The 69,946-nt window shown below is 48.5% G+C and overlaps 8 protein-coding genes across 8 annotated transcripts; 6 read left to right on the forward strand and 2 right to left on the reverse strand.

The window, feature by feature from the left end:
* Positions 1-8,508: 8,508 nt before the first annotated feature.
* LOC117835324 (kiwellin-1) lies at positions 8,509-9,126 on the forward strand. Its single transcript, XM_034714682.2, has one exon. It carries the CDS (start codon positions 8,533-8,535, stop codon positions 9,124-9,126), a length of 594 nt encoding a protein of 197 aa, XP_034570573.1. The 5' UTR covers positions 8,509-8,532.
* Positions 9,127-11,293: 2,167 nt separating this feature from the next.
* Positions 11,294-12,365, reverse strand: LOC117835326 (BTB/POZ and MATH domain-containing protein 1). Its single transcript, XM_034714683.1, has 4 exons — positions 12,300-12,365; positions 11,687-12,224; positions 11,569-11,638; positions 11,294-11,471 (listed from the first exon to the last, which is right to left on the reverse strand). Exons 1-4 carry the CDS (start codon positions 12,363-12,365, stop codon positions 11,294-11,296), a joined length of 852 nt encoding a protein of 283 aa, XP_034570574.1.
* A 10,329-nt stretch (positions 12,366-22,694) lies between these two features.
* Positions 22,695-23,366, forward strand: LOC117835327 (putative ripening-related protein 6). Its single transcript, XM_034714684.2, has one exon. The coding sequence runs from the start codon at positions 22,695-22,697 to the stop codon at positions 23,136-23,138; it is 444 nt and encodes a 147-aa protein (XP_034570575.1). The 3' UTR covers positions 23,139-23,366.
* A 9,700-nt stretch (positions 23,367-33,066) lies between these two features.
* On the forward strand, positions 33,067-33,636 carry LOC117835330 (putative ripening-related protein 7). The gene has a single exon (XM_034714688.1). The coding sequence runs from the start codon at positions 33,067-33,069 to the stop codon at positions 33,634-33,636; it is 570 nt and encodes a 189-aa protein (XP_034570579.1).
* A 1,281-nt stretch (positions 33,637-34,917) lies between these two features.
* On the forward strand, positions 34,918-35,693 carry LOC117835331 (putative ripening-related protein 6). Its single transcript, XM_034714689.2, has one exon. It carries the CDS (start codon positions 34,918-34,920, stop codon positions 35,368-35,370), a length of 453 nt encoding a protein of 150 aa, XP_034570580.1. The 3' UTR covers positions 35,371-35,693.
* Positions 35,694-44,005: 8,312 nt separating this feature from the next.
* Positions 44,006-44,744, forward strand: LOC117835332 (uncharacterized). The gene is made up of 3 exons (XM_034714690.1): positions 44,006-44,273; positions 44,370-44,513; positions 44,569-44,744. Exons 1-3 carry the CDS (start codon positions 44,006-44,008, stop codon positions 44,742-44,744), a joined length of 588 nt encoding a protein of 195 aa, XP_034570581.1.
* Positions 44,745-57,577: 12,833 nt separating this feature from the next.
* On the reverse strand, positions 57,578-61,129 carry LOC117835333 (uncharacterized). The gene is made up of 3 exons (XM_034714691.2): positions 60,555-61,129; positions 59,565-59,793; positions 57,578-58,246 (listed from the first exon to the last, which is right to left on the reverse strand). Exons 1-3 carry the CDS (start codon positions 61,127-61,129, stop codon positions 57,578-57,580), a joined length of 1,473 nt encoding a protein of 490 aa, XP_034570582.2.
* Positions 61,130-61,970: 841 nt separating this feature from the next.
* Positions 61,971-62,495, forward strand: LOC117835334 (putative ripening-related protein 7). Its single transcript, XM_034714692.2, has one exon. It carries the CDS (start codon positions 61,971-61,973, stop codon positions 62,493-62,495), a length of 525 nt encoding a protein of 174 aa, XP_034570583.2.
* Positions 62,496-69,946: the final 7,451 nt, after the last annotated feature.

Raw genomic sequence — 69,946 nt, forward strand, 5'->3', positions numbered from 1 at the left:
AGTCTAATGAACTTGTCAAGCATATGAGCAGGTGTAATGCTATTGATGACTAATCTTTGTGGGAAAGATTGTATTAAATAGCTCACATAGTGAAAAGAACAAGTGTGGTATATAACATTGTTCATCTAAGCATGGAAAACAAGCAATGGTGTAAAAGTGAGTTGAGGCTTGGTTGATAGCCTCATATTCCAAGATTGTTTGGATTAAAAGATGGATGTCACAAGAAGGAATATTATATGTTATCCCATGATGTTTATATATGATATATGACAAGCAAATAAAGGTGAAGATAGAGGCATGTTGGCATTGGGCTATTCTTCAGTCTCTAAATAAATTGAGAAGCTTGTTAGCAACAAATGGGATATTGAAGTCAAAAGAAGATATGATCTAAGTGTTTTTTTTATTGATGTCAAAACAAATCTAGACTCAATTTGGCAATGATTGGATGAAGAAATCAAGTAAGGGGTTAGCAACGAGGTACTAAGCAAGGTTTGGTCAAGTGGTGGCTTGAGCTATGAACTTTGCTAGGGTGAAGTGGCTTGTGCTTGGAGGATTTTAAGGTATCAAGTCAAGCCTTACCGAGTATAGTAATGGGATGCATCAAATGCTTATTGAGTCATATGAAGAAGTGACTTGTGATCTAAAATTGGGTTTCATTCATATGTGTTGAATATTGATCCAAGTCACTAGCTCAAGGTTGAAGTGCTCAAACCAAAGAGACAAAGTTGGATGCAACTCTCAAGTGAATATATTGAAAAATTATGGCATGTATCATTGTAATGAAGCTCAAGAGGATGAATTTGTATTTATGTTTTGATCTTGAGTATAGGTGTGCCGTACTATCAAGAGGGATGCATCATATGGTCATTTGACAAAGTCTCAGTGCTCAAGTATCCTATATGAGGGATGAGAGACACAAAAGCCACACGTACACTCTCTGACAGGTTAGGTAGTGGCAAAATAGGAAGCTCTAGTTTTGGAAACAGGAAGTTCGGGTTTTGGGTGCCACGTGTCTCTAACGGCTAGTTGGTTTGAAAAACCAAAGGGAAACCGGAAGTTTCGATTTTGGGAAACCGGAAGTTCCGATTTTGGTCTGATAACTCTAACAACTAGTCTCTGAGGGGTGGAGTATTTATACCCTATGACCTCCTCAGTGGCTGGTTGCTACTTCTGCGGTTGCTATTGTGCTTCCTGTCTGTTCTAACCTGAACTAAAGCCAAATAGCTCTCCCTAACCCCTCTTGGTGAGGTTGTGTGATCTTTGCTAGATCAAGTGAGTTGGGTAGAAGAGAGGGGCCATTTGAGAGCACTAAAAGAGCACTCATACGCTTGGGTACTGGTTTGCCTTGTCAAATTTCAAGTGAAGCATTTGTTACACTTGGAGGTGTGCCTCCTAGACGGCTAGGCGTCACCCAGGAGCTCCCAAGGTGTAGTGAGCCGCGAGACAGTTTGTGTAGGTTGTGCTTCGCCTCTAAAAGGAAAAAATCTAACTAGTGAAGTGGGAAAAGGGTTGAGTGCAACCCGGCTTCTTTGGAAGCACCCAACAGAGATGTAGGATTCGCCCGGGGGTGAATCTGAACTTCAGTGAAACAAATCATTGTGTCTCCTCACTGGTTTGCTTACTTTTACAGTGCACTTGCATTTCATTGTTGATTTCGTGATATTTGTTGATATACTCGGGTGTTAGTGTTTGTGAAGTGCAGGAGCTCTGTAATCCTACTAAGGTGTGCTCTAAGCATACTCTCTAAACCTGGTTTGATCTTTATGTCACTTGCAACACATAAGGTTTGGGGTTATCTCTGCCTGAGCCAAAATCAGAAGTTCCAGTTTTGGAAACCGAAAGTTCTAGTTTTTAGGCAGATAGAGTTTTATTCCGTTGCTTAAGGCGTGTGTCTCTATCTTTGGAAATTCCGGAGATTTCTTTGGAGATTCCATAATTTGCGGAATCTTCGAAAGTATTTCCGGAATATTCGCAAGTCGCTGATAAACTTGTTTTAAGTGGTGACAATTTCAGGTTACGCTTATTCACCTGCCCTCTAGGCGACATCAAGATCTTTTCACGGACGCACATGGATCTCTAGCGGTGGTCCAGGTGCGCCTCCCTCCCTCTCTCTCTGGTCCACGGAGACCGGTATTGGGCGTCGCGGCGGCACAAGGGGGTCAGCAGCGTGAGGGAGCAGCGGCGCGAGGGACTCCGACGGGGGTGCGGCTGGGGCTCCGGTGAGGTGCGGCCGGCTGGATCCAACGGGGTGCGGCCAGTGGGTGGGATTTCCTTTTTATTTTTTTTAGTTAGCATCACTGCTAGTTCCAAAATAACTATCACTGCCGATACCCCCATCACTGCCGAATTGCAAATGATGGATCTGAAATCGGCAGTGAAGAGGGGTTTGGAGCTGGCAGTGATGGGGTTATGTGGAGTAGTGATGGACCTAGCTGCCATGGAGAGAGCACATAAAAGACAAGCGTCACGCATCACCAACCTAAAATTGGGAGACACCAATACAAAAATTTTCCACCAAAAAATCAATGGCAGAAGACGCAAGAACCACATCCAGCGACTCCAAAAAGAAAATGGCTGGGCTTTTAATCATGAAGAGAAAGTAGAGGTCATCCAGAATCATTTCAAAAAGGTCCTAGGCCAACCGGGTCAACATGGGCAAGACTGGGACACCTTACAGCTGCCAGTTGTGGATCTCCAAGGGCTTGATGAACCCTTTACTGAAGATGAATTACGGAAGGCGGTGCTCGAGATGCTAATGGATAAAGCGCCAGGCCCGAATGGTAGGGGCTTTCTTCAAAAGCTGCTGGGAGATTATCAAGTTTGACATTGTCGCTGCGGCCAATGCCTTCTATAGCCTATGCAATGCAAGCCTCCCACTAATCAACATAGCAAACATAGTGCTCCTCCCCAAAAAAGAAGGTGCAAAGTCTGTGGCCGATTTCAGACCCATTAGCCTCATCCACTCTTTTATCAAGATCATCACAAAAGCCTGCGCTTAGTCTGACATTGCACATGAAACATTTAATCTCCTCCACACAAAGCGCTTTCATCAAGAAATGAAGCATTCACGATAACTTCTTGACAGCTAGAAATATGATGAGGCGCTACCTCCACATGAGAAGACAAGCGCTATTTTTCAAGCTAGATATTGCAAAGGCATTCAACTCCATGAGATGAGACTACTTCTTATCCCTCCTCAAGCGCCTGGGTTTCCCATCTAGATGGAGGGAATGGGGTAGCCTCCCTATTCTGCTCCTCATCCTCACGGGTCCTTCTTAACAGGGTCCCAAATGAACCATCAAGCATGGCAAAGGGCTCTGCCAGGGGGGACCCCTATCTCCGCTCCTCTTTGTCATCGCCATTGAACCCCTCCGCGCGCTCCTAGATGTAGCAACTTTGAAAGGTCTGATTACAAACTTCGGGGCAGGGCCATGAATATAAGAGTGTCCATATACGTGGACAACACAGCCAGTTTTATGAATCCGGCAAGAGAAGATGTCAACGCCATTGTTGACCTCCTCAAAAGTTTGGGGATGTTTCCGGCCTACAGACAAACTTCACAAAGTCATGCATAATTCTGATTAGATGTGAGGGTATCGACCTCACCCATGTCCTAGGGGACCTTGCGGCACCCATAGGCCATTTCCCGGTCAAGTACTTAGACCTTCCCCTATCAACAGGTAGACTGAGGAGAATTCACTTCCAGCACATAGTGGATAAAGCCATCGGCAAACTAACGGCATGGAACGCAAGAAATATTGCACCAGCTGGGTGCATGACCCTTGCTAAATATGTCCTTCCTTCACAAACGGTCTACCTTCTGACAGCGCTACCAAAGGAGTTGTTGCATGACATTGATGCGAAAAGGGGCAAGGACTCTTACTGGCGGCAAATGCAAAGTTAACTGACCCCGATCGGCCAAGCCAAAACGCTCCGGGGCGTTGGGAATCCTAAACCTCAACAAATTCGCAAGAGGACTTAGATTGCGATGGCTTTAGCAAGAGTGGAAAGAGTCGGGCAAAACGTGGGTTGGTTCGGAAATCCCGTGCACAAATAAAGACATGTTATCATTTGCAGCAGCAACAACGATTCACATCGGAGACGGGGCTAAGATATCATTCTGGCATAGCGCATGGCACCAGGGACTAAGGCCAAGAGATATAGCGTCACACATTTACAAAAACTCCAAGTGAAAAAATAGAGTCTTACAGGATACCCTGCGCAATCACAACTAGATTAGGGACATAAATTTCCGTCACGAATCCTTCTCCAGCCAACACTTCCATGAGTTCTACCTCCTGTGGTAGGCGGTGCGTGCAATAGAACTCACAACAGTAGTGCAAGATGACATCGTGTGGAAGCTGACAACGGACGGAATCTACACAGTGAAATCAGCCTATGACGCGCAATTCATAGGATCCTCGCTGACTGATTTTGAAAAGATAATTTGGCGGCCATGGGAACCTCAAGGCTGCAAGCTATTCTCCTAGCTATCGGTCCAAAACAAGGTATGGACGGCGGATCGACTACAAACCAGAGGATGGCCAAACCAAAATCTTTGCCCTCTATGTCGACACGAACAAGAGACGGTGCTACACCTATTCACAATGTGCCGGTTCACGAGATGGGTTTGGGAGGGCATTTCAACGTGGACGACAAATCAAGCAATCCACCCAAGAGAGTGGTGGGAAGCAACATCAGTGCACCATTGGTGGTCAACTCTAGCATCCGCATCAAGCGTCTCAAGGAAGGGATTGCGATCTCTTATCATGCTCGTAACCTGGATAATTTGGAAAGAGAGAAACATACGAATTTTCAATCGGAAGGAAGCCGCAAACTCTGTAGTCCTTGCAAGGATCAAAGAGGACGCGGTGGTGTGGATCATGGCAGGAGCAAAGGACTTGGTGTCGGTATTTTATACCCGGCAACCTACCGAGGGGTATCCTGAGGTAGTAGATTGGTTGGTAGGGGATCGCCGAACCTGAAATTTGAAGGTAAAAGCGAGAACACAAGACCCAGATTTATACAGGTTCGGACCACCAGAGTAGCGTAATACCTTACATCCTGTTTGGGGTGTTGTATATTGCGCCTTACGCTTGGGTCTTGTTTGGTGTTGAGGATTTAGTCCTCTGTTGTGGTTCTATGAGGTATTGACCTACCGATCTAGGGACCCCTGCCCTCCTTTATATATTTCAGGGGGCGGGATTACTAGTCGGTTACAAGTGAAAAGTTCTGGTAGGATTACATGGTACGAGTCCTAATAGAATTACAGGGGAATTCTAGTGTGAGTTCGTCTTTTTCCTTCGTGGGATCTATTCCTAACATCTGGCTAACCTTCTTAGCCGAGTGTAGTATAGTTCAGCTTTGTGTTTTCTTTCTCTCTTTTTTCTTTCAAGGTGAGAGCCTAGCTCTTGTAATTATCTTTTCCCATCTAGGATCTCCTCTTTCTAATATAATATAATAGGCAGCTCTCCAGCCGGTCCGTTTAAAAAAAATTGCCCAAACCTTTTGACTTCACAGCACTTTTGTGTTCGTTCAGTCCAGCTAGCTCAAGGCGTTATTGGCCTTTCCGATCTGCTACGTGTGTGTGCATGCATCACCTCGAAAAGTTGGAATTGTGCCTAGAACGAAAAAGAGAACCGGAGCCTCGAGGAACAGACTCGTCGTAACGTCTCTATCATCGAGTACGCCACGCTGCCGCGCCATACTGAATCGGTGCAAGACGGGGAAACGAGCGCATCACTGGCTCACCGCGTCTGCCTGCCGCCAAAGGGGACATGGCGAGACGCGTGACACGGCTGGAGGGCCGCCGGTCGCTGCTAATGGCTAGGCTTGCCGGAGGGCTCACACACGCACTGACGCTTGCTTGACCGATCGGGCTGGGACTTCAGCCTTTCCAGCGCTCGCCGCCACAGCTGCAAACCACCGCCACCACTCACTGTTTCCATCGCGGCGTCGCCGATGGCGTGCCCGAACCGGAAGGCCCGGGGGCTTTCCTACCTAATCCTCCTCCCCCTCGTGATGGCCGCCGCGGAATCGGGGAGCGCCTTGAAGCTGGAGCCGACCGGCACGAGCAGCCACTTCCCGCCCCTGCTGGACTGCACCCCGGCCCCGGCGGCGCGCTCCAAGAACGGCACCGCGTTCCGCGCCAACGTGCTGTCGCTCCTCGCCGCCCTCCCCTCGGCCGCCGCGTCCGCGCCCACGGGATCCACCGCCACGCGCTCCGGCGCCGCCGGGCGCGACCGCGCCTTCGCGCGCGGGGCCTGCTTCGGCCTCGGCGCGCCGCGCGGCTCCTCCCTCGGCGACTGCATCTCGTGCCTGTCCGCCGACGCCCAGGACGTCGCCAGCGGATGCGGTGCGACCAGCCGCCGCGCGGGCGTCTGGCGCGCCGGCTGCTTCCTCTCCTACGCGGACACCAACGCGTCCACGCCCCGCGAGGACGCGTTCCGCGGCTGGTTCTACGACGACGACGCGCCGACCACCGCGCTGGGGAGCCAGTGCACGGCCAGCCGCACCGCTGCGGAGTGCTCCCGGTGCCTGAACGAGTCGGCGCGGGTGGTGCGGGCGCTGGTGTTGCGGGGCCGGCTCTCGATGGTCCGCGGCACCGCGGTGGTGTTCGTCGGCTACGGCTGCTACCTCCGCGTCCCGTTATTCCCGCCGCAGCCGCGGTGGGAGCAGCGCCGTGAGCTCTCTCCTTCTCTCGATCTCTCTGCTGCCCACCTCTTTCAGGCTTTCAGCCTCGTCGTTGTCCTACTCCTTGGAAATTGAAGAGAAAAAAAAAATCAGGCGGTGGTGTGAGTGATGGTGTGGTGTCTGTCCTTGCAGTTTTCGGATTCGTCGACGCCATGGATGTGATTGTAGTGGTGCTCATGGAAGTTGGCGGTGTGCTGTTCTGCATCTCGAAAGCCCGGGAGTTCAATCCGACATGAGGAGGCGGTTACGACGTGTTCATCTGACTGTTAATTGTACGTTGTGTTTAACTTCGGCAGCTTCAGCGAATCAAGCAGGCTGCCAGCAGAGAAGTTGCAGTGCAGTTGATCCTACTACTACTACATACTGTATATAGGAGGAAATGTCCTAGTGCAGGAAGGAATGACCAGTGCCTGAACCTGGTCGGCAGAATAAAAACCCTAGTGCTGACAGCTCTGTCTGTCAATGTTTCTTCTTCAGAGAACATTTTGCTGGTTCGATTTGTCTCTTCTCATGCCCATGCGATTGTTGATCTAGCTGCGAGACTGATCATGTTCTTCGGCGAACGATGTCTTGCCTGCCCTGAAGTTAGTTGCTTGCTTGCTTTATTCAGTGGCATGTCATGTCTGTCTATCTCCAGTGAGAAGCTCACACGGCCGGCGGGCCGGGCTCTTCCAGACAGCTGGCCCATCGTTCGTTACACGCCAAGCCCCACACGGGCGTGTAATTGCAGCAGATTTGCGAGCGCACCGGCCTGTGAGGTGGATTCGCGAGTCGGCCCATGTGAGGTGGATTCACGTGGCGACCCGTCCAAACCGGACGGTCGACATGACACCGTGATTCAAATCAAAGGCTGCCCGCCACCCCGGCTGCCCGGTTTCCGTTCACTACTCACACAGACACAGCCACAGCCACACCATGTTCAGGCGAAATCATGATCACGACTGTCTTTCTAACAAAGGGAATCATGATCACAACTGGAGCTGGAATCCACGTTTCATGTTCGGCCGGCATTGATCGGTAGTCATGTACTTCTTGCTTGTTCTAAGCATGCAGTGTAACTCGCCCCAGTGACGGGCATGGCAATGTGGCATCTACACGCATCGACGTAGACAGGCTAGAAAACATGCACGGTAAACATACACTCGTAGCTAGAATCTGCGTTTGCGTGTGCATTAACAAGTGAACTCAGCGCCTGCCTAGGTGGACTGGCCATCCGGCCGGCCGGCCGGCCGGCCTGCCTCATATGTTCCCGTTGCTGGTTTGCTGAGTAACGCATTGTTAACGATGCAATCCGGTAGCTGGGCCCCTTTTGTGATTGGTTCCAACGGCTCGTGAGGGGTAAAATCTTCGGTTCCTTGCCTGTTGTCTCATACACGGGCCTTACTTGTTGGATAATCATCATAGTCCTTGTCACGTTCATCACCTGTCTACAGTCTACGGCCTTTGCGCCTCCACTTGACAGAGATAAAAATGCTTCAATCTACGATAGTTTGTTCTCCTAGGTCCTAAAATATATAAAAAAAAGATCTTTCAACTGTGTCAAGAACATTCTGCGATCAGTTAATGTGGCAATTTTGGAACGGCAAAACAATCACAAAAGTTAAACCGGGCCGAGAGACGAATGGAAATTGAAAACTTCTTCACTGGATGGTCAACTGACCAATCAGAACGCCTAGCCATGCTCAAGATTTCCTCATTTCCATCCCCCACGGGCCGCGGCTATATAAGGACATGCCGCCATGCTCTATGCACATCACAAGCTCACAGCATCACACAGCACATCCTCTCCAGTCTCAGGTGTGCTTATTAACAGGAAGAGCTGAACCGCACACCCAAACCATGGCTAGCGCAACCATAGCTCGTCGCCTCTCCTATTTCTATACATTCCTCGCGCTCGCCGCCGTCTTTCCGCTAGCTGCTCTCGACGCCTTCCCCCACCGCGCGCTCCTCCAGTCCTGCCAGCCCAACGGCTCCATCCGCGGCAAGTCCGGCAGCTGCAACCCGGAGAACGACTCCGTGTGCTGCGAGGACGGGAAGCGCTACACCACCTTCGCGTGCTCCCCGCCCGTCGTCACGACGGGCACCCGCGCCACGCTCACGCTCAACAGCTTCGCCGACCACGGGGACGGCGGCGGCGCGGCCAGCTGCACGGGCACCTTCTTTGGCGACGGCGAGAGGGTGGTCGCGCTGTCCACGGGGTGGTTCGGCCGGGGGAGCCGGTGCAGGAGGAGCGTCGTGATCCGGGCGAGCAACGGCAGGTCCGTCACGGCCAAGGTCGTGGACGAGTGCGACTCCATGCACGGGTGCGACGACGAGCACAACTTCGAGCCGCCGTGCGACAACAACATCGTTGACGGGTCGCCGGCGGTGTGGAAGGCACTGGGGCTCAACACCGACGATGGGAGAGTGCCCGTCACCTGGTCCGATGCCTGAGGAATTTGAAGCCCGAACATTGCAATGCACGCTCGCTTTTTTGCTAGCCTATAATACCAAATCGTCGACGTCGTCGTCGCCCGTAGTAGTCGGTACGTCCGTACGTTCCGTAGCAATAAGCTTATGCATACATGTAAGCGTCGTCTTGTCAATCTCTTTTGAAGTGTGTAAGTGTTTTGTTTCTCCGTGAACTTGAAAAAAAAAAGTAAGCGTAATGTTCTACTGTCTTTCATGTTTCTATGTGCTTTACTAGCAGTATAAGAGTTTCTCTTTGTCTTCAGAAAGAAAGGGAATGTTCGTATTAGAGCAACTCCAAGAGAGTTGCTATTCAACTCCCTAAGCTAAAATTTAGTAACTCAACATGGAAATCTTGCTCCAAAGGAGTTGCCATCCTCCTTGCTATCCCATCTGAATGGCCAAATTTCTCCTCCCGCTGGCCAAACTTGGCAAGCCAATCTGCCTTGCCAAGTGTAGGCCCCACGCTCCTGCCATCCTGCTCCGCCTTCCAAACCATGGTTGCACTGCAGGCATGGGGGAGCCGGAGAAGAGGAAGCGGCAGTGGCGGCGTGAGCGCAGGAGGACGACGGTGGTGCGGGCACGGGAAGTCGGAGAAGAGGGAGAGACGGTTACATGGAGGATGGCGACAGAGGCGGCATGGGTGCGGGGAGCCAGAGAAGAGGGAGAGGCGGCGGTGCGCGTGGACGCAGCCGCGTAGGGGCTGGAGGACGGCGGCATCGGTGGCTCGGATGCGGGAGAGCCAGAGAAGAGGGGTCAGCGGCGGCGGGGCTGGAGGGTGACGGGCTCCAGGAGGAAGAGGGAGCCGGAGAAGAAGGAAAGAAACGAATGGATAAGGAAAAGAGAGAGGAGAAGGAAAGAGAGGGAAGAAATAATGGAAAGAAAAGAGAAAGAAAGGATTTTAATTAGTGAAATGAGTGCTGTTGCTGTTGGAATATAGAGTGGAGACAACTAGCCGTTGAGATTTGGAGAGTAAAAAATGGATGATATTGGAATGAGCAACTCAACATGAAGAGGAATCTTTTTACCAACTAAATATGCAGAGTCAAATAGAGAGAAAAAATAGGTAGTTTGTTGGAGATGCTCTTACATGCCAAATCCCGGGTCAGCGAAGCTGCCTTGTGCTAGATTTCTTGACAAGGAGTGCACGCTGTGCTCGGACATCTGTGGCAACAGTTTTCTTCTCCGAAGGGACTTCAGTCGGTTCCAATGGCATCTTTGAAACTGCAATTTCTTTTATTTTTGGCAAGTTTGCAGTTAGGGATTAAAATCTAGTGGCAAACATGCAGTTTTCTCTTCTTGTTTTTCTCCATCCAAACCTGCTAGGTCACTGAGATTACAATCGGATTAGAGCCTATTGCCAGCGTTTTATCCTTGTCAGTCCACCACTCCTGATATTAATCTCATTTGCCAAACATAGCATTACTGAAACCAGACCATGATAGGACGACAAGCAATATTTGATTGCTGAAAACGCTTCCAACAAGTAAGCTTTGTTATGTGCCCTGCAGTTAAAAAAACTCAGTGAAGTACTACAAAGCTGCACAATCGATGAATCCACACTGGTTAAATTAAATGAGTATAAATTAGTTCAAAAGAATGAGTAGAAATCAGACAAATTCATATTTGAAAATATAGTGCAAACAGCCTAACACAGGTCGATCGATGCATTGTAACGTGCCCGAAGAAACTAAAGAATATGATGGCAGAATAATTGTCAAGGTTTCATTTGCATAAGAAATGTGGTGGCTTGTGAATGAGAACTGATAAACAAGGTGACAAGGCATTAGAATAGAAATATTTTATTGCGTCATACATAGAAGTCCTCCACAAAATTAGAGGGTATCACTGACCAAAAATTGAAAATAAAAACAGAAGTCCAAAGGGGGGCACACATATATTACTATTAGAACTCCAAGAACTAGTACTTGATAGCTTAGCCACTACATGTTCTAGATATTTAATTATCATTCTCACTGCTGAAACTGCAGGGTAATGACATTTGCTTCTTCAATATCAACGACCAGCTAACTTGTAAGCTGATTGGGTGTTTGGATTGAGCAATGTAATCGGCTGACTATTCACCACCTATTTCATCATAAACATATGCTCAATACTAACACGGAATTCGACCATGTCACCAAATACCTCATCATAAGCACAGGAGCAACTCATCATGGATGGGATCATCCTCATAAGCCCACAACTCCTTCAAAAGCTCAGGGCACCTTATAGCCACAAACTCAAATAGTCCATCATCGGTGGCCATGATCACATCCAGTGAAGGAGGATGTTTAAGAACTCGACGCAAGTCTCCCTGAGCAGCGGTGCTGCACAGCCAACCTCAACATTTTTGCAACCGTGTTCCCGTTTACGTCTCTGCTCAATTTCTCCTCACAGATCAGCTTAAGCCCCTGCATGTCGTACCTGCCCGCCGCTTCCAGCAAATGCTCAGCCATCATAGACTCTTCAAGCCCAGTCATCTCCGCTAACAAATCTGTGTATATGAAATGCAGCAAGGCCTCAAACACATGAGCTAGCATACCATCGATCCGTATACAATCCCTGATGGTGGTGGTGGTGGTGCCTTCTCTCGTCGCGCCAAAGAGCTCTGCCCTGAAGACCGGCGACCGAGATGCAAGAACGCATCTGTGCGCGCTGAACGTCTCGCCGCCGACTTGGAACGTGATGTCGGCGCCCTCTTTGTTCACGAAGAGGTTCCCAAGAGGCCGCTGCAGGTCAGATGGCGGCGGCGCCCTATCCTCCGTCCGGATACTGGCGGGAAGGATGACGTCGCACCTGATCCTTAAGCAGTCGTCCACGAGATGTTCCGACGCCTCCAAACCCTCCCTCTTGATGAAATCATGGAAGCCCTTGCCGGCCCCCACGACGAAAAACTCAATCGATTCTGTGTATTGGGATCGAACGGCCGGCACTGGGTTCCCCGCTTTGTCGAGCAAACTGAACCTGGGTCGTACCTTGACAGGTTTGGTGATGGTGCCGCCGAGGTTAAGGAAGACCGATATGTAGTCGGCGTAGGAGGGATGGGAGCCATTGGGGTAGTAGGAGATGCGCCAGGAATACTTGCCGACCCAGAAAGGGGGAGACTGGATCCGCTTGGTATTGGGAAGCTCCTTGGTGCGCTAGTAGCCATCGACTTTGTACACGTACTGCTCGGTCACCGTGCCCCCGACGATCGCTGAGGCGGAGTAGCACGTCGCCATGGCGGCGAGGGTTTGGACGAGATGAACTGACCGGGGAGAGCGCGGCAAAGGCGATGAAAGACTGAGAAAGAGGGCTTTGGTGATCGAGATCTGGCCCGTAACTGGATTACTGGACTCGAGCCATCAAGAAGGCTGGGCTACTTCAGTCCAAATAGGCTTCAAGCTGGGAGCCTGGGACATTTTGTATCAAAAGCTGCTGCGGTCGATCCTCAAGACGCATAAAAAAAAATCCGAAATCCTACCATTGTATCAAAACCCGAACCAATAATGTAATAACCAAAATTGTTTCATCAGAAAAATGACCAAAATCCTAAGTTTGTTAAGTTAGCTTGTACTCACCCCGTCCAAAAATAGTACGCGTATTTTGATCACGAAAAGGTCAAATTTTAGAAGTATTGACAAAAAATAGTTAAATTGTAAGTAGATTTAGTGTATAAAATTTGCATTAATATATATGTTTATACTTAAAGTCAATTTGGGTCGATATTAAACCAATAGTAATTAGCATCATATTGTAACAAAAGTTAACTTTGGAAGATTTTTTTCCCACAATTTAAATACTCATTTCATTTCTAGATAGAGGGAGTACAATTTTGGTTTATACCATTGATATATTAGATTATCCGATATTATTTGGTTTACAATACTATTTCGGTTACCTTTCTTTACAAAAATAATTATTCTGATTTCTAACATCCAAAAAAAAATAAACTTACCTTTAGGGTATTCTTTTGGCCCAGCCTTTGTCGGGTGTTCAGACCAGCAGCCTCGGTAGGATGATTGCACAGCCGAATCACTTATGCTGCTGCCAACATTGCCGAGACATCCCAGATGCCCTCTGCCCGCACTGCGAGCTGAGCCTCGTGCCCCAGCCACGGCAACGGCCCGAAAGCACATGTTCAGTTTGACTAAATTGTGCTGGGACTATGGTCGCGCATCATCTATGTCTTTGCGAGGGTTGCAAGGAGCTTCCGGGAGCCATATGCCCGTTTTGCACACTAGGCTCAGGGGTGATGCCCATCGAAGATCTGAGGGCTCTGGCGTACTCTTTGATCATCTTCTACTCCTTGATGCAGTTTTAGTATTTTAGCAGACTCCTTTGGGACTTGAGATTAACTGAATCGGTTGTTTCTCTGTAATATAGTCTGTCTTCACATTTTAATGTTTGCATGTTATTCTGAGAAGCATTAATTTTTAGTGACAAATGCTGTTTTGAGAGATACTGATCCTACATGCTACTCGTTGTCATATGTATGTGAGTCAATTTGGCACAAGGAGCAATTTGTGAAAACTAGTTGCCTATTCCTTCCTGCGTTGTCAGGGGTCAATGTTGTTTAGTTTTGCTTGAGGTGTTGCCTGATGCTAGCTTTGCAGCTACAGTTTGCTCAAGCTGAATGCCTCTTTGTTCTCTACTTTGGTTTTGACTTCTAAACCAATAGTTTTGTTCACAAGCCGAGATATCATTCTGTTTATTCCTTATTCAATTAGGAGACAATACTTATTGACTGATGGTTATTCAATGAGGCGACAATACTTGTTGACTGATGGTTGGATCAGCTAGAATGTTGCCGATCATGAGGTGATTAGGTGAATAATTTGGTTTACTGTTGCTTTTGCTTCCTTGCTGATTTTACTCTGGTTTTAAACTGAATTTGGTAGCAGTTTTGGTGGAGGATTATGTGGTTCTTGTGCATGTCACGTCTGCTATTATCCTGTCAGCTGATTTTTGCTTTGTGGTGCTATTAACTTAGTTGATGATGATTAGACTCTGCTGCTTTGTTATGGATTTAATGGTCTGAATATTAAACTATAAATGTTCAAGGTTAGTAAAACAAATAATCTTTACTGCAAACTCGATGCTATTCCTATAGTGACAACCTGTATTTCTATATCTCATTTTAAAGTGATGTTCCTTGTATTGTTGTTTCGTTATTCATATAACGTACCTGAACCATCAATCAATGTAAAACTTCATCCGAGTATATCTTTTTGAAAAACTCTTAAAAAGGTTGTCATAACGGATGTTTTACTTGAGATTAGTAATCTTACTATTTGTAATTGAAGACTCTTTTTAGATCTCCATTTTAATCCTCAATAAACACACTAGAAAAACAGATAAATTCAAAAAAAATATTATAAAAATCAGAAACACATGTCCATCAATCCGCTAGACTCTAATCATCATAATCATTGGATCTATTATATTTGCTAAAAAATTAGCCAAATATACTATTATGAAAATAGTTTCAAGTAACCCCCAAATAAATATATATATACATATATACATACAATTTACCCACCTATACTATTATGAAAATGATCTAAATAACCCTTAAATATATATGTAAATTATCCATATCAACCATTATGTATAGTAACCCCTCAGTATTCATTTAAATTACCCACTAAAGATATTATAAGGAATAATCTAAAGTAACCCCTAAATGAAAATCTAAATTACCCACATATGTCATTATTAAAATAATTCTTAAATTTGGATCAAAATTTAGTATAAAAATATCCCAAGTACACAAGTGATTCTAAGTTAAAATATAAAATACTAGCTTAAGATATACATGCATGACGTCCATGTCACCATTAGGCTATGTATGTATGTACGAAGCAGTGAATTTTTTTTTGTTAAACACGTGGCTCAAACTAAGGTTCAATTCAACACATGTCAAACACATGTAGAGGTGCGATACAAAGTGAAAAAATATATAAATCAAAATCAAAAACTATATATAGTACCTGCTCAATAAAATCAATCACAATCAGATAAAGATAATTATGTATATATAGGAGTATTATGTTAAAAATAATTAACAAATTATAGAGAGAAATTTTGATTATCAGCTATATGGCCCAAATTTTCACTAATTTTTATTACTTATGTTTCTAAAAATTACTAGATGAGTTGATGGACTAGTACTTATAATCATCACTACAAACTCAATGTTATGTTTACGTGATAGATTGTTAAACATGTATTCATGTATCTCATATTGAATGCCATATTCTTTATGTTGTTGTATCATATTTCATATTAGATATTATACATGAACTTTGAATCAATGTGCAAATTCATCCGAGCTTTCCTTTTTTGAAAATACTTTTAAAAATTTAGCATCAAAGGAGTTTGAGGTTTGTTTTCACTTCAGAAAGACTATGGATTGCAGATATGTGAGTAGGTTTCATGAATCATTGTTTTACTTCACTCCAAATGCGGTTTAGCGAGGATACATGTCCTTCAAAATTTATGTAACTCTAAAATTAGGGTGTGCTCGGTTCCGAAGCGAGCTTGATTTGCCTCGCTTGTGGGAGCAAGCCTTGCCTTGCCTGCTCAGATGAGTCATACTCGCTCTCCCCCAAAAGCAAAGAGAAAGCTTGCTAGCGCAGGCCCCAGGGTAAACTCACTTAAGATCCAAACACATGCTCCATCTCAATTTCTGGCCGAGAAAGGTGAGGCAAGCGCTTGATCGCAAATGAAGTGGACCCTTAGAGTCTAAACCTTGATATTTCTATTTAGGGACCTAAGGAAATTTGTTGTATATCCCTTATGTGATTCCTGAATCTTGATCATATGTGTTTCGTTGTGCTGATGGCTTCATCAGTTGTACTATTTTCCTTGGACTTAAATATCTGAATTGTGATGTTTTTCACCAGTGAATTAACTATCTGTTACTATATGATTTCTAGTTAAATGTTGTTATTTTATTTTGTATGTGGTTTGGTATATTACTCCATTAATGGCACATTGATCTCACTACTGATGATTGGTTGTTTCTAGCCTTTAGCATGTACTGACTGCTATGCTATGCTAGCTACTTGTCCTTCCCTTATTATCTGAAACCCTTTCTCCTCTGAATCTGTGGTTCTCTCCTTTGAAACTTGTTTGTTCATTGTTCAAAAATATTAACATCGTATCAGAGCCTATTCTCTTGTGTTTGCTCGCGTTTGTGCTCGTTAATCACTATTCCAAAACTTTAATCTCCCCAGCACTATGGCTGCGTGTAGCTATCACAAAAGGTGATAAAATCCAAACTATCACCTGTAGAGATTAATTAAGACCTCACGTGTTCACGGCAGTATAGCGGCCCATATTAAGCCTAAAAGAATTGTCTGCAGCAGTAAAACGGCGTGGATGCATGCAGAAAAGACAAAGTTGCTGACATTGTCCATGTGCAAACATGTGTTCGAAATAAAAAAACCCACAATTCTTAAACCAAGCATCTAAATTAAATTTTGATTGCACCATTAATCTTATTATAATAAAATCTTCAAAACAACAACACACTCAACTATATTTTTATGGAATTTATTTATGGATATTTTTATGAAGGTGAAACTTTTTATGATATGTATATTTGGAATAAATTATATGAATTCATGGAACAAAATAATTGCACACCTCGAACAAATTATATGAATACACAGAACAGAAAAAAACATATAGACCTGGAACAAGTTATACGAACTGATGGAACAACATATCGTATGTCTGGAACAAAAATATATGAACTCAGTCCAGAACTAATCATATGAATAAATTATATAAACTCAAGGAAAAAAATTCTATAGATTGGGAACAAATTGAACAACCAACAAATATTTATAAACTATATGAATTGACGAAATAGGAACAAATATATTATGGATACGGGACAAGTAAGTAGATATGGAAGAATGTAAAATAAATAAAAAATTAAACAAGTATGAAAGAATGTATGAACACATGATATAACGATTTGCAAACCACGACATAACACATTGTGGAACTAAAAACTAAACAAAAAAGATACAAAAGGAAGAAATGCGTAAAAAATGAAAGAAAAAACAATAGATTGGGAATATGAAAACCCCAAATGCAAGAAAAGATTAAAGTAATAATGAAACATGAAAAAAGAAAAATCAAATATTAATACTCTACAGCAATCGGAGACTTAGTCTATAGAAAAGAATAAGGAAAGGAACATGAATTATAAAAATACAAATAAATGATAAAAGCATTATATTTAAAAAAGAAAAATAAATAAAAATAAAGAATTGGACCATGCAAGATGAGAAATAGAATACACTTGAGAAGGAATTTCCGTAAGACAATAGAAAAAGAAACACGAAAAAAACAAACAAGAAAGAAAAAGAAAAAGAAAAGTTAATTAAGATGCGGCTACATGCTGCTGGCCTGCCACTGCCAGCGCTGCATGCATGCAATTGAAAAAAAAAAGAAAAGAAAGCACGCATGCCATCAGAACGGGCCAAACTATTACTAGCACTTGCCCACCTAGCGAGTCAAAACAGGCTAGCTACAAAAAGTAAATGGGCTAGCTAAATTATTTGGGCCAACCCACGTCCCCGTAGGCGACAGATGACTAATCATCGCATATCTACAACATGTCTTAGCCCACATCACGCTAATATGAAAAAACAGATATATGAATAGATACGAATGTGAAATGCTGATTCTTCAACCTGCTGACACATCAATTTGCAGTCCCTTTTCTTGCATTGCAAGACACCTAACAAATACCTCTATTTTCCAATATAAACATTGTTTAGATGAAAAAATTTCCCCTTCATTTAAAATTTTAGATGTTCACATATATGAATTATGAACTCAAATTGCCACATCTAGTCACAAGGCCCATTGTCCGCCATTTGCTCTACTACTTTGGCCCATTATGTGGGACGCTCCAAAGTTCAGAAACTGTACCACAATGTGATTTTGTCGATTATTTGAGCACAAGACCCATTACGTGGAACGCTCCACCCATTACGTGGAACGCTCCATTCACATACGGTATGTTGTTCCGGACATACGTAGTTCCATGAGTTCGGAAACTGTTCCACATGTAAATTCAATTTTAGATCTGAAACTTGTATTGAATATTTAAGCACAAAGATGGCATCAAATGAAAACAGTTTGAACTATAAAGTTGTAATTCTCATCGAGAACTACAAATTTTATATAAAATTTATCTCTATTCAAGTTCATATGAATTAGTTATGATTTTTTGAATATGTGCTGCCCAATTTAAGATCTAAAATTTGAATTTTAGATCTGAAATCTGTGTCGATTATTTGAGTAACAAGATGATACCAAATGAAAAAAAAATTGAACTATAAAGTTGTAGATCTCGTCGAGTTCTACAATTTTGATATAAAATTTATCTCCATTTGAGTTCATATGAATTAGTTATAATTTTTTGAAAGTGCACTGTCCGTTTGATCCGGCGTAGGGGTCTATTTTTGCAAATTTTTTGATTGATTATTTATTTTGATAAAATTATAAAATAAAAAATATAAAAATATAAAAAATTCGGCGACGAAAGACCGAGAAAGAGGGCTTTGGCGAGATCTGCCCCGTAACTGGGTTACTGGACTCGAGCGACTATTGATTCGCGAAATGGCTCGTCGATCCAAATGAATCATTCTTCTGGTCTCTCTCTGCCCCCCACCCCAAAACTGACCCACGACACAGCGCCCATTCGTTTCGCGCGCGGGAAGGCAACGAAGTTCAGTTCATGCCTCTAGAAGCTTCTACAAAGCTTTGCTTCTTGTAGTTGGCCCTCCATGCCTCCCTTCATTTGCTTGCCTCCTTCCAGCCCACTTCCACTGATTTCTTTCGGGAAGGTTCTATAAGGGAAGAAGAATCTGAGCTGTGACCTGGTAACCTTGATTTCTTTCGGAACGTCATTACGAGAGTAACAAAGAAAGAATAACGTAGATAGGAAGGAGCGAGCCCCAAGGATAATGAATTGGTATGCCGGGTGCTTACTTGAGCAAGAAGCCAAGTCATCGATAATCAAAGAAAGGTGTGAGTGAACGAGCCCAACTTTCCGATTCAAATATGACTCCTTTCCACTTTCAACAAATAGAGAAATCTCCGCTAGGCTAGCAGTGGGTAACCAACGTAGTGCCCCATTCGTTCCATGACATCCAATCTGTTCTCCTCGGATTCCAATCCAATCTCCCAATCAGTGATAAATAGACGGTCGGATGAGATCTCGAACGTTGTCCCTACCTACTGAGGAATAAAAAGTGTACGTAGAAAAAGAGAGGAAATGCATCGAGGAGAACTTACCTTGTGAGTCACTACTCCGGCACTGGGCAGGAATACTACTAGCGAGGCTTATAGGCGGCTAGTTCTTAAAGAAATCTGTCAGCTATAACCTAGCCTATTGAATCTGGTACGCCCGAAGCACGAAACTAGATAGGTAGCCCTACCTACGACTAGAAAAGTATCGTATTTTTTTCTTCCAGTAAATCTTCAACTCATTCCTTCCATTATTGAATATCATTTGTAGTGTATTTTCCCTCTCAAAAAAGGTTTCACCCTCACTTCACTGAACTTATTGGAAATGCCTAGGACAGAGTTCATTCACTTGCCCTGCTGCCCTACTCCTCATAGTTGATCCGAATTTCTATCCCTGATTGAGTCAATCAGGAAGAGGAAGACTTGATAAAAGATGAAAAGAAAGGATTGATTACCTTTTTAAGTCAAGAAAAGAAAGGAAAGGGCTATTTATGTAGATGAAGTTTCAGATTCTTGGATGAGCGGAACATCTTTGAGACAAATCATCTCTACCCGGGTACATAGCTTCATCCAAACCATGGATCCACGAATTGTTGACTCGCTCTAGAAAAGAGCTTCGTAGTTGGGAGCTCTGAACCGATGATCGATATGGTTTCCTAGGATGAGAACTATGGTTTACTACTTGACAACTTTCTCATCTGAAAGAGCTTTTCTCTATTATTCAAACCCCATTCAAAGTGTTAGTATTTTTAGGCTTAGTCTTCTTTTGATAAGAACTCAAATTCCCCATCTAGATTTATTTCATCTAATAGAGAAATAACTGTATCATCATCGAATGTAAATGAATCATTCTTCTTGAGTGCTATAATCACTTCATGACCCCATCGGGTATATGTTATTCCAGGATACTTCTCCTCTATCACTTTATCGAACACTTTTTGATAGAAAAGATGTAAAATCACATTGGTTATTTCACCTATTGGAGGGATTAGATTGAACGGTATAAACTTCTTACTCTTCATATCATAGATTGATAGATAGAGAATCTGTTTTACTAAATTCAAAACGACCCCTTTGCTCGTTTCATTATCAAAACATTTCAATATACGTGAGTTCCTTGCTTGTTTCATACAAGGTGTCAAGTCTATCATGATTAGTTTCACGACATTTTGCTGTCTATTCAAGAAATCGTAGTGCTTGCACTTGAGATCATTTAATGTTCGAAAATTAGAATTCATTTCTTGTTTCAAATATTCACTTGTAGCATACCATATCTCAACGGATTGGCGTAATTTTTCTCTTTTTCCCAGCAAGTGAATGCGAGTCCAGTTCACCCTCGGCCTCGAAAACCTGTGAAGTACGAGGAAAGAGTAGGGATCGAGTGTGAGTTCCGATCCTCTCTTCCCAGGCAAGAATGAAATTGGACGGTCTCAGCCCAGAAAGTGAAAAGAACGAGATCTAGAAAGAATTCTACTAGCTGAACGAGGCTGTGAAAGAATCTCTGTCAGGTGGTGCAGATGAATAGAATAAGCCAAGCCCTGCTTTTTCTCTTTTTAGCCTTATCCGCTCTTGAATGGCATTTCATCTCGCATGTAGAAAACAGCGCTCATTGTGTATAGCTATCATTGAACTCTCAATAATAACTTAAACACTTTCTTTTTTAGGCATGGGACCAAGGTTGATCGAAGTTGAACATTCCTATGGAACTCCCCTTCAGACGACTTCTCTGCGCTTGCCCAGCACCTTTCGTTTTATGGACCAGGACCAATTTCACCTCAGACCATGGTGGCTGGATAACGTTCTCTCAAGGACCTGCAAAACTCTCTAATGCTGATGATCGCGAAGTGGCCGCCTTCGCTCAATTTGGGTCAGACCTTGATGCTGCGACTCAGGCATTACTCAATAGAGGTGCAAGGCTTACAGAAGTGCCCAAACAACCACAATATGAGCCACTTCCAATTGAAAAACAAATTGTTGTTATTTATGCTGCTGTCAACGGCTTCTGTGATCGAATGCCACTAGACAGAATTTCTCAATATGAGAAAGCCATTCTAAGTACTATTAATCCTGAAGGCTGGGCTGCTTCAGTCCATATAGGCCTCAAGCTGGGAGCCTGGGACATTTTGGATCAAAAGCTGCTGCGGTCATCGATCCTCAGGAGTCACGACGCATAAAAAAAATATCCGAAATCCTAGCATTGTATCAAAAGCCAAACCGATGTAACAAAAATTGTTGCATTCAGAAAAATGACCAAAATCTTAAGTTTGTTAAGTTAGCTTATACTCACTTCGTCCAAAAATAGTACGCATATTTTGATGACAAGGTCAAATTTTAGAAGTTTTGACAAAAAAAATTATTTAAATTGTAAGTATATTTAGTGTATAAAATTTGCATTAATATGTTTATACTTAAAGTTAATTTGGATTGATATTGAGCCATTAGTAATTGGCATCATATTAGAACAAAAAATAACTTTGGAAGATTTTTTCCCTCAATTTAAACACGCCTATCATTTTTCGATAGAGGGAGTACAATTTTGGTTTAGAAAATTGATATATTAGATTATCCGATATTATTTGGTTTACAAAATTAATCTATTAGGTTAACCAATACTATTTTGATTACCTTTTTTCCAAAAATAATTATTCTGATTTCTAACATCCAAAAACAAAATAAACTTAACTTTAGGGTATTCTTTTTGGCCCAAGCCTTTGCCGGTGTTTAGACTAGGGGTACTTAGGTCATTTCTGATGACTACTAATCTGTATGAAAAAAATCTTTAAACTGCATTTGTTTTAAGAACTATGATTAATTAGGTGAATGGAGAAGCTATAATATTTTCAAGAAAATGTCGGGTTTGCTAGACATCCGCAGTTAGCTTAACTACGTGCGTACGTACGGCTGATCGTCCATCTCCTAGGATATGATGTCATGGTTGTTCCTGTGTGTCGGAGAGTAAGATTTTTTGAGCTAGTAGCTACTATCTGACACCACCCACATGTAAACTGGAATTCCAGCCCCCATCATCGACTTGTTCTTCGCTCTCTGGATTTACCGCGTATCGTTGCCGGCGAATCAATTCCAAAAGAAGAAACACAGCTTCTATAATTAACGTCTCCCAAACAATCTCATTGGTTAAAGGAAGCCGAGAGTGACCAATCCAGGGACAGCAGAACGCGCCGTTTTCCCTTTGTTGGGTAGCCTGCAGCAATCACTATATAAACACCGTGAAATGCACATAGCCCGGCACCGCAGCAGCGCAAGGCAAGAGCAAGAACACTGCGCAAGCAGCAATGGTGAACGCCAAGCCTCTCGCCGCGCCACTACTGGCCGTCGTCGTCCTCGCCCTGCTGCTGCAGCTGGCGTCGGTCTCGTGCGCCCGCCGCCACTCGCCGGCGGTGTCAGAGCACACCCCAGCCGTGATGACGGTGAACGGGTTCGAGCGCGGGGGCAGCGGCGGCGGGGCGTCGGCCTGCGACGGGCACTTCCACAGCAACGGCGAGAGGATCGTGGCGCTCTCCAGCGGGTGGCTCCGGCTGGACGGCACGCGGCGGTGCAACCGGATGATCCGCATCACGAGCCGCGGCGGGCGGTCCGTGGTGGCCAAGGTCGTCGACGAGTGCGACTCCTCGCGCGGCTGCGACGACAACATCGTCGACTCGTCGGCGGCCGTGTGGAAGGCGCTCGGGCTCGACACCGACGTCGGCAGGGTCCCCGTCACGTGGTCCGATGCCTGACGACGGCTGTATCAGTCAAGTGCACTGGCAACGCATGTTACGTACGTGAAGGTTGCATTGCCACACAGGGTGTGAGCCGGTGATGACAGGGTTAACGTGATGCTTTGTGTTCATGGCTTCATGCTAAGAGCGAGGTCAGAGTACGTAGCAGAACACGTGTGTGATGATATATTACGTCAGCAAATCGGACGAGCTTGTCCTGTTTCTTTTTGGGTAACTGTTTGTGTTTTTGTAGCTATTTTCAGAAAAGGTTCATGTTAAAGTTGCATGCCCTAAGTCGTATTTTTAGAAGAAAAAAAGTTCATGTTAAAGTTGTTCTGCAATTTTCTGATACTTTGACCAAGTTTATATGAAAAGGTATCAACAATTTTAACATCCAATTAATTTCATTAAATCATTATGAAATATATATATATATATATATCTTGTTACTGCATTATTTGTATGTTAATATATTAAAAACTTGGTTAAAGTTAAGGTAATGACTTCATTCAGGCAGACCGTTTTATGGTTCTGGGGAACGGCTGGCTCTATCCATCGTATCGTTGATCAGAGGCACGGACGCAAGCCACTTTTTCAACCCTACAACATGACTTTTCTATCCACTCTGCTGTCCTTACCCCGTCTCTCCAACCACACAATCCGGCCACCACTAGTCTCCCTCTCCTCGACAGGATTTGATTCATTCCCTCTGCCGCCGCCGTCGTCGCCGCCGCCGCTGTGGATCCACGTGATGTAGCCCCTCGCGGCCTCGCTGCTGTGGACATGCTCCGCCCAGGGCATCCTCAAGCGCATGCTCCTCGCCGTCAATGCTACTGCGCTCCACCTTCTCTCTGGGGCATTCTCCGCCAGCTGGCCCCTCTACCCGGCTGCGGCCGCTACCTCCGATAGGACGACCAACATCCAGGCCGACGTCCCATCACTGGAGAACGGTTCTACCATTTTGCAAAATATAAAGATAAGAGTTTTGTACATTTAACTAATTTAATTACAAAAGAAACAAGCGGAATAGAAGCATACCAATTCTGACCAGTTCAAACTGGGGGCTTTAACTCTTCGAGTCCTCTAGAATAGGTAGAAATTATATTAGTCAAAATACAGCATCACTAAAGCAAGTTCACTCATTATAAACAATATTGCAATGTTAGCTTAAGCATACCATGTTTGTCAATATGGGATCTTGTGAAAAATTTGTGGCTGCATTACCATTATCTTCATGAATAGAACTCTGAATATGTGCCTCCTGCAGCCACAATGTAGCTAAGTTTACATCAAAGTTAACTAAAGAAATATTACAACGTAGGTATACAGGTAAGTGTATGAGGTTGTGTCTACTTGATTATGCCATACTCAACTAGTATGCTCTGAACAACAAAAGCATACCTTGGCAACTATTTGCTCACTAGGTAAAGACGTACGGTCTTCAGTGGATGTCTCCTGCTACAAAGTGTCATCAACCATATTACATAATACATTAGCAAAAACTTAAATATTATTATTGTAGCTATATACATTAGAAATAAAGTATCTACTCTATTACCTGCACTTCATTTGTGGGAGAGTGCACGTTACTAATTGAGTGTGCAAGGCTATGATCAGTATGACTTTCTGGTTCTATAAGTCCATCCTTTAAAAAATAAACAATTCAGAGAGGGAGGGCTTACTTCCAGGTGGTAGGCACAAATACAGTTCATTGTAATATGAAAGGACACATATATGTAAAAATAATAGATTCAACCATTCTGATGTTTAGAGCATAATAGCATATCTAATCATTGTTATTAATAAGGAAAAAAGATCTAGTTGCCATTCTGAAAAAGGAACAGATGTTTATCTTCACATCTTATCTGATCTTCTAAGTATTGACACTACCAAGTGATAATTCTAGTTTTTTTCTTTGTTTTCAGGTCTGAGATTTCTCTATTCATTTATTATTCTAGATCCTAATAGGGGGCTAAGTACAGTAGAATACAAGTATAGCATGGCTTGAGGCTAAAAGTAGAGTAGACATGTACATGTGCAATACAACAAATGAGAGAGCAAACAAGTTCTGAATAGCATGTAGCCTAAGAAAATATGGTCACTAACAGACAAGTCACCAACACTAGGAGGCAGAAGGTAACAACATATATGGCAAGTTGAATAGATGCTTACTTCATCATCATATAGATCTGCTACCATTTCCTTTATGAAATCATCTTCAGGAAACTTTTTTAACATGAAACCAAGCCACTGCTTCATGAAACCACCCATGTGTTGCATCTTATTCTCCATTGCATTTACTTTCTCTTGGTATCTTCTTTCTTCCTCAGTTTGAGTGACAAAACTTACACCTTAAGACACTCAAACTTCACTCCATTATTTATCATCATAGTACCCCCGTGCTTTTAACTCCTTAGCAACTATCTCATTGAACACCTCATTAAAATCTTGAGCTGAAAGATTACCATTATTGTTCTGTTGCCTTTTTTTCCCTAATTCCTCGTATGACCCATTCTATAGAAATAAAAATAGTGGAAGGTCACATGATGGTAAACAGAATTTCAGATCGAAAAAAATGATTAGGATAAAAAAATGTACCATTACTGCATCCACTTTGTGGGTAGTGTATCTGTCATTCGTTTTCTTATGAGCAACCTCCCATAATTCTAGCCTATGAACCTTCCTTTTCTGGTTATCTTCCTACACAACAGAGTAACTTGAGGCTCATTGCAGATCTGAATTAGAAGATAGTGAATATAATTGTCGGATTTAGGGGCCCGACAGTCCACCAGGGGGTTACCCAAGTGGTTGATTTGTAGGCAGGGAGGATTGTGAGACCAAGAACTCGAAGGTGATCACGAGAACACGAAGGGTTTAGATAGGTTTGGGCCTTCGGAGAGTAATACCCTACGTCCTGTGTTTTGCTGGATTGTATTGCTTTGTTCTGGTGCGAATAGATTGGTTTTGGATCTCTTGAACATGAATGCACTACTTGTTAGCTATCTAGAAATCACATTGATCTATATTTTTGTTACATGTGCTCTAATGTCTTTCCTTTTCTTTCATATCTTGTTGCAGCTTAGGCACTAGCTTGAGGACAAAGATGTCAGCTTGGTGGTGTGTCATCATCCAATGTGGTAGGTATAGTATAATTTTGGCAATTATATGAGCCACTATGAAACTAGGGTGTGCCAGTTCTCAATGATCGAGGTCAAAGATATTAGGTTCTATAATTTAGCAATTTAGGTCCTACGATCAAGCATTGTAGGCTATACAATATAGAAATTTAGCAACCATGGATAAGCAAGTTTGGGCGTATGGTCTATAAATTAAGAATTTATAGCTTATCAGTTTAGCTTTGTGTAAAAGGTGAAGCTTTTAATTTTGCTATAGGCATTACTTGTAGCCTAGATGGTATTAGAACTCTGTTTCTTGCAGCAGCAGCATTTGATGATCCAACGGTCTCAGCTGCTGTAAGAACAGAAATAACAACACACAGGAAGAGGCTAGGTCCTGACGATGAACGGGGCATTCATGTTACTATAAATCATGTACAAAGCGTGTTTCTCCCATTTTATGCAAAGTGCTATTCTTGGTGGCAAAGTACTATTCTCAGTTAGTCAAAGTATTATTTTTAGACAAATCACTGGTAGTAGTTATGCAAAATCACCTCATCCAACTTATTTTTTGTTTTGTTTTCCCTTCTTATTATCTGCTACATGTTAACTGATTTGGTATTCTTTGTTTCTCGCAGTCATGAGTGTAGCAGATCAGTTATGCAAGTATGGAGTCTTGTAATGTGCATTTTGTGATAATATGTTGGTGCTCTTTTTTTATCTGTTACACATAGTAGTTTTGTTGGTATGTTTTGATCTTGGTGAAATTGTATTGGCGTGGGCAACAAACCAGCTTTTGCTATGTGTAGGGTTCTATGCAACTTTATTGTTATAAATAAGCAAAACAATATTCTTAGTTAGGCAAAGTTATGATTCTGAAGTAGGCAATAATATGAGCAGATCATAATATCGGCAGAAATTAGGAAATATTATGGTTCTGGATTATACAAAACTATATACTTCATTAGGCAATAATACGGTTGTGATTAGGCAACAGCATAGTTCAGAAATAGGCAAAACAATATACTTCGTTAGGCAACGATTCACTGTGATTTTTCCTAATTCATTTTGATTGGTTGCCTTCAGTAATATGTCGCATACAACTACCAACACTGAGGAGATAGTTCTTTAGCCTGATCTGATCTAGTTTTTCTAGTCTGCACCACATTGAGAGGAAACATGGGAGTACATATTCGAATTCCATTAGGAAATTATATGGTTCTTAATTAGGAAATAATACGGTACTGAAATAGGGAACATAGTGTACTTCGTTGGATAATATTATTGAACATTTAATTTTCAGTATGTCATATTGAAATAGCAGCACTCCTGCTAGATCTAAAAGAAAGTTCTTTTAGAACTATTGTTCATATTTTTAGTCTGATCTGACCTAATATTTTGGCCTTGGTACTATATGTTCATTAATTATCTCTTTCTCTTGTCATCACATCCCAGGTCATCAATGTATTCAGCAGGGGATGCTCAAATGGTGTGCAGTAATAAGCAAAACAAAGTAAATCCTCGAGTAATAATCAGTATTGCGGGACATATTGGGAGTACATGCAGTGTGCAGATCTACTATTAAGTTTTTCATATTTGGAGATATTAAGCAGGGAGCCAGGGAAGCAAATCCTATGTGCAGTTGTCCTAAAAGCACATATTCCAAATAGTTAGAAACAACACTCTTTTTTGTGCTATTGTGAATCATTTTGCTTTTGTTTTGTGCGGTAATGAGAAATTGTATGTAAAATATATAATAGGTGTACAATTCAGCCTGTGCAGTTCCAAGACGTTAAATGTGGCAGTCACTTATCCTATTTTGATACAGATTTGCATGGGGAAAACATTTTCAATGGGGTCTGATGCTATGTGTTCTGAAGTGTCTGAAGATTTCTATTTGTCGCCTGATATTTGAGTTCTAAGATGCCTGATGACATTGTTTATTATTTTCTAAATCACATGCCTGGTGCTGAATGATGCCTGAGGAATGTTCTGTGTGTTGATTCTTAATTTCTTGGGTGAAAAATTAATTTTTCTGAGCAATGATTTGGATGATGTTTATGCCATTTTTAAGTAGTATAGGTGGATCAGGTGGAAGGAATTGAGGTGCGGACGGCATCAGAGAAAAAAGTGCAGCCATGCAGGGAAGGAAAAAAGCATGGAAACAGTAAATTTACTAATATAGGAAAGCGTGCCACTAGTGTGGGTTAGCTCTTTCCTAATCGGGGTAGCCGTACGGCTGGCCTAACTTGCGGCCGGCCGTACGTTAGCCAAGTCCTAAAGTTAATGTAGTTTAATAGGAGAACACTAAACTGAGCTATAATCTGGAAGAACAAAGTATAGATAAGTACAGGTTATAAAACCATGGGAGGACGCTGCACAGGAATCCAAATGTATCGTGAATAATCAAGCAGGCAATCCAAGCATGCACATGCCTGGATTGTTGGGTGGCCACCCTAGCTAGTTAATTAGTGAATCTCAGTAGATACCAGAGATATATATGGGTCACAGAATATAGTCCTTGTTTAAGGTTTTAACCTCACTACAACCCAGCTTAAAATTAATTTTTGCTCTGGCTGGAACAAATATTCTGCTCATAGTATATTTCGTTTTCCTTGAAAGTCGTGTGCAAGCTGCATAGCGAAGCACCTGGTTTCTCTTGAAACAAAAGCCAATTCCATGTGCTATCCAGGCCCGTACATTAGGCAGCGCAACTGGAGCGATCGAGCTGAGCCCCCAAAAATTAGGAGCCCCAACAATTAGACTTTAACTAGAGGTTAAGAAGATATTGGTATGTAATATTCGCCCTTTAATCAATACTATAACATGAGTACCTAATTTCATATTGCAGTTCTTTGTATGAAAAAAGCATGTAAATATATCTCGATTATTTGTATTTCGTTACTATAGTATATATAGGGCTCCCATTTCTTGGTTTGCTTCAGGACCTCAAAATCTCCGGTACGGCCCTGGTGCTATCTCTCTTTCTTGGCCGGGCATGGCGTTAGTCTAATCTTCTGTCCGAGGCCGGCCAGCCATTATATCATTAACTGAGTCGGGACAAAGGACAGATTGTTGTCTACATATATGTACATTAGTTATCTTGTGCGGCTATCTGTATCTATGTATGTTTCGGGTGCTAGTGCTAAAAATAGTGCTACTAGACTACTGTACGTAGCATGCAGTTGTTCTCCACGAAATGTTTTGCAAACTAATTAAGATTTTTACGATCTTTGGACATATAAATAAACTAGAGGTTTTTTACGGTCTTTGGTACCTTCCCAATGATGGTGACATGGATTCAATCGTCATAATTTAGTGAAATGGTGGCGTGGACTGCAAGCCTAATCCGCCGGCGTTATCGAACACGAGGATTCTCATAGTTAAAAATCATGAGTTTTGCTCCGGCGAACCCTTCCAAGAAATTCGCACGATTCTTAAAGCAATCAAACAATTAAATTTAATTAATTTCGTCCCAGTCTCGACTGGGCCCGGCCCTGCCCACTCCCAGTTCAAGCCCGCCTCGTGCCCATGTGAGACCCCAAGCTATTTTCTGGATCGCATTGTCGCCAGCTCATTCTGCACGCGGTATCGAACGAAGCGACGGCCGTGGCGGCGCATCGACATCCATGCGGGGGGTCAAGAGGTGTGCCCGGTGCCACCTGCCTGCATCTGCACCACCGCTTCGATTCCGACCCGATCCGTTTCGTCACCATAGGCCCAGAGCAGCCTCCCTGGCTCGCCGCAGCAACGGTGAATACGTCCATTGTCAACTAGCGCCACTCCTGTCCATCCGCGCCAAAGCCATTCACCTCCGTTCGCATCTTTGGCTACGGCAAAATTCTCGTCGTTAAAAGTGTTCGTTGGCACCCTGCCTCCCACCAGGCGTTCGACGGTTTGGCTGAACCACAAGTAGTAATTTTTTTTTCCGAACCCGAACAAGGAGTAGTTGGTTCAGTTGACATAGTTGACATTCACATTCTACAGAGTTTCAGGTTCCTGGGTTTTAATGGCCATTTGCATAATGTTTGAGTTGTATTTAGTCTCTTCAGCCGGTCAATTTAAGGCTACTGATTAGCCATATGTATAAACCTTATTGGTTCTGCGCTTTGCTAAACAAGTTGCCTAAGGTTTAGAACTTGGTCAGATGTCCGCCTTGTGCCAAACTAGTTAAACGCTGGTCTGCAAGTACTAGTTTCTTTTTCTTTCGTTGATTCTTTGAGTTACACACGTTGCATTTGCGTTCCTGCGGATGCACTCCTTCAGCTTGTATGCGTATGAACATCAGGATTGCAGTTTGACAGCCATGTGGGCTTTGAAGATGCCCATGCATAGGGCATTATGCCCATGAATCCGCTTGCTGGTTGGTGTTAATGTGATAGAATCAGCAATGAAGGTTTGGCATAACACATGAGAAGGGTTTATACTGAAAATGTATACTGTACAAGTTATCATTGACAAGGTAGTAAGCTGCAACAGAATAATCCTCCAGTTACGACGATTGTCAAGACAGGACAATAGTGCTTGGATAGCACGGCATAAAACAATTCGACTCTCGTTTTATTTTGTTGGGTCATCTTCAGAAACAGCAGCTGCATCTATTGGAGTAGGTAAAGCATCAGCTCGGAGTCTGGAAGCAGAAAACATATATACAGATCACATATGAAACAGTAATTCCTTGTGAACTCGCAATCATGTCCATTTCGAGTGTTCCAAGATAGTTCTATTTCTCTTCCAGTCGCCTCTTACAATATTTGGGAGGAACAATATTTCTGCATTGAAAAGAGATTGCAGGGCATGGAAATGTTCGAATGGATGTCTTTAAAAAAAAAGAAATGTTCGAATGGATAAAAAAAACATCATAGAGCCTTATGGTAAACCAGAACAGTGCTTAAGGACGAATCCCATGACACCAGCACGTGTTCCTCTCGTGCGACTCTCATCCCATGGAAGAGTTCTAAACATTTCATTAACTAAGTTCGTTACTAGTAAAAAGGTGGCCTTATAGTGTTTCTTTCTCCTGCAAGTAAACAAGAAATACGTTTCAAAAAACAAATACACCATGTGTCAAGAAAATCATTTCTACAAAATTGGAAGCAATTGCCTCGTTCAGCTGCTTATGTTTCCTTTGCAATTGCAATAGTTGAGCTGGTCCTCGTAGCAGCATAATAGCCATGATTGATGATCTTGTTGAATTAACAGTGTGGCACTGGTACCCGCGCTCGTAGATGCTGCACATCGGTGTGTTGGTTAATCCAAACCGCCGAACACCTGGTGGGCGGCGAAGTGAAGACCTGGACGTTGATGAACCCTTGACAATCAAGAAGACGACTTGTTCGCAACAGACATGGATCGGCTTCCCCAGCGGTGTAGCGTGGAGTCTAGCTCGTGGCCTCAGCCTCCGCACTCCACCGCCGCCATCCACGTCCGCGAGCGCGCTGTTGCCGTTCCGGCTCGCATTGGCCACCCTCTCGTCACTGCTGTGGATCGAAGTCGTCCTCGGCGCCCGGAGCGCTCTCTCTCTCAGTGGCGCCGCCGCAGCCCTCCCAGAAGCCAGGCTCATGCGAATTCGAAGCGCCAGCGGACAAAAGTGGGCACAGACCGGGCTCGGTTTGGGCACAGGTAAGGCTGGGCCCAGGCAAGATCCAAGACGAAATTAATTAAATTTAATTACTTGATTGCTTTAAGAATTGTGCAATTTTCATGGAAGGGACCAGTGGAGCAGAACTCAAAAATCATAGGAATGAATGACCACCGGTTTTGGATCTGTGAACATCCATGTAAATCTCAAGATACATCGAGTTTGCAATTTTTTTTTAGAGAAAACGTTTTGCTTCTACTGAAATGAAAACGGGAAATAAATAAAATTCTCTCATTCATACTAGCCGCACAATATGGTACGGCCCGCTTGTAAGCTTACTTACTTTCAACGGGATGTTGCATGATATATTCTCTCATTCAACTAGCCGCACAATTTGCATGACCACCCCCTGCGCCGTTAGCTCCCTCCAGATTTTGGGGCAAAATCTACAATTTGAAATAAGGTTTTAGGTTGTATATCCCAGTTTTTTGTATTATGTCTTTTTTCTCATACAAGTTTTGTCTTATGTCTTAGTTTAACAAGCGTTTTGGAGAGCAAAAGTTTGTGCTGTACATTTAGACTTGGTAACTTCGAATTGTCAGCCCAAAATAAAGCTTACTTGTCAACGGAAACTTTTGGACCCCTTGCAGTTGCAGCTTCCAAAGAAGGCGGCTCTTGTTCCTGCCCAGGTATTACCGCGCCCCTGTGGCTAGCTACCACCGTAGCTGACACCATGGGATACCAGAGTCTTTGGTAAGACCACAGCTTCATAGCAAAACCCGTCCGTTCAAGCCCAGCCCACGCCTCACGTCCGGCTCGACGAGCGAGCAAGCACGTGCGTGACATCCTGCTATCCCTTTCTTAACTTCTCAACAAGTGCAGTATGATTCCATTTTATAAGTGATCTTCTCAACTTCTAAGGTAATTTTATTTCAAATGTAACTACCACCATGTGCATTGGTCTTGGGATTTAAATTTTTTTAGAACACCTTGAGATTTAATAATTAACTAATTGATTTATTATAGGCCACCGAGGCCCATTAATCTAACAGCTCTGTCACGATGCGATTGTACCCAGATGGAGACATGAACCTCGTATCGAGTATCGACCTCTCCGTTCGAGAATTCCACAAGACCGCCTCAAATCTCACTTGCTAATCCAACAAAAAAGCACACGGGGGCCAACACGTACGCGTCGTCGTGCACCCCTTGCAGCCTATATATATATAAACCCGTCCACCTCGAACCAATGGGCGGGCCAGTGCACCTCGCCAAGAAGCTCAAGCGAGCACCCACCTGGAGCGTGACAATGGCGGACGCGAAGATTATGGTGGTGCTCGTCGTGGCCCTTGCTCTGCTCCAGGTCTCATGCGCCGCTGACCGTGCGACGACGCCGACGCCGCCGCGGCCGACTTCGTCGACGACCAGCCGGCCGGCGGGGCTGCGCCACAAGAAGGCGCCCCACCACCACTCGGGCGGCCACCACGGCGGCGGCACCCCGGCCGTGATGACGGCGAACGGGTTCAGGCGCGGCGAGAGCGGCGGCGGGCCGTCAGCGTGCGACGGCCACTTCCACAGCGACGGCGAGCTGATCGTGGCGCTGTCCACGGAGTGGTTCGCGCGCGGGCGCCGGTGCCACAGGAGGATCCGCATCACGAGCGCGCGCCACGGGCGCACCGTGGAGGCGCGGGTCGTGGACGAGTGCGACTCCCGCCGCGGGTGCCGCCACAACATCGTCGACTCGTCGCCGGCGGTGTGGAGGGCGCTCGGGCTCGACACCGACGTCGGCGAGGTGCACGTCACGTGGTCCGACGCCTGAGCTAAGCTAGCCCGTGTTCGGGAAGACTGGCCGCGCGCCAGCGCAGTGTCGGCATTCCGTTCGATCAGCACTGCCTCAGCTCGGTCGACATGTGGCCAAACAAAAATTGGCTATATTCCATTGGGCCTCTTTTGAAAGGAAAAAAGGGCAGGGTCTCAAATAAAAAAGAATTGCCAGGAGCTTTACCAAATGCTACCTTTGTTTATAAATACTCCCTCCATTCCAAAAATAATACCATTATGTGATTTAAATTTTGTGCCAAAATAAATACCCCATCTGTTTCAAAAACAATGCCATTATGGGATTCAAATTTTTGTCCAAGAAAGAATGATATCCAGAAATTCAAATCTCGTGCACGCATAATCTGGTGGGCTAGATTAAATGGAAACAGATTCCCTCCATCTTCTCCATCTTTTATATGCAAACTCAACTCACACTCACTTAAAGCATATGTGTCTTTTTCATTTACCCCTAACTTGTCTGATTCAGGATATCATTCTTTTTGAGGTGGAGGGACTATATGGTGTTTTTGACAAGGTAGTTCAGAATTCAACTCGTACAATTTTCCTCAAATATCTTTTTCATTTGGGATCCTGATTCCTGATAACTTTCCACTTAATTAAGTAGACACATGCGTTCTTCCAGGAACATCTGTGCAAAAACAAGCCACTGGCGCCGTTGTAAACTACGGAGGGCCAGGTCAAATTCCTGTACCAAAAACGACAATTCCGTAGAGTTGGCATGGAAATGAACACCATTCCTCATGGTCCGAAGGGACTATAGGTCTGATAAACACCTGTGTCAACTGTCAAGGCCTCTAGTGGGCATCGAACTCTTGTTTGTTTTAGAGAGACGTCATAGTTTAGCCGTTTTGGACGTGATAGCTTCGATGATCAGCCAATGGATCGACAGTGCTGAAGCACATCCACTGAAACATCTGCTTCATCTGCCAGCTTCCAAAAACACGGGGGCTTATTCTTGCTCAGGTATATTACCGCGCGCGGATGGTAACATCGCAGCTGACACCGTCACCGTCACGTATACAAAGCCACAAAGGCTTAGCATCGCTGTTACTTCTCCAATGCAGTTTGTCTCGGATGGATCCACTGAACTCATACCGAGCTCACCGATCTCAAGAACATCCACAGGCCGGCTAGGCTCGCACGTGCTGTCGTGAAACCCCGGTAGCGCGCCTATATAATAAGCCCCTCGAGCCAATGGCCAATGCATCCCAATTCCCAAAGCACCTCAAGCGAGAGCTCAGTTTTCGGGCTCTTGGCAATGGCGAACGCTAGAGTTGTTGCGCTCTTCGCAGTCTTTGCTCTGCTTCAGATCACTTGCACCGTTGCCCGGCGGCACGGCAAGCCGGGCGGCTACCACCACGAGGGCACGCTGGCGTCGTCGCGCGACGGCAACCCCGCGGTGTTGACGGTGAACGGATTCCAGCGCGGCGAGGAGGGCGGCCCGTCGGAGTGCGACGGCCACTTCCACAGCGACGGCGACCTGATCGTGGCGCTGTCCACGGGGTGGTTCGCGGGCGGGCACCGGTGCCACAGGGCGATCCGCATCACGAGCGCGCGCACCGGGCGCTCCGTGGAGGCCCGGGTGGTGGACGAGTGCGACTCCCGCCGCGGGTGCCGCGACAACGTCGTGGACTCGTCGGCCGCCGTGTGGAAGGCGCTCGGGCTGGACACCGACGCCGGCGAGGTCCCCGTCACGTGGTCCGATGCCTGAACGCGTTCACTAGCAGAGTCGCCGCCGGGCAAGGGGCAAACTGGAAATCGACGCCGGCATGCAGTTGTGGTGTGTGCTAGTAGCTACTGTAGTTGCTATTAGTGGTCTGCTATTATGTTTTCGGCTTGATGGAGAGGTAGAACAATATACCTTATTTCTTCCAAAAAAATAGAGGTAACGGTCAATCAGGTGCGAAATCTTCGAGTCCATTAAACCTAAATAGTCCATGCCACGCTCCCAGCACCCGGCAGCAGCATCGAGCTTCGCCAAGTCTACGCGCCTTCTGGGCAAGAACAGACGGGCGCTGCTTCATTTGTCTAGCCCCCGACCACCGCGCTGCGTCTTGCCGGGACCCCGTTCGTTGCTTCGTCTGCCACCACTTCGGCCACCGTGCAAGATCCTGCTCCAACAACCACCACAACAACTACAGCCCGCCTCCTGCTCGCCAAAAAGCAGCGCCACGCGGCAACAGAGCTCCACCTCCCCATCGACCAAGCACAAGCGGCAACAGAGCTCCACCTACTTCGGCTCGACAACAAGCAGCGCACCGCGCGCGTCCGGGCTTCATCTCCACTTCCTGGCTGCTTCTCCGCACTGGATAATAAACCTGTTGACGTGCTCTACGGTTGACGTGTCATCCAGTCCGGAGAACATGGTGAAGTCAAGGACTTTGTACCGATGGGGAAACGACAGCAAGTCGTAGGCAGGTGGGTACGACGTTTTGTACGTATAGGTCTGTACCTTCGGCTTCAACCCGAATTGATCTTGACAATTGGTGGCATAGCGAATCTGCCGTCCCATCGTACAACATCACCAGCGCCGCGCTTTTGAGTGTTTCCGCAATGTCTGCCCCCTGCCGATTTCGAATGAGGTCGGTTGATATTCTAGGACCGTCGGCCGGATAGCCGACTGGAATGGTGCTTGGATCAGAGAGCTTCCGTAACCGGTTGAATTGTCCAAACCAGCCGCCGTCGCTGGTGCCCCCCAAGGCACTGAGTTTGAGGGTAGCGATTGCGCGGAGGAAATCTGGACAGGTTGAGGCGGCGCTTGCGATTGAAAGCATGGCGCGCCGTTGTATCCTAGAGGCATTGAAGTGTTGTATCCTCCATGTTGCGTTGGTGTCGGCTGAGGAGCTGAATGAGATGTGCCTTGTAAGCTTCTGACCGGAGTTACAATGGGAGGGGTGTATGCTGGCCCCTGATATCCTTGAGCTACCCCGTTGACCAGGGAACTGATGACAGCATTGTATACCGTGTTGGTCATCACTGAGGATTGGTCGATGAAAGCCTAATAGATGGACTATTGAATCATATCGGACATCTTGCCCGAGTCCTCAGCGATAGTGATCTGACGGGGAGTCGGAAGAGGAGCTTTCTTAACGGTCTCCCCACTTCTGGTACGACTGAAAGATTGCAAGCATGTCTTCTTGTAGTCTTCTAGGTGCCTTGCCATTTCTTCTTTGTGGTCGTCCTTGAGATCTGCTTCTGTCACCTCAATGATGTTATCCTCGGCGATTTCGGCAGCTTTTGACATGATGGATATTGAAGTGGTCCCACCGGGCGTGCCAAAGTGTGTTGGCGCTAAAAATCGGTCGATGACCTTTAGCGTCGGACACACGACCCGGAAGAATCTGCTTAGCTCCTGTTCGGGTGATCGCCCTGGTGCGGTTTGCGTGGCGTGCCAGTCAATCTGATGTGTTGATTGATAAGGAAAGAAACGTATTAAATTTCAGAGGTTTCGATCGGCTAAAGTTCCAATCTGTCTCAAAAAGCGTATCAGCGAATCAGCCGATTTGCTATAAAGATGACCGGCTATAGAACAACCGATAATCATGAGCGATTGTAAAGAAACTACTAGAGTAGGCTAAACAACACTACAAATGCAACACTTAAGATTCCACCTATTACAACTGATTTCCTAACCGACTAGGATCTATCTCTAATTTTAAACGAAAATGAATATTTACAAACACAACTCATATCGGAGTTGGTTATCATACTCCCACGGGCTAATCTTTCTCTATCTTATTTTTCTAGCCCACCTTAAGCCCATATTGGCCCAAACGCTCCAGCCTTCCAATCAGCCAACCTCCACCAACTCCGTCTGTCAATCGCTCGAAACACTGTAACGCCAATCGGCCGATTCCCAACTGTAGCACCAATCGGCCGATTCCCAACCGTAACCTTTTAATCCGCCGCATCGGCCAATCCTTTCCTCTCTTGACGCTGATCCAAAACATGTCAAAATCTTGCGTCAACAGTAACATAACTCAAGAGACTGGCCTTCATCTTTTCACAGAGTGCTCTTTTACAAAGACAATATGGGCAGAGATGGGTGCGTGGACACGATGCACTTATATTGACCCAGGCCACTGGGACGGACATGAGTCTCTGCATATTTGGTGGACAACTTTGGCGTCCACTCAGGTGGCCAACAGGAAAGGGCTGCGAAGCTTAATTATTCTCGTCCTATGGGAAATTTGGACTGAAAGGAACGCTCGGATTTTTCAAAATAAGGAGCAGATGATACATCGGATGGCAAATAAGATCAAAGACCAGGCAGCTACATGGATTGCAGCAGGTGCTAAGCACTTAGAGTCCTTCATTAATGTGGTGAGGGATCTATAGTATCGAGTTTTTTTAGCGCTCTCTCATTTTCTCTTTTGCTTTGGGATGTGCGTGTGTAGTATGTATAGAACTTTTGTACTTCGCCCGTCGGGCATTCCTCCATTTTCTTAATATAGCAACAACTCTCCTACTGGCTCGTTTCAAAAACAAAATTCCTTTATTCCCGCTGCTGTTACTGCGCCGCGGTTATAAATAACAAAGGAAATTATCCTTTCTGTTTTACCTTTTCCATCTGCTCTTTCAACTTCCACACTATAGCCCTAGCGCCGCCGCTACCCAATCTTCAAGCACTAGCGCCGCCATCCCCCACCTCTCAGCCCCCGAGCACATGCGACAGAAGACACTCATGACATCGAGAATGGGGAGGAAAGCTGTTGCATCCAAGGCGATTGAGGGTGGGAAGAAGAAGGCTGACAAGAAAAAAGAGCCTCAACTACCAGCGCCCATGTACGGTAAGACAGACCAGATTGCTCCTCCCACTCTGATCTGTGCTTGGAAGCGATCATCTCTGAAGGAGGAGGAGATCAAGGCACAGGTGGCCGCCAATCTGCTCTGATTTTATCAACTGGAGACCCGCCTTCGACAACCCATGGCCACTGGAGGAGTACCTAGACGAAACGGTAATCTTCGCGCATTTCATTAAGCGTGGTCTTGCTTTGCAGCGTCAGATTTCTTCTGGGGTTTGTTGGATTATTACAAGTTGGAGCTAGTATATTTGAATCCCAATGGCATTCTGCATACAACCATTTTTGTGCACTTGTGCGAAGCTTTCTTGGGGATCTGGCCCCACTTCCAACTTTTCTGGAAATTTTTCCGAGTGAAGCCGCAGCTGAAGATGGAATGCAACCAAGTAGTCGGAGGGGCCGAAATTCAGATGTAGGAGAAGCTCAAGAGCCTCTATCTGGATTATGAGTTGATTGATTCATATTTCGGGTGGAAGGAGATGCGGTGCTACATCGGTAACAACGACCCCAATTTGACAGGGCATCACCCTACCTGGAACAATAGATGGTTGGATGAGCTAACCCATGGAGACAGTCTGCAACTACCCGAGCTTCTGGACATGATATCCAAGCTAAAGCAAGAAGGATTGACTAGAGTCGGGGTAGCATTCAGATTCATGAAGCGGCAGATTCAGCCTCTGCAGCAGTGATGCCACTGGGGTTACGAGTACTCAGGTATCACTAACCCATCAATGCTATCTCTCGAAGAACTCAGCACAAATGAGATAATGGCGAAGTTGAGGTGGATGTTCAAGAATGCGGGTGAAATCCTAACCATTGTGCGAGAGTTCTGCGCCGCCAACCTACCAAAGGCTGTAGGTCCCTATGGCCGCAGCCCCCGAGTACTAAGTTTGTTAATGTTTGGGTGTACTAACTTGTCTGTCTGTGCAAGAAGATGTACACTTGTACTACTCTGCTCATCCTCCTCCTGGGTTAGAAGACATTTGCGAAGCCGTTCCTCGCGTCCATACGGCGGAGATCGCGGAAAGTGATGACGACGAGGAGGAAGAAGTAGTTGAGGCCTCCAACAGCTCGAATTCTGATGCTATGGAGGACTTCAAAATCAAGGCCTGGCCAGCTGATAAGGTCGGGTCATCCTGTAGATCATCGAAGCTTGCAGCTGAAGATGATCTTGAGGCTGCACTTCCTCCACCACCGAGGAAGAAATGGTCTGTTGCTGCAAAGCGGGCAGTAAAGAAGCCTATTACTATGGAAGACGTACCCCCCACAATAATAACTTATGAGGAAGGACAAGATCCTAAGGATTGAGTACTCTTAGTAGGTAGTTCCAATACCACTCTGTCTACTCAAGATGGCATTGGTGGTGTGCAAGTACCCGAAGAGGTGACCGAGGTGGAGAAGGTGACTGCTGAGGTCGTGCAACACAAGCTGTCGGTCATCGAGGAGGTAATAGAAATTGAAGATGATCCAGAACCTCCTATCACTGAGGAGGACCCTATTGGTGTAAGAACTACGTGAATAGCAGAGGCAGTGACGAGGGATACCGATGATCGTACTGCAACCCAACAAGCCGCGCCAAAGAAGTTGTCTCTGACCGTCAAGCCACTGCGTCTGACAGGAGCCTTCTCTGAAACTGAGGAGATCTTCAAAGTGAGTCTTGCTACTCCTTTGAGTACTAATTGCAGCTTGTCATCGACTTGTTTTATGTCTTTAAGAGCTTGTCTTATGTACAAAATCTTCTGATGTGGAACATGGAGGGCCGAGCCTGAAGCCCGTGATCGATGGTAGTAGACACTTGGTCCAGGATGTCTCCCCGGCTCAAGCAACTCCGCAGCCAGAAGAACCTCCTGCGCCGATAAGCAATCCAAGTGTTGTATCTCTCGTTGCAGCATTGATGCAGGATGTTATATCATCATTGACTGATGGTGTAGTGCCAGCCCCCGAGCAACCAGTGCCCGAAACCGTAGTGGCAATTACCTCTAGCACCGTGGCTACTCTCATAGCCCCCGAGCTAGAGGTAGAAATTGAAGTAGCGGAAGTGCTGGAAGTCGTGGCAGCTATCCCATCTTCCGAGTTAAGTCCGTCGACAAGTCATGCCATGGTTCCACTCAATGCGGCTGATTCTGAAGCTCATGTGGATCCACTGGTGGCTGGAGTGATTAGTCTTGAAGATATCCAGTTGATCGACGACCCACTACTGGACGTAGACATGGTGGCCAGGATGATGGAGATGCACTGTTGCATCGGTGCTTATGCAGAGGTCACTTAATCTGGCTTCTTCCATAACTTGTAATTGGTATGCATGTCTTGATATGAGTACTTATTGTGTGGCGCAGGATGTCATCACACGCTCCTCGCGAAAATCTCAGATGCTTCAAGGCTAAGGGACTCAGTACTCCATGTTGAGGCCCTTGCCAAGGAGCTTGCCAAGGAGAGGGAATACTCCAAACTACTGATGAAGTACGATGGACAAGCCGCTGAATATCAGAACCATATCCAGTAGCTGGAGGAAGAAAAAGACTGCCTCAAAGGGTGCAACAGGTCTTTGAACCAACAAATGAAGGGTAATTGCTCTTCTTCCTTGATCTTCGAGTACTGAGTTTGCTTTAAATACTAATCCTCTTGTGGATTATTTGTGCAGTGCTTGAGAAGTCAAAAGATGATCTCCAGGGGCAAGTCATCGACTGGAAGAACTCTTACTACTGGGTGATAGACCAGCATGATAAGCTGATAGCATTATATGAGAACCTAGATCATCACGTGAAGAAGGAGAAGAAGATGCACGAAGATGGTGAGGTCAACTTGGTAAATGCCATGAAGACCCTTCAGGAGTGCGAGGTCGAGCTAAGCTGCCAGACTTGCATTGAAGGAAATATCTGAGGCAGCCCAGCCGATAGCAGACATCGTGGAGCCCCCAGTTGAGGATGTAGAGCCCCACCCTCTGTTTGAAATACTCAAGGATGTACCAGCGAAGTTCACTAGCTACATTCAGAAGATAGTGAAATCTGTCTCCAAGCAGCTGCTGAGCTTTGTCAAGTCCTTCTACCCTCAACCTGACCTGGCTCCTGTTGTGGAGGGAATAGCGGAGGACTGCTCGGATAAGCTCTTTCAGCAATACTTGCAAGAGATGAACCCCATCGCTGAAGAAGTAACGAATCATTTAGCCTTGTACAAAAAGAAAACATTAGTTCTTGTACTGTAAACATGATATGAATGCTTTGAAATGTAAATAATTCTAAGTCTTGTTGCAATTTTTACTGCTTTCAACTTGTGTTTTTAGTGCCTCTTACCATCTACCCTGATAATTATACGTACAGTAGATGTAAGTGTCTATGCACAAGGCTTCTTTTGATGAGCCTCTTCAGATACACGATGTAGAGTACCTAGGATGTGACTCCTTTCTGCGGAGTACTAGTATTCAAGGTATCTAGGTAGTTAGACCTCTTAGGCGTGTAGTCTCCTTTGACTAGAGCCTATCTTTACAACCTCTCTAGGTTGTATTGATGGTGTGCTCCTTCATCACCCCGTATGGTTTGTACTGCTACGTGACCATACCTTTCAGTCTGAGGAACGCTGGTGCCACCTACCAGCGGTGCATGCAATGGTGTTTTGCTGACCAGATCAACCCGCTAGACTAGCCCAACCAGGTCGAGCGGCCAAAGGTCACTATTGTCGAGTGGTAAAGACAGCTCGGGCAGGCGACCTGATCGTGAACCTAGCTGCAACATTTGCGACCCTCCAAAGGTTCAGCGTTAAACTAAATCCTGAGAAATGTGTTTTCAGGGTTCCGAGGGGGAACCTACTCGGGTACATCATGTTCGAGCATGGCATTGAAGCCAACCCTGAAAAAATCATGGCCATCGCAAATATGGGTCTCATACGCAACATCAAGGGCATACAAAGGCTCACAGGTTGCTTGGTCGCTCTGAGCCGGTTCATCTCCCGACTCGGTGAGAATGGGATGCCACTCTACAAGCTCCTCAAGAAGTCGTACGTATTTTTATGGATGGAAGAGGCACAGAAGGCTTTGGAGAGCCTTAAATCGCTGCTGACCTCAGCCTCGGTCCTCGTCGCTCCTGAACGAGAGGAACCCCTCCTCCTCTACATCGCTGCATGTGACCACGTCGTCAGCGTTGTTCTCATCATCGAAAGGGAGGAGCCTGGACACGTGCTGAACATCCAGCGACCGTTGTACTTCGTTCGTAAGGTACTCACCCACGCCAAGCATGCTACCCCTAGGTCCAGTAGCTTCTGTACGCTGTGCTGATGGCAAACCAGAAGCTCTTGCACTACTTCACCGAACACGAGGTAACGGTCATCACCTCGTACCCTCTGGGAGAGATCATCCGCAACCACAACACCATGGGCCGGATCTCCTTGTGGGCGCTCGAGCTCATGGGGTACAACATCAAGTACGCCCCCCGTACCATGATTAAGTCTCAGGCCCTGGCTGACTTCGTCGCCGAATGGACGGAGGTTCGGACCCCGACCCCAGATGTCACCCGCGAATACTGGATGATGTACTTCGACGGGTCGGTCATGGGCCTCGACGCGAGGGCTGGAGTGGTCCTAATCTCCCAAGGGGGAAACAGGCTTCGCTACGTAATTTGCCTCCACTTAAATGCCTCAAACAACATCGCAGAATACAAAGCCCTCATCAATGGGCTACGTATCGCCATTGAGCTTGGCGCGATGCGGCTCTACGTCCACGGCGACTTGGAATTAGTGGTCGACCAAGTCATGAAGGAGTCCTCCTGCAAAACTCCACTCATGGCAGCGTACTGCCAAGAGGTACGCAAGCTCGAGGGCAAGTTACGAGGAATCGAGTTGCACCACATCCCGCGAAGAGATAACGATGCCGCTGACTCCCTCGCAAAATTAGCAGCCAAGCGGGATCTACCCCCGGACGGGGTCTTCGTGAACAACCTCCATGAGCCATCTGTCCACATCCGGGTGAATCTGACCTAGGTGCAGCTTGGTCCCAACCAGGCACTCGGGGGCTCCAACACATCAGCGCAGCCCGACCCCGACCAAGGGCTCGGGGGCTACAACCCGGACACCGCGGTGATGGCGCTCGACCCAACCGACTAGAGGGCGCTGCTGCTCGCCTACATCCTCGAAGAAGTCCTCCCACCAGAGAGGACCAAAGTGCGATGAATCGCTCAACGCGCCAAAATGTTCGTTGCCATCAGCGACGAACTTTACAAATAAAGTCCGTCGGGGGTACTCATGAAGTGCATCCCGACCGACCAGGGGAAACAGCTTCTCCTTGAAATCCACGCCAGAATCTGCGGACATCACACGACCTCACATTCGGTGGTCGGGAAAGCCTTTCGTCAAGGTTTTTACTGGCCCACAGCACTACGTGATGTAGAGGAGCTGGTCCGTAGGTGCGAGGGGTGCTAGTTCTACGCCCGGCAGACTCACCTGCCGATGCAGGAACTCCAGACCATCCCCATCACCTAGCCATTCACGGTATGGGGCCTCGACTTAGTCAGACCACTCAAAAAGGTCCCAGGAGGTCACACCCACCTGCTCGTGGCGATGGACAAGTTCACCAAGTGGATCGAGGCGAAGCCCATCACCAACATCCGCTCAGAAGAAGCGGTCGAGTTCTTCCTCGACATCATCTACCGGTTCGACGTCCCTAACTACATCATCACAGACAACGGAACCAACTTCACCTGCAAGAAGTTCCTGAATTTCTATGATGGTTACGGCATCAAGGTCGACTGGGCCTCAGTCGGACACTCACGGACCAACGATCAAGTGGAGCGGGCCAATAGCATGGTCCTCCAAGGACTCAAGCCATGTATTTTTTACTGGCTCAAGAAACATGCCGGAAGATGGGTTGCGGAGCTCCTAGCCATCCTCTAGAGCCTAAGGACGACCCCAAACCGGTTGACAGGGTTCACCCCCTTTTCCTTGGTGTACGGTGCTGAGGCAGTATTACCATCCGACCTCGACTACGGCGCTCCAAGGGTAAAGGTGTTCGACCCTGACCGAGCCGTGGAGGCTCAACAAGATGCGGTTGAACTACTCGAGGAGGCGCGTGAGACGGCGATCATTCGCTTTGCCCGTTACTAGCAAACCCTTTGCAATTCGAGGAAGAACCCTCGAGGTCGGCGACCTCGTGCTCCGAAGGACCCAAACAACCAAGGACAAGCACAAGTACGTGGTGGCCGAGGTGATCCAACCAGGCACCTACCGACTGAAGGACGATGATAGCAACATCCTCACCAACACTTGGAACATCGAGCATTTACGTCATTTCTTTCCTTAGCCCGGTTCATTACTACTCCATTTCCATTCAACACTCGCTCCTACAGCACCTCGGCCCGATTACTGTCGACCCAGGTCGCTCGGGGGCTCCATGGAGGTGTGGCAGCACCCCCTCTTTACTTTTTGTGTAAACACGCACCACGCCTGAGCGAAAGGACGTGCCCAAATGAAAGGGCATCCCATCCTCTAACTCACCCTAAAGGCAACTTATGCTCTAGCTTGCGGACCGATCGAACCCCGCCACGACTACGGTTACGAGCAGCTGAGCCTTGCAGGCCACGCCCAGGTTCTTAAGAGTGCAGCCCATGGTCAACGGGCAGGTCTGAGAGGAAAAGGGCAAAATGCAGAAGTTGCTTAAGGACAAAAACGAGGATGGATGGGACCCACTCCCCGTCACAATCACAAGTGAACTTAAAATTGTTTACTTGGGGGCTCACGATCCCCCCCCTCCCGCAAATTTCTTACATACACAAACAAACTAACTACCCGTTTTCTACTGTTCCCCCTCGACCGGGTCGGTTGGCGGCGCAACCGACGAGGACAAGGGCTCCCTAGTCGCAGTCGTGCTGACACTTGGGTTGGTCTCAGTTGGGGCAACACCCAGCTCTATCCCAGCCTGCACCACTGCGTCAGGATTGGTAGCACCCTACCGACCTGCGCTTGCGGCCATCCACGAGTGGTGAGCCTCCATGACCCACGTCACGGTCACGTTGCGCAGCAATTGTTCACGCACCCGGGGCCAAGCTCTGACCCAGCACCCGGATCTCCTCGAAGCTCCTTCCGTTAGCGTACCCTCTGTAGACTGCCTCAAAGTCCAGGTCAGGGTAGTGGGTCACCACCGACATTAGCACCCCAATGCCCCGTGAAACACATCGTCGGAGATAAGCATTTTGATCATGTCTTGGACCTCCACAAGCTGGATGGCAGGCCTACTGGTACTCAAGCCTGACACCTCAGTCACCACCATCTGTGCCACCTCGCGGAGTTGGTTGAGCTCATCCGCAAGGGTGGACCGTTCTGCCAGGGATCGGGCCAATGCCTCCGCGTTCCGAGTGACCGTCGCCTAGGCCATCCTCAACTCTCCCTCCAGGACTGCAAAGGAGACCAAGTCAGCGGAAGCCAGAAAAGGGGTATGACCCCACCTCAAACTCTCGGGATGGCAGGACTTACTCTCCATTACTGCAACGGTCGTGACGTGTCCCTCCTTCGACCACTATAGCTCTTGCCTCAGAAGGGCATTCCTCTCACCCAGCTCTTGACTGGTGCTCTCAAGGATGACTTGCCCCTCTTCCAGCTGAGTCACCCTCTTTTGTAGCTGGGCGCTCGAGCCACTAGCTCTACCCTCAGGGCCTTCTGCGCCACGACAAGTGCCTGCTTGATGACAGTCACCCGCTCGGTCGCTTGGCGCCCCACCTCCTGACGCTCTCAGGCCACCACCATGGCCTCCACCAGGCAAGACACCGTTGCGGCAAGTTGCTGCTCGGCAGTGGTCGCGCGTGCCGCCTAGCCCTAGTACTCGCGATGGGCGGTCTCCAACTAGCGAGCAAGATCACCAATCTACTGAAATGCCGCCGCATTCCATTCCTGACAACTGTGCTCCTCCTGGAGGAACCGGGACTTATCGGTCGATATCATATTCAAGCTCTGCAAAAATAAGGGCAGGCGCGCTAAGGTGACCAATTGAATAACAAAAAGACCAGGAATGAAGTTAGGATTGCAGAAGGCTTACCTCTCCTATGCGCGGCAGGTCGACGGACATGGCCCGGTTGGCAAGGACAGCTTCCTCCAAGGCCTCCTTCATCTTTGCCATGATGGAGGTGAGGCTCGACCACACCGACAGCCTGCCGCTCCCCAGCAGGTCCCAGAGTTCCCACGGAGCACAAACCGGGCCTTCCCCAGCTTGCCCCGCTAAGGCCACACCAGGTCGTCAGCTGCCTCTCACCCACTTGAAGATCCAGCCATGGTGGCATCAGGCGGCGCCAGGATTATCGCCCACTCTTGAGATGGCGGGATGCCCGAATCCACCACCTTGGTGACCTCCCCTCCGACGGAAGGAAGGGCCACCACTGGGATGTCACGGCTCGCCAACAACTACTCTTCCTCCACTCCAGTCGCCTCCAGCACGCCACCCCCGATCGGGCTTGGGAGGGTACTCGCCCAAGCATGGGCCTCGGCCAGCCCAGAGGATGTGTGAACCTTCACCACTCCATCGGCGGTCTCGACCCCAGCTTCTCCGCACCCCTCCAAATCCGACCAAAATGGCGAGCCATCGTCACCGTTGCCGGCGCAGGTGCGGCCAACAAGGGGGGAACAAGCCACATCAACGTGGATCAGGCCGACTCTAGCACGCTCCTCCCATCGCTCGCCATGACGCAATGCAAGTTAGGCGTCCACTCTATGTGTACAGGAGGCGGCGCGATGACCTGGGGAGCTGATGATGGATTACTAAAAAGGAAGATGCGGGAGTGGATTATTCACGCTGAAAAATGCGTTCACACGACAAAGAAAAACTACAATCATGTACATGATCGGAGGATCTAGGAAGTCCATTGGATCAGAACCAGTCGAGAGCTGCCACCCGACTTGCTCCAGGACGAACAAGGGCGGGGGCAACCCCGCCCGTGGCGGATCCACTAGAGCAACTGGCGGGCCATCCCTCCGTCAAAGACCAGGTGCGTCCGCCGACTCCTAGGCCACTGGCATGCATCCGCATACCATCGGCCAACCGCTACGCACTGTCGCACTTGAAGCCAGGGGTTGTGATTCCGGCGGCACCTCTGAACGGTGTGGCGGCAACCACGCCCACTTTGCCTCCTGATCACGAGCAGAGCCCCCGTTCGCAGTGCGCTTCCTCGACTTGGGAGTGCTGGAGGGTCCCTCCGCGTCGCGAGCTCGGCCAGAGGGCGCGGCAGCGGGTTCACGGTGCCCAGTTGAAATCACGACAACGCTCCCGATGGTGTCGCCCCTCGAAGAGTCCGAACCATCTCCCGACCCCGAAGGGTCGGAAGACTCAAGCTCCACCCCTACAGCCGACGAGCTCTCACCGCCATGCACCCACCGGCTAATATCTTGCAGCCTCGCCTCCTACCTCTGGGCCTTCACAGCTTTCTTCTTTTTCCTCTCATTCGCTGCCATCCTCTGGGCAGCCTGACGGCACCCTCCAGCCCCTTCGGGAGGCTTGGTCAGAACTTGTAACGCTCGAGCCCCTGTGAGGTGAATGGCTCAAAATCGGTCGGAAGGACTCGATGAAGAAGAAGCATCAGGGGAGAAAAGTACCAAGTCAGGCCGCCTTCTAGCTTGGAAGGGCTCCAAAGTCCCACTGAGGGTCGCATCATCCCCCAACTGCAACACTTGATCGAGGCACGCCTCGATCTCGTTCTTTAGCAACTCCACTGGTGACACGCGATCAGGATTCGATGGGTCGCAATACTTCCGCATCGGTCGCGCCCTCTGCCCTAGTGGAGCGATCCGCCAACAGATGAAGGTGTCGAAGATCTACATCCCATTGAGGCCCTCCTCCACACATTGCCGTAGCGCTGGCTCGAGGACCTCCATGTGTTTCTTCTGCTTCGAAGAGGGTCCCCACACCCAGCTCTCTTGTCTCATCAGCCTCCCTCCGGTGAACTCTACGAACGGCACCTCTGCCGAGTTCCGATGTAGAACCACTCGTCGTGCCATCCTCGATTGGAATCATTGGGGGTGTACGGTGGGTATGCAACCTTGGGCTTCCTCTGAAGCACGAAACCCCCGACCGGGGCTGGCAGGCTCGGCTTCCCCCTTTCCTCGGACCAGGCTTGCCTGGAGAAAAACTTTGCGAAGAGGTCCACGTGTGGCTCCATCCCGAGGAAGGCCTCACAAATGGTGATGAAGCCTGCAATATGCAGCACCCCATTGGGGTTGAGGTGCTGCAACTCCAACCCTCAGCGGTGGAGGAGCCCACGCAAGAACCAATGCGCAGGATATCCAAGCCCGCGCTCGTGGAAAGCGAGGAAGGAGATGAGCTCACCGGGCCCGGTCATAGGACGACGTTCCCTGCCTCCGGCGCTCTCCAACCCGCAACTACCTTCAGCGGTAGCAACCCCTTCCTCGCGAATCCCTCCAGCAGTTCCTCCTTCATGATGGACGCCCTCCAGTTCGACATCGCGCAACGGAGGTGACGAACGGATCTGTAAGACTTCTTTTGCTCTCATCCTTGACCCTCCTCTCTCTCAAAACTCACTACAGCACGTAAGAAAGTTTTATCATAAGAGCGGAAGAGGAAACGGTAGCAATCGAGGAAAGGTGAAAGGACAGGCCAGATGACCTCCGCCCCTCCCCCTATTTAATCGGGAAGGGGGCGCGGAGCCCTGGCAGATAGGATGCAACTGACGGGATGTGACCCTACGCAACAGAACATGGCCCAGAGGAGTCCCACCTACTTCTGCAGCAAAGTCGTGAAAAACAGGGCACAACCGCACGCAAGCACCCCTTCGCCTTGCGAAGCAGGGGAGTGGAGGGACCCACTGTCAAAGCCTCCACCGAACCAAGGCCAGCAGGCACTCAGGTTGGTCGGATGGAGCGGAGGGACCCACCGTCAGAGCCTCCATTGAACCGAGGTCGGTAGGCACTTGGGTCGGTCAGACGGTTTAGGCAACCGACGGGAGACAGGTAAAAGCAAAGGAAAACTAGCATGCAGGGCATAACCACCCCTGCAACAGACGGTAGATACGGTTTCCAATGAGGCGTACCTGCTAAGGGTGCCCTGAACCCGTTACTCGATCAAACTAACATGCAGGGCATAACCGCTGCCGTCACGAACGGCGGATACGGATTCCACTTGGGTGTACATGCTAAGGGTGCCTTGAGCCTGTCCCTTGAACTATCAAGATAAGCAGCACTAGTTTAGCCCCTTCAGTTGCGGAAACCACGGATAGGGTGATGCCCGAGAAATCGATCAAGGTAACCTTGCCGACCCCCCGTTTACTCACTCCGCAAACAAGCACTCATTCATTTATCCATCTCATGCGGGCATGCATTCATTCATGCATCATACATTCATCCGATACATGTAATCATAGAATTTCAATTGCTTTGCGTCAAATCACGAAGCAATAGCAGTTCATTCCATATGAGCTGCGACCAACGGGGGTTCGAAAGCCGACCCACGAAGTGCTCGAGGCCACCCCACGTCAAACAGAGCTGGGGGAAAAATGCAGATGAAGCCCCAGTAGCCTTCGCCTGACCTGCTGAAAAGCGGATGGGATCATCTCGACCTTCTCGTTCAATCCTGACCTCCAGCCATGCCCACAGAATCTCCATCGAGGGGAGCCCAGCGGGCCACCTAAGTCGGTCTCCGGAACGGCTCGAGCATCTGCCGGGAGGCGGGTTAAGGAGCAATGGAATGCCACATGAGGGCTATGCCGACCCCATTACGAACAATGGACCAGATTCCACTCAGACATGCCTGTTAGCGAGCACACCGAGCGCGTCACTCGAGCCATTGAGGCAAGTAACGTTAGCTCAGCCCTCCGGTCGCGGAGACCACAGACGGGGTGACGCATGGAACTCGACCGACGCCGACCAAGCCCAGTAGGACTCAGGCGCTCGGGCCACCATACCCCAACTCAGGAATGCGACCGACGACACAAGTCGCGGTCGGAACGAACACAGGCAAGTACCCTGACATGCAAGAAGGACCACCTCATCCCGATCGACGGAGACGCCAAAATTTCATGGCCCCAAAAAGAGTACCTAAGTGCTCAGCCTCCAACCAACTCTCCAGTCGGCCACAGGCTCGAGGGCTACACCCACCGGGTGCGCACGACCCGACGGAAGCCGGACTGGATACAGATCCCCTCCTCGGTAGAAGGACGCTAGTGTCCGCTCAACTCGCTCCTGGTCAAAGGAGGTACCCAAATGCTCAGCCTCCAACCTACTCCTTAGTCAGCCACAGAGTGAGAGTCTAGACCCACCGGGTCCGCTCGCACGAACCTAGCAGTAGATGAACTACAAACAAGTCCCCGCCTCAAGAGCCGGGCACCCTCTACAACTCAACGCACCCCTGCGGCCCACGCCAGCCATATTCTTGGAAGCTGATGTTAGAGTCTGTCTGACGCGTCCCTACGGCCTCGGCCAATCATCCCCTTGAAGGCTAGGCATCTGCACCTGCTTGGGGGTTAGAACGCCCGAATCACTCGGCTACCCTACGTGACGCAGCGAACAAAGGGAAAAATGCCAAAAGTCCCAACGATGATCTGCATCGATGGCGCGATGGGTACGAGACTCACATGTCGAATATAAGCTTTCATTAAGCTAAATACATAAGCCAAAGGCTTTACAATATCACGCAAAGCGTGCAAGTATAACCCAGGGACTACCCTATGACTCGGGAGCGAAAGAAACAAAAAGAGCGCAAGCAATACAAGAAAGCTGCGCTCGAAACCTCGCTCGCCGACCCATCCTCGTCGGATCTTCTCCGACCTCCTCCTTCTAAGCGTGAGGCACCAGGGGGAGAGGAAGATAAGGGAACTTAGGCAGCATAGGAAGCTGCACAAAGTTCTCTCCTCCCACTATGGTGGCCTGGTACAGGAAGAAAAGGCATGGAAGGAGTACGAGAACCGCGTTCAACGGGACTACTTTCCCATGACGCTTAGCCCAATAAAGGGCATAACAACAAATGTGTACCTGGTTTGGCCCATCTACGCACAGCCAGGCTGAAATCACGATCCGGCTGTCGATCGGCTCCTCCGACCAAAAGGCCTGGTCGGCGCCCCGACTAGAGGAAGCCAGCTGGGGGTGGGGCCACATTCCGACCCCGACTGAGTACTCCCGACCGAGCGCTCCTGACTGAGTGCTCCCAACCTAATCTCCCAACTGGGGACTTGTCGTACCACTTGCACTGATCTCCCCAACCGGGGACGCCCGCTCGGAGTGGGCCTAGGGAGCAGGTGGAGCGGATAACGTGGCAGCCCCGGGTCAGCTGGCCGTACGCGGAGCCGCACCACACCACGCCCTGCGAACATCAGTGCAGTGGTGCCATAAACCAATCTGCTATGGCGTAGTGGCCTGACAAGGAGAACAGGGACCGAGAACGGAAGCCATACTGTATCCACTGATGTGGGATTCGACAAGACTAGGCAGCGCCCGTACACTCACTCTCTTATCCTCCCCCGACCAGTAAGGGCTATCCCCTTGTACTATAAAAGGGGACAGACCCCCCCTCCCCCCGCTTGTACATAGGTTTAAGAGACGTGCTCTCAGAGGTTCACACACACACTTAGCGCTTGTCTAAGCTCCTGCCACTCTCTTCCACAGAGATGAGAACAAGGCCAGGACTTAGGCATCCCCTCTCATCCACCTCTCATTTGTACCCCCACTGCAAACTTTGAGCACCTGGGCTCAGTAATAAAGTCGAGCGACCGACCTTGACTGGACGTAGGGCGCATTGCTCGAACGAGTATACATCCTGTGTCATTGTGTGCTAGGCCATATCCGATCTAATGCACGGCAAAACTATAAATATTTACTTGTCAGCCAGATTTCGCACCGACAGGCGGATACCTGGCCTTGGAATCTGACAACACCTCGCTGACGAAGTAGGTGGGCTTCTATACTTTGTATACATGACCTGATTCTGGTCTTTCAACTACGATCGCCATACTGACGATGTTAGTAATCACGGTGATGTAGAGCAGCAAGTTTTCGTTGGGGTTTGGCACCGTGAGGACCGGTGGCTTTGATAGGAAGTCTTTTAACTGTTGCAGGGCTTGATCTGCCTCCTTGGTCCACTAGAATTTATGTTACCTCTTGAGTAGTTTGAAGAAGAGTAATCCCCATTCTCCAAGCCTTGAGATGAATCTGTTGAGGGCTGCCATGCATCCAGTTAGCTTCTGGACGTCCTTGATGCATGATGGGGCGTGCATGTCAGTGATGGCGGAGATCTTCTCGGGATTAGCTTCAATTCCTCAGTGTCTAATTATGAACCTGAGTAGTTTCTCACGGGTACACCAAAAACGCACTTTGTCGGGTTGAGCTTCCACCGGAATTCTTGCAAACTTGTGAAAGTTTCTTCCAAGTCCACGATCAGGTCGTCAGGATTTCTGTTCTTTACGACCATGTCGTCCATGTACACCTGTACGTTGCGGTGTAGTTGCTTCTTCAAGAACTCCTGGATTGCCCGTTGATAAGTAACGTCTGCGTTCTTCAACCCAAAAGACATTATTTTGCAGCAAAAGCTTCATATGGGGTGATGAACAAAGTTTTGATTTGGTCCTCTTCCTTGAGAGCTATCTGGTGATACCCTGAGTAGCAATTGAGGAAACAGAGGAGGGCGCATCCAGCTGTGGAGTCAATGACTTGATCAATCGTAGGGAGCCCGAAGAGATCTTTTGGACAGTTCTTGTTGAGATCTCTGTAGTCGACACACATCCTCCATTTATTGTTATTTTTCTTTCGCACTATGACGGGATTGGGAAGCCACTCTTGATGATAGACTTCTTTTATGAAGCCCGCCATGAGTAGTTTGGCGAGCTCTTTCTTGATGGCTTTCCTTCTATCTTGGGTGAATCATCATAGGCATTGCCTTTTTTGTGTAGCTTTTGCAGTCACATTTAGTGAGTGCTCGATCAACTCCCTGGGCACCCCCGACATATCTGTTGGTTTCCACATGAAGATGTCTTAGTTGGCCTGGAGGAAACTAACGAGCGCGCTTTCCTATTTAGGATCCAGCCCTGCACCAATCAGGGCCGTCTTGGAGCTATCACCAATCTCAAGGTCAATGCTTTTAATGTCTACATCACTTGCTGGCTTGACCTTGGTTGCCCTCGACTTCTTTTCTGGGATCTCGAGTTCTGACGAGGATAATTTCTTGGATGTAGCAAAGACTTGCATCATTGAGTTTGGTACTTGGGTAGTTGCTGCTAGTTCAACGGCTTTTGTGTCGCAGTCATACGACATCTTCAAGTCTCCGCACAGGGAGAGTACTCCATTGGGTCCCGGCATCTTGAGTACTAAGTACACGTAGTGCGGGATGGCCATGAATTTGGCCAATGCTGATCTTCCGAGGATAGCGTGGTACGATGTTTCAAAGTCTGCTACCTCAAACCAGTTTTATTGTCCAGTAGTATTCTTTGGTCCCAAAAGTAACTCGCAAAACCACCTGTCCGAGGGGTATAGCCGCATTGCCTGTGATGATCCCACAGAACGGAGAGTTTGTTGGGGTAAGCATATTGGTGATGTCGAGTCCCATCTTCTTCAGTGTCTTGGCGAATAGTACGTTGAGACCGTTGTCACCGTCAATGATTACTTTAGTGAGTCTGGAGCCAGCAACAACTGAGTCTAGGACAAGAGTATACCGTCCAGGGTCTGAGAAACTAGTCCATTGGTCCTTCTTGGAGAAGGTAATTGGCACCTCGGACCATTTGAAGAACGTTGGTGTTGCTGGTTCAATGGGCATGATTTCTCGAAGGGCGAGCTTCTGGGACCGCTTAGTAGCAGTACCCGGTGTGCCACCAAAGATGATGTTGATGGTGTTAGATGGATTCTAGAATTTTCCATTGTAACCATCATCTTCGTCTTCCTTGGCCTTGCCATTTTTTTTAGTTCCAGATGGTTCCAACAGGTCCTTCATGATTCTGTGTAGACTGAAGCAATCTATCGCAGAGTGCTTGTGGTATGGGTGCCATGGGCACTGCTTCTTCAGGAGCTTGTTGAATGAGGGCCAGTCTTAATTCCTGCCACCACCTTTCTTGGAAGACTATGACATTGCTGCGACAGTATTGTCTAGCTTTTGCTTGCGGTTCTGTCCTCCGGAATAGTTATTTCGGTTGTCATTATTAGGGCAATCGTTGTGGTTCTTGTCATTGCGTTGGCCATTGTTCTGATTATTATTGTTCTGGCCCTTGTTGCGATTGGATTCGAAGCTTTCGATCCCCCTATCTTCTTCATATTCCCACGCTTGTACCATGATTTTGAGAGATTTGACATCAGCGGGGCATTTTCTGCTGAAGTCTTGGAACATCCGGCGGTCATGGAGGCTGTTCTGGAAGCAATCTATAAAATCGCGCTCCATGATGTCCATGATTGTGGCCTTCTTGTCGAAGAAGCAACGTAAATAACTCCGCAGGGTCTCTCGTTCTTGTTGTTTAACTTGAGACAAGTAGATCATGTTGCCAGGACGCTGCATTATCCCTGCGTAGTTGTTCGTGAATGCCACCTTGAGGTCCTTCCATGTGTTAATGGAGTTCTTATCCAATGATTTGAGCCATGTGAGTTGCGCTACCTCCATGCAGATGGGAAATTAGATGACTTTGGTGTCGTCGTTTCCACTAGCTGCCTGTACTGATAGCGAGTAGCACCGTAGCCATTGGACTTGGTCCTGCTTGCCATCGTACTTGGTGATACCCGAAGGTTTGAATTTTTAGGTAGAATTGTCCTCCTCACACGTCTTGAGAAGGCGGGGAACCCGTTAGAGTCATCTCCTAGGTACTCGACTTCCTACTCGCGCTCGCGAAACCATCCGTCAATGATGGTATGGGCATCGCGGCCGGTGTTGATCTTGTTGCGAAGGTTTTCTCCTGGGCGTTTGGGTTCTGGGTTAGCCCCATGGTGGCCATGGCCTCTCAAGGGTCCCGCTCGACTACCCTCTGCTCCAGCTTGGTTTGGTCTGGCGCCTCCGAGTTGGCTAGGTCTGGACGGAGCGTCTCTATGGCTGTTGCCATGTTGACTACACTGGGGTGGGGAGCGTTGGACTGAATGGATTGGGTTCTATTGATCGAGTTGTTCGTATGCATGTTCTGCTAGTTCAACCAACTATCTGGTGTACTTGTTCTGCGGCATGGCGTGGGTGATGAGATTAATGGACGCGATGGTGACAAGCGGAGTACAATGCTGATGCGTTTGAACTGATTCAAAGGTATTATCCAGGTTCATGATCTTTAGGTCCACTGTAAGGCGGCAACGGCATTCTGCTCTTGCAGCGTTTCTTGCTTATCATTGAGTTCTTTGAGCTTCAGTCTCTTCTTCAGCAACGTTGGCTGTGAGCTCATCCTGTGAAACATCATCTGGGTGTCACTCGTGTTGCGGGTTTATGTCTCATTGCTCTTCTTCGTTGTCCTCTTATCTAGCGACGAGAGCAAAGAGTTCTCATTTTAGAGAATAGCTTCCCGAACTTGAAGTGATGACCTCCATGGTGCCACCTTCCTCGTAGCTGGGCAACAAAGGAGCTCCCTCCTGGTACGGGAGGATGTCGAGGTAGGCGATGAGGCGTGAATCGTCATCCTTGGCGAGAGCAGGTGGCTTCATGTTGGGCTAGTAGATGAATCTGCTTTGGGGAGTCAATGTAATCACCAGGTCCTGTTGCGGACCTGATAAAGGGATCTCCTCATCCAGTCTGAATAGTAGTCGAAGTCCTCAATCATGTTCGTATCGGATTGTGATCTAGACAAGACAGCCTAATAAAATAGTGGCCGCGTTGCGGAGTCCGAATGGGAGTCGACTCAGGTTGTAGTTCGACTTGCACGATGGCTTAAGCGTTGGCTCATGAAAGTTAATTCGACTGGTAGGAGAAGTCGAGTTATACTCAGACTCACACCCCCCAGCCTCTGATTAAGTTAGAAATTGAAAATTTGTCGAAATTGTCAACGAGATCCTCCAGAGCTTGACCCTGGAGCTTCATGGTTTGCTACTTTTTTCTCCGACGTTGACGCAATGTGGTGGTGGAAGTTTCCAGCGCCATCTGCGACGCAAACCTAGGAGCCGAAGATTAACATTGCGCGTGCTTCGAACACGACGATTGGCTTGATGATGACTTGTGCCATCGAGTTCTCTAGTGGATTCTCGGTGAGAGCCCCTACCTGGCACACCAGCTATCGGTGTTTAAATCCGGCAACCTACCAAGCCATCTGCGACGCAAACCTACGAGCCGAAGATTAACATTGCGCGTGCTTCGAACACGACGATTGGCTTGATGATGACTTATGCCATCGAGTTCTCTAGTGGATTCTCGGCGAGAGCCCCTACCTAGCACACCAGCTATCGGTGTTTAGATCTGGCAACCTACCAAGGGGGTGCCCGATGTAGTGTTTTAGTTAATGGGCTGGTCGAGATCAAAAACTTGAAAGTAAACGCAGACACACTATTTAGACAGGTTCGGGCCGCTAGATTACATAATATCCTACATCTTGTGTGTTGGTTGGATTGAATTGCTTTGGAGGGGACCCCTGTCTCGCCTTATATTGCCCGAGGCAGGGTTACAGGTCGGTTGTTTACAAGAAAAGTCGGATACGACTAGAGGAGTTCTACTCCTATTGCTACAAGTACTTTTCCTAATCCTCGACTAGTTATTGTCTTGTCACGTAGACTACACCATCCTATGCCATAGTCTCCATATCAGATGCGTCCTAGTGTCTAGCCCTGTACTCAAATCTGTCCAAATCTTCTGGTGGACCCATTGATGTATGTACGACAGGTCGTGTTAGTCCCCACAAACAACACAGCATGACGATGCCACTAACTCAACAAAACAAGGACGATGTTATACTTACTGGGACAGACACTGACAGCAACAGCTGACCCTTACAGGATAAGTCGCACACCCATGCAACTAGTTTTATTCTGCCACTCTATACATATACCTAGTATGACTCGAGAGAGTAGCAATCGACATCGGCACACATCAACCATACCGTCCTCGATCAGGACATGTACAGGCACAATCACACACTATGCTTAGGTGACATCAACAGCAACAACGGCCGGCGGCCGGTGCAATGGCTCCACGGCGACGCAGGCACACTGTCGTGAGCAAAGCAATCTTCTCCTTGCCCTCGCCGGCCGATCGACGACGGCAGTTCTTCATCAGGCATCGGACCAGGTGACGGGGACCTCGCCGATCTTGGTGTCGAGCCCCAGCGCCTCCCAGACGGCCTTGGACGTGTCGACGATGTTGTCCTTGCAGCCGTGCCGGGAGTCGCACTCGTCGACGACCCGTGCCACAACGGTGCGCCCGTTGTGCGCGTTCGTGATGCGGATCGCCTTGTGGCACCGCCGCCCGCCGGCGTACCACCTAGTCGAAAGCGCCGCGATCATCTCGCTGTTGTCGTGGTACCTGCCGTCGCACTCCGACGGGTCCCCGCCGTCCTGGCCCTTCTCGAACCCGTTCACCGTCATCACCGCGCGCGTGCCGCCGTGCGGCGACACCGCCGGGGACGAGCAGCGGTGGTCCTTGTGGCGCAGCAGGCCCGGGGCGCCGTCGCGGCACGGGTCAGGCTCGTCGTGGTGGTGGCGCCGGGCCACGGCGAGCGACGATGCCTGCAGCAGCAGGACGAGCACGGCCAGGAACGCAAGCTTGGACGACAACGACCTCGCCATTGCTGCCCAAGTGTTGAGCTCCCGCTGTAGGACTTGGTGGCTTGCCGTGGGTAGTGCTTGAGGTGTGCGAGCCTCGGGCCGTTTAAATAGGCGCGCGCGGCAGGGGAAGGCGAGGGACACGACGATGCACTTGTGGCTCGTGCCAGTCGCGCGCATCTCTTGTTTGAGGATTGCGATACGAATCCTTATTTTTCCTAGCTAGATGAGCACGATGGTTTTGGAATGGATGGTGGCGCTCATGTTACAGCGGTAATACCCGAGGGGAAGAACTAACGTGCGACAAGGTTCCCGTCAATTGCGACAGATCGAGTTACGTGTACTTCCAAGTAAAAGAGAGGACACCGTCAGGAATTACTCAGTACTGCAGGAATGACCACGCCAGTATGCATGTATTATGTATTTTTCATTATCATGGGAAAACCCAGGGCATTTTGTTTGGTTAATTTCATCGGGTTAGGGTGAGAATAAGTTTCAAAGTCATTAGTATAAGAGGGCCAACTCAGCTTAGCATAGCACGACTGGTTAATTTTCTTATGATGGAACCGTGCGTATTCGAGTCCTCAACTCGGTATGTTTGCTGCTCTGTCAGGTTCTTACTGGGCATGCACATGATGTTAACCTCTGTAATACTGGTGTCAAGCGCATCGCTACCTTCATTGGTACTCACTATTTTTTTAGAGTTGCCCACTATATTAAAAAGAAGAATAAGCCAATCAGTTGGATTGGAATCTCAACCCACGCCTTACCACAACGCACTACTCAAACTTAACTCAACTACACAACATCAGCCGGTTGGATTGGGACATCAACTAGGTCTCTCTCAACTCTGCCCGATTGGATTGAGACATCGATACGAGCCTCAGCGAAAACTCCGTCCGGTCGAATTGGGACATTACCCGAGCCTCCACGAACTCTGCCCGGTCGGATTGGGATGTCGACACGAGCCACCACACAACCAACGCCACAGACTGAGTCCTCTTTTTTTTTAAGAAAGGAAAAGAAAGAAAAACACCCTTTCGGAAGCAGCCATCGCCGAAACAAGCCTCCTTGCCGAAATTGCCTGACATCGCCTTGAAGAAGGTCATGATGCCAAAAACATCGTCGATGCCAGCCCAAACTGGGTTGGGTTTTCACCCACCTTATCCGACAGGGAAGACCGGCACCCTTGTCGTTGGCCCTAGACGTGAGCCAAAGGTCCGCGCCAGAGATGCCCGACGTCGCCTTCAAAAAGGACATGACCGCCTTCAAGAAGGACATGACGCTTGTGGCGCCATTGACGCCATCCGAAGGAGGGATGGGTTTTCACCCGCATCGTCACCGTGGTGTAAAGAGATGGCCGGTACCACTAGCCCCACCACCATGGTGCTACTAGTGAGCCTCTGCACGGCCTCAGCCAACAACGCCACCACGACGATGATGGCATACGCCCGAGCAAACCGTTGTCGACCACGCCATCGCAGCGCCACCGACACACCGGCTGCACAGATCGAACAGATGCCGACACCTTGGAGCCCACCCGCTGCACCAGATCGAACATACGCCCGCACCTTGGAGCCAGCCCACTACCAAGGCAGGCCGTGACGCTGATGGAGTGCCTGGCCGCCGCAGGGCCCAGACTCAGCGCGCCATGGAGCCGTTGGGTGACGCCGCCGCCGGACCACACCAAGCGCCGGACGCGGGCGCCACCGCAGTCGATCAACGCGCTACAGCCGCATGCTCCACCGTAGTCAGGTACCCGCTGCTGCTAGAAAGGCAGCCGCCGCGTACCGGCCACGGATGCCGTCGCAGCTAAGAAAAACGGCCGCCGCAGCTGAGCCACACCTCGCGTGGGCCATGGACACCACAGTAGCCACGTTGCGCCGCACGCCAGCCGTGGTCGCCGTCCTTGCCAGGCACCGTCGCGCGCTGGTGCCGGCCACTGGCGCCGCCGTCGATAGGCTCCACCGCCATTGCCGCAAGAAACAGCCACCGCCGCATGTCCCCGACATGCCGAGGCTTCGGGGTAGCAGATCCGGCGGCTGGGGGTGCGGATCCAGCCATTCACTGGGCGGATTTGGTCGTGGCCGAGCCAACCGCCGCCACCATGGACGAGGCCAACCACCAAAGAGAGTGCGAGAGGAGGAAAGGAGAGGAGGAGGGTGGTGGAGCCCCGCTGCCGCCTTCCTTGCGGCCGCGTGGGCTTCCGGTGGCCGCTCGGGCGACGGTGAGAGGGGGAGCGACGCTGGAGGGTGGCGGCACCGGGCACTAGGGTTCTGCCCGTGTCGCCCGAGGAGGAGCGACGTGGGCATTCACTATTAGTGCTCACTGTATGCTGTATGCACTATTTATTCCATATACGCAGTAATGACGTGGCATACAGTACGCTAATGCAGGGCAATGAGCCCAAGACCTGTATCCTCTACATACACAGCATGTGCCAAGTGACACCAGATAGAGCAGACACAACCCGATCACAGGCTCTCACTCCTCAGACCATGTGATGTCCACCATGCCGAGGCTCTGGTCGAGCCCCAGGGCGTCCCAGACCGCCGGCGAGGCGTCGACGATGTTGTTGTCGCAGGGCGGCTCGAAGTTGTGCTCGTCGTCGCAGCCGTGGACGGAGTCGCACTCGTCCACCACCTTGGCGTACACGGAGTTTCCGTTGGCGGAGATCTTGATGCGGTGCCCGCAGCGCGCCATGTTGCTGAACCACCCCGTGGAGAGCGCCACCACCTTCTCCTCGTCGCTGTGGTACGCGTTGTCGCACTCCGACGGGCCGCCGCCGTCCTTGCCTTTCTCGAAGCTGTTGAGCGTCAGCACGGCCTTGGTGCTCGCCGTCACCGGCGGCGAGCACCGGTACTGCGGGTACTTCTTGCCGTCCTCGCAGCAGTCCGGGTCGTTGCTCTTTTCGCAGTTGCCGGACCGGCCGGGGAGGTAGCCGCTGGCGCGGCACACGCCGAGGCCGCCGCCGGGGCGGAGGGAGAACGCCAAGTGGGTGGCGGAGAGAGCAACCAGGAGGAAGATCACCATTGAGGCTACAGCTCTGGCAGTGGTGGCCATTTTCTCTTTCCTAGACAAAGGCTCTGTTCTTGCTCTGCCGTAGCTCTGGGCGGTTTTGTCTGATGGTTCGAGTAACTAGCCGAGCATGGGATTATATAGTGGTCTTTCGACTTTCCACATGCATGTGAACCTGCGCAGATGCACGTGCCGTGCCGAATGGTTTGATGAACGGATTGCCCAAGAAGGCGAAATCCGGTCGCTCGGCTGGTGCGTTCAGGCTATAGGCGAACTAGACTTCTGCCGTGCCGTATCAAATGGTTCTGGATTCTTCAACCGATGTGAACATGAGAAGAGGATTTGATCTGTTTGATCCATTTGATTTCTTCCAGCATCAATGAGTTGTTGATTTGTCGTGGCTGCAATGTTAGCCAAATGATCCTATAAGAAGAAATAAAATATTTTGCTCCCAGATCAAGGGTTATGAACAAAAATAGAATGACCAAGCTAGCTTCAATCTTGCAAACGACGAGCGTGAAATAAGGAAACAAATCCACCATTGCACGCCGGAAGGATGATGTGCGTCAGGCTAGATCCGGAAGGCAGCGCAGGAAGGGGGAGCGGACCGAAAATCAAAAGACCTCGGTACTGCGATGTTTGGTCGGCGTCCCAGGTTTTTTAGCGGTAGAGGTAGAGCCTCGTATCGACCTCTCCGTTCGAGAATCCACACAAGACATTGTCTCCAATCTCACTCGCTAATCCAACAAAAAAGCACACGGGGGGCAACACGAACGTGTCCTCGTGCACCCCTTGCAGCCTATATATAAAAACACGTCCACCTCGAACCAATGGGCCAGTGCACCTCGCCAAGAAGCTCAAGCGAGCACCCACCTCGAGCGTGACAATGGCGGACGCGAAGAATATGGTGGTGCTCTCGCGGTCCTTGCTCTGCTCCAGGTCTCCTGCGACGCTGCCCGGTGGTACGGTAAGCCGGGCCCGTGCGCCGACGCCGACGCCGCCGCGGCCGACTCCGTCGACGACCTGCCTTTGGGGGTGGGGGTGGGGGGGGGGGGGGGGGGACCCGGGCGGCCACCACGGCGGCGGCACCCCGGCCGTGATGACGGTGAACGGGTTCAGGCGCGGCGAGAGCGGCGGCGGGCCGTCGGCGTGCGACGGCCACTTCCACAGCGACGGCGAGCTGATCGTGGCGCTGTCCACGGAGTGGTTCGCGCGCGGGCGCCGGTTCCACAGGAGGATCCGCATCACGAGCGCGCGCCACGGGCGCACCGTGGAGGCGCGGGTCGTGGACGAGTGCGACTCCCGCCGCGGGTGCCGCCACAACATCGTCGACTCGTCGCCGGCGGTGTGGAGGGCGCTCGGGCTCGACACCGACGTCGGCGAGGTGCCCGTCACGTGGTCCGACCCCTGAGCTAAGCTAGCCCGTGTTCGAGATGACTGGCCGCGCGCCAGCGGAGTCGGCGTTCGTTCGAGTGATATGCAACTGTTTGAGTTGCTCGTGCTTGGCCGGCAGCTCTAGTTCTTCTACGTCGAGTAGTTTGCTACCCTCTCTGGCCCTCCGCCTGACGGTGTGGAGCGCGTTTTCTAGAGGAGCAGAATAAATTGGTTCGGTGTGTGCGTCTCTTGTAAGATGACCCTGATCGTTATGTGCTCATGTCTTTTGTGAGTCAAACTAAACCTGGCTTTGTATCAGCATATATGGATCAAGATAAAGGCATTCTACGACTACGAAATCCAAATGGAAGCAAGCCCTCCCTAGCTTGGTAGAATCTGTTTCCAGCTGAGGAATTGGAATTAGCACATCGAAAGAGTGAGGCCAAATTGGAGTTTTTTAAGGCAGCTTTCAAGTAGTCAAAGTAAAGAGCTAGGCCTTCATGCGGCCAGCCGAAATTTCCCCTGCGAGTTCCTTTTTATTTGATTGAGCGAACGAGTTTGAGTTGCATTTTAGAAGGTCTATTTCGATTGATTTTAGAGGCAATGCTTCCATGTTGATTGTCAGTCAATGACTCGAGTAAAATATATTCTCTTCCCGTTCATAAATGTTTGTTACTGAACCATTGACTATGATCATGATGCATGATCATTCGTCCGATTCAAAAATTTAAATGCACAAAAATATATAAGTCATACTTAAACTACCTTTAACAATAAAATAAATCATAAGAAAAGAAAACACATATTTGTATAATTATTTTGAATAAGATAAATAGTTATACACGTATTTAAAAGTCAACGGTGGCAAATATTTAAAAATAAAGAAATTATCATATAGTTATAATGAAAATTTCAAACGATTTTTTAACAAACTAGACAGAAGGTATGCCGCTTATATTAGTAAGAGGAAAAAATCCACGTAAATAAATGAATACATAAAGAAATAAAATCATCGGCATTGCTTTGGTCGACAAGCGGCCAAACAACAATCGGCTATATTCCATTTGGCCTCTTTTGTAACGAAAAAAAGGCAGGGTCTCAAATAAAAAATAATTGCCAGGAGCTCACCAAATGCTACCTTCGTTTATAAATACTCCCTCCATTTAAAAAATAATACCATTATACGATTCAAATTTTGTGTGAAAATAAATACCCGTCTGTTCCAAAAACAATGCCATTATTGGATTCAAATTTTTGCCCTAGAAAGAACGATATCCAGAAATTCAAATCTCGTGCATGCATAATCTGGTGCGCTAGATTAAATGGAAACAGATTCCCTCCATCTTATGTATGCAAACTCAACTTACGGCACATGCATCCTTTTCATTTATCCCTAATTTGTTTAATCCCAAGATGTCATTCTTTTTTAAGAGGAGGGAGTATATGGTAAGGGATAGGGGTATCCTATGGGTTCCCACCGACCAGGATATTGGCCAGACCTGACAAGTGAGCCCGCCCGACCAGGGCGTGGGCGCTAAGGACATGAAGATACTTGGAGCACAAGTTAAGGAGGTCGGGTGATTCAAATCAGCCCGGATATTGCGGGATACGTATGGTAATCCGACTCAGATTACCTTCCATGTAACAATCGACTAGATTAGATTCAAACCGACTTGTAACTCTAGGTCGTCAGCCGCGGCTAAGGACGCCTCCCGAGGGAACCTAACGCATCTCAACTCTCATGCAATACAAGCCACCAAGCATACAAGACGTAGGGTATTACTCTCCGGAGGCCCGAACCTGCCTAAAACCCTTGTGTTCCTCATGTCCTCGCAATCACCTTCAAGTTCTTGGTTTCGCAATCACCTCCACCTACAAATCAACCACTTAGGGGACCCCCTAGTGGACTGTCGGGCTTATAAATCCGACAGTTGGTGCGTCAGGTAGGGGTGATTGTGAGATCCTCCCTAGCGAGCTCGATGGCATCCCGCCCCGGCGTTGTTTTCCCCAAGAGCGTGAAGGACTTCCTCGCCAACCCGATCTAGCTACGCTTCGGGAGCATGCCGGCGGACTTCGACTCCACCGCGTCTTCCATCGACTCGGCGTCCGCCACCAGCTCAGCATCTGCCGGACCTACTCCGATGGAGCAAAACCTCCACCCAAGGATCATCACGCCGCTTGCCCAGCTGGTCGGTGATCTCTCTCCGAGAGAATTCCGCACATCCTTGCTGCGACTTGCCCACCTACGCCATTCGACCTGATCGCGGGGCTAGATCGCATCAACAACACTATTGCTGAGTGCATAGATTTCTCTAAGGCGGCGCTACGCTCAACCAGGTCGGCGCAAGGTCCTTCTCTCATCCCCTTTGGTTTGAGGAACTCGGCCGCTGCATTCTCCGCGAACCTCGCGCAGTCTTTCTAGATCCAATCTGGAGACCCACCCGCACCCATCCAGTTTCCGGACTTTGGCGAGTTCCAGGTCTCCCGCATCGTCCTGACACCGAATCCCTACGGAAGCAACAATGAGAGCAACTTCTCCACACCAGATCGTGAAGCCTTCGTGGTCTCCGCTGATGAGCCACCTAGGGATGGCGAAACCTCTACTCAGGAAGCAGGTCGCAACACCAGGAACCAAAAGCATGCAGCACGACTCTAACAGGAGTAGGCCAACGACCAGCAACAACCTACTACTAACACAGAGGCAGCAAATGATCAGCGCAGACCAGCGCGTGACAACAGCGGCAATGCTGACCAGAACGATGCCCGGGACAGGCGCAGGCGCCCTGCGCGCCCCCACAATCTACAAGCCAACCTCGAGGAGGCCGACCACAATGTCTTCACCACACCCCAGGATAACTTGGGGGCTACCTTCGCCGACCTGGAAAACCTTCCAGACTCGGAGCCAATCCGACGGATCCGGGCCCGTCTCCGCATTGCCAAAACCCAGATCAAAGAGCGGGCCCACAGCTGGTCAGCGTACTCCCAATCTACAGCTACCCATACTCTCGAAGCCGATCTGGGCATAGCAGATCTGACCATCGCTGAGGCGACCACGACAACCATGCAGGAGGTCGACTAGAGCCCATCCGTGAAGAGGAGGTGGAGCAACCTACCAATCCACACGCCAACAACAATAACCACAACAATCGACGCCGCAGCAGGAGAGGCGATGGTGAGGATCGTGGCAAACAAGGTCGGCAACGTGACCTCAGTGAAGAGTTGCGCGACTATCGCGACCTCCGCCCTGACCTGAACAACCATCACCAAGAGCTGGAAGAGGCCGAGCTCCGCCACCGCGCTAAGTACGACCGCGGCTATGGTGCTTCTGGACTCAACCATAATGTAGAACGCGAGGACCACCGCCGCTAGGAAGATGAGATGCGCCACCGTGCTGACTACGACCGCATGTACAGCGCCCCTAAAGACGCTTATGTCCCGCACAGGCGCAACAACGACAGACACCCCAGGGCTCCACCCATTGTGTACAACCTCGACGATGATGATGACACGACGATCGATGGCTTCGCCGCCTTCACTCCCCACCTCTGGGCCGTTGAGTGGCTGGCCTCATTCAAGCCGGCCATCAACGAAAAGTACGATGGTCGCTTCGACCCTACCATCTAGCTCAAGATGTACAGTACTGCGGTGAAAGCTGCCCACGGCACCTACGACCAGATGGCAGCCTACTTCCCGATGGTGATGGGTCCCGCTCCACTCCTATGGTTGGAGAACCTCCCCCCAAATAGCATCAACAGCTGGGGTCAGCTCGCTAGAGCTTTTACACAGAATTACCAGGCTACCTACAGCCAACCTAGTAACACGGAGAACCTTGGCCAAGTCCATTAGTGGAAGAATGAAACTATTTGAGACTACGCCAACCGCTTCTTCAAGAACCACAATAGGCTGGCCAACATCAAGGACCACGACATCATCTGGTACTTCCGCTCTGGCTTGATGAACCGCCTCATGTTCTACAAGTTGTAAGAGGCTGCCCCAAGACAGTCGAGCAGATGATGCAGGTTGTCAACACCTAGGCACACATAGAGGAGGCGGCGATAGTATAGTTTCAGGGCAGCAAGCATCGCCAAAACGACGACTACGATCAGCTGACCCATGATGAACACCAAGCGTGATCGGAGTCCCAACTTCGAAGAAGGGCCTCCGAGGTCCTCACTGCTGAAGGCAACCCTGCCAGGCTGACCACCTTCCTCCGGGACGAGTTTGACGACACACTCAACGCTCCGTGCCCCTTCCACAAGGATGCACATCATAATCTTTAGGACTGCATAGTCCTCAAGAAAGAGCTCGGTGCCTCGGTGGAGTACAAGCAACCCCACCGCAATGACTATCGCAGGGATGACAACCGTCGCGACTATCGTCGTCGCGATGACCGCAACGACCGCCACGACCGCTACCACAACGACCGCGACTGCCGGCGCGACGACCGCGACAACTGCCGGCGCGACGACTCTGACGACCAGCACTGAGAGGAGCGCCGCAATCAGCAAAACCCAGGCGCCGACCAGAATAGGGAGTTCCAGCAATCGGAATGGTAGGTCAACATCATCGTGGGCGGCCCCAACGCTTTCTACAGCAACTGCAAGCAGAAGCTGCACCAGTGAGAGGTGCACTTTGTCTCCATATGGCCAGTCCAGTATCCACACTGGTCAGAGCAGCCCATAACCTTCTCCAGGGAAGATCGTTGGGTACACATTCCAGATCTCGGGTCCTACTCGCTAGTGGTTTGCTCGACCATAGACCGGGCCCTACTTCCCAAGGTGCTGATCGACCGTGGTAGCAGCCTCAACATCATCTTCACTGAGACCTTGAAGCGCATGGACTTCAACTTCAAGCGGCTCCAACCCTGTGAAGAACCCTTCTACAACATCATCTCCAGCAAAGGATCCTATCCGATTGGCCGGCTGAGTTGTTTTGCCGGTCACATTTGGCATGCAAACCAACTACCGCATGGAATACCTCACATTTGAGGTGGCCAACTTCAAGACTTCCTACCATGAAATCCTTGATAGGCTAATGCTGGCGAGGTTTATGGTGATCCCGCATCACACCTACTACGTCCTCAAGATGCCGGCTCCAAACGGTGTCCTCTCCATCTACGGCGATGTCGAGACTTCATACAAGTGCGACACGGAGGTGGTGCAGCTCGCTGAAGCCCTGGAGTACTCTGCAAAGGCCACTGCCATGCTCGTCGAGGCCCAAAAGGTGGACAAGGACTAGCTCATGATCCCAGAATCAGAGCTGACGCCCACAACGCAGCAGCCCGACCCCAAAGTTAGGAAGATTTGCCTCGGCCTAGAAGATCCGACCAAGATGGCCCTCATCCGACCTTTCTACCAAATAGGAACTCGCGCTCACTAGTTTCCTCTAGATACTCAGACATATTCGCGTGGAAGCCATCCGATATGCCCGGTGTCCCGTGGGAGCTGGCTGAGCACTCCTTGGACTTGAGCAAGACTGCAAGACCAGTCAAGCAAAAGCTTCGCTGCTTCACCCAAGATCGCAAGGAGGCCATTAGGGTAGAACTTAATAAGCTCCTAGCTGCCGGATTCATCCGTGAATGTAAACATCCCAACTAGTTAGCAAATCTAGTTCTTATAAAAAAGAAAACCGGTGAATGGAGAATGTGTATCGATTACACCGACCTCAACAAGCACTGCCCTAAGGACCCCTTACCTCTTCCGTGCATCAACCAAGTCGTAGACTCTACGGCTGGGAGCATCCTGCTCTGCTTCCTCGACTACTACTCGGGCTATCACCAGATCTCGCTTGATCCTGCCGACCAAGACAAGACGGCGCTCATAACGTACTTTGGCATCTATTGCTACAATACCATGACTTTCGGGTTGAAAAACGCCGGCGCCACCTACCAAAAGGCAATCCAGGGTTGCCTAGCGACACAGCTACACAGGAACGTCGAGGCCTACGTCGAAGATGTAGTTGTCAAGACCAAAGATGAGGAGAGCTTCATAGCCGACCTCGCTGAAACCTTCAACAGCCTCTAGGCCTATCGGTGGAAACTCAACCTGGGCAAGTGTGTCTTCGGTGTCCTGTCTGGAAAGCTCATGGGCTTCATGGTCAGCCAGCACGGCATCAAAGCCAATCCCATAAAGGTTGACGCAATCAAAAATATGGCGAAACCATCCAACAAGAAAGACGTCATGAAGCTTACTCGCAAGAGTCTTGATGCGCATACGGCGGCGCGGCGGCTCAGGCGGCGGCGGCGAAGTGCGCGTGAGTAGATTGGGAATCGTGGCGGTGCGGCCTAGGGTTCGCGGGCGTGGCGGCGATGCGCTCAGTGGACTGTGGCGGCGGCGACGCGAGTGTAACGGATGGAAGTGAAAATAGAATTGCGCCCCTTTGGCTTTTGAGAGGTGTGACGGCATAACCCTAGCGACGGAATCTATGGGTTTTCCCTTATTGCGGCGCCTACACCGGACAAAGCCCATGGATTTTCCGTGCCTCCGAGGCTCCGCCAGTCCTCATCCACAGGGGTTGGGCGCCTATTTTAGGTTGGCGTGCCTCTGTAGCTCCACCAATCCGTCCTCAGGAGCTGGGCGCCTTCTTCTGGTCGGCACGCCTCTGTGGCTTCACTCATCCTTGTGTTCAGGTACTTGGACATGCTATTGGGATCAACTCTTTTCTTCTTTTTTGACCATTGGACCGATTATACCTTCGTTTATGCGATTATGCGATTCACCAAATGCTACCTTCGTTTATAAATACTCCCTCCATTCCAAAAATAATACCATTATGCGATTCAAATTTTGTGCGAAAATAAATACCCCGTCTGTTCCAAAAACAATGTCATTATTCGATTCAAATTTTTGTCCTAGAAAGAACAATATCCAGAAATTCAAATCTCGTGCATGCATAATCTGTTGCGCTAGATTAAATGGAAACAGATTCCCTCCATACAAACTCGACTGACTTACGGCACATGCATCCTTTTCATTTATCCCTAATTTGTTTAATCCCAAGATGTCATTCTTTTTTAAGCGGAGGGAGTACATGGTATTTTGCACAAGCTAGTTCAAAATTCACTCGTACAATTTTCCTCAAATATCTTTTTCATTTGAGATCCAGAAGTTTCCACTTAATTAAGTGGACACATGCGTTCTTCCAGGAACATCTGTGCATAAACAAGCCACTGGCACCGTTGTAAACTACGGAGGGCCAGGTCAAATTCCTGTACCAAAAACGACAATTCCGTAGCGTTGGCATGGAAATGAACCCATTCCTCATGGTCCGAAGGGACTATAGGTCTGACCAACACCTGTGTCAACTGTCAAGGCCTCTAGTGGGCATCAAACTCTTGTTTGTTTTAGAGAGACGTCATAGTTTAGCCGTTTTGGACGTGATAGCTTCGATGATCAGCCAATGAATCGACAGTGATGAAGCACATCCACTGAAAACATCTGGGACCTTCCAGCTCCAGCTTCCAAAAACACGGGGGCTTATTCTTGCTCA

This window comes from Setaria viridis, chromosome 9 (assembly GCF_005286985.2).
Source record: "Setaria viridis chromosome 9, Setaria_viridis_v4.0, whole genome shotgun sequence".
Classification (NCBI taxonomy): domain Eukaryota; kingdom Viridiplantae; phylum Streptophyta; class Magnoliopsida; order Poales; family Poaceae; genus Setaria; species Setaria viridis.

Coding starts and splice junctions, on each gene's coding strand:
- LOC117835331 (XM_034714689.2), top strand. CDS start 34,918: ATGGCGAACGCTAGAGTTGTTGCGCTCTTCGCAGTCTTTGCTCTGCTT.
- LOC117835334 (XM_034714692.2), top strand. CDS start 61,971: ATGGCGGACGCGAAGAATATGGTGGTGCTCTCGCGGTCCTTGCTCTGC.
- LOC117835330 (XM_034714688.1), top strand. CDS start 33,067: ATGGGCGGGCCAGTGCACCTCGCCAAGAAGCTCAAGCGAGCACCCACC.
- LOC117835332 (XM_034714690.1), top strand. CDS start 44,006: ATGGACAAGTTCACCAAGTGGATCGAGGCGAAGCCCATCACCAACATC. Junction 44,274..44,369: donor CCTCCAAGGACTCAAGCCAT/GTATTTTTTACT, acceptor ACCGGTTGACAG/GGTTCACCCCCTTTTCCTTG. Junction 44,514..44,568: donor TGAACTACTCGAGGAGGCGC/GTGAGACGGCGA, acceptor TTGCAATTCGAG/GAAGAACCCTCGAGGTCGGC.
- LOC117835333 (XM_034714691.2), bottom strand. CDS start 61,129: ATGGCCACCACTGCCAGAGCTGTAGCCTCAATGGTGATCTTCCTCCTG. Junction 59,794..60,554: donor GACATCACATGGTCTGAGGA/GTGAGAGCCTGT, acceptor ATGCGGCTGTAG/CGCGTTGATCGACTGCGGTG. Junction 58,247..59,564: donor CTGTTCGATCTGTGCAGCCG/GTGTGTCGGTGG, acceptor CTCAAACAAGAG/ATGCGCGCGACTGGCACGAG.
- LOC117835326 (XM_034714683.1), bottom strand. CDS start 12,365: ATGGCGACGTGCTACTCCGCCTCAGCGATCGTCGGGGGCACGGTGACC. Junction 12,225..12,299: donor CCGAGCAGTACGTGTACAAA/GTCGATGGCTAC, acceptor TGGGTCGGCAAG/TATTCCTGGCGCATCTCCTA. Junction 11,639..11,686: donor GGATTGTATACGGATCGATG/GTATGCTAGCTC, acceptor TCATATACACAG/ATTTGTTAGCGGAGATGACT.
- LOC117835327 (XM_034714684.2), top strand. CDS start 22,695: ATGGTGAACGCCAAGCCTCTCGCCGCGCCACTACTGGCCGTCGTCGTC.
- LOC117835324 (XM_034714682.2), top strand. CDS start 8,533: ATGGCTAGCGCAACCATAGCTCGTCGCCTCTCCTATTTCTATACATTC.